General features: G+C 43.4%; 4 protein-coding genes across 6 annotated transcripts in view; 1 reads left to right on the plus strand and 3 right to left on the minus strand.

Moving 5' to 3' along the window:
• Nucleotides 1–9,457: 9,457 nt before the first annotated feature.
• On the minus strand, nucleotides 9,458–25,663 carry LOC106584275 (flavin-containing monooxygenase 5). 2 transcript variants are annotated; one of them, XM_014169338.2, is made up of 11 exons: nucleotides 25,588–25,663; nucleotides 22,929–22,961; nucleotides 18,567–18,705; nucleotides 18,110–18,298; nucleotides 17,819–17,984; nucleotides 16,427–16,569; nucleotides 12,215–12,411; nucleotides 12,016–12,151; nucleotides 11,711–11,930; nucleotides 10,742–10,814; nucleotides 9,458–10,613 (listed from the first exon to the last, which is right to left on the minus strand). In XM_014169338.2, the coding sequence occupies exons 3-11, from the start codon at nucleotides 18,696–18,698 to the stop codon at nucleotides 9,983–9,985; spliced, it is 1,887 nt and encodes a 628-aa protein (XP_014024813.2). In that variant the 5' UTR covers nucleotides 18,699–18,705; nucleotides 22,929–22,961; nucleotides 25,588–25,663; the 3' UTR covers nucleotides 9,458–9,982. The 2 variants fall into 2 exon arrangements, with proteins under 2 accessions (XP_014024813.2, XP_014024814.2); XM_014169339.2 differs by lacking the exon at nucleotides 22,929–22,961 and having other exon boundaries at nucleotides 25,588–25,661.
• Nucleotides 25,664–31,360: 5,697 nt separating this feature from the next.
• Nucleotides 31,361–43,153, minus strand: LOC106584276 (flavin-containing monooxygenase 5-like). Its single transcript, XM_014169341.2, has 11 exons — nucleotides 42,830–43,153; nucleotides 42,408–42,574; nucleotides 42,049–42,237; nucleotides 41,763–41,928; nucleotides 41,403–41,545; nucleotides 41,033–41,232; nucleotides 38,853–39,086; nucleotides 34,084–34,205; nucleotides 33,850–33,922; nucleotides 33,376–33,624; nucleotides 31,361–33,281 (listed from the first exon to the last, which is right to left on the minus strand). Exons 2-11 carry the CDS (start codon nucleotides 42,537–42,539, stop codon nucleotides 33,095–33,097), a joined length of 1,695 nt encoding a protein of 564 aa, XP_014024816.2. The 5' UTR covers nucleotides 42,540–42,574; nucleotides 42,830–43,153; the 3' UTR covers nucleotides 31,361–33,094.
• Nucleotides 43,154–48,151: 4,998 nt separating this feature from the next.
• On the minus strand, nucleotides 48,152–56,372 carry LOC106584277 (phospholipid phosphatase 6-like). The gene is made up of 2 exons (XM_014169342.2): nucleotides 55,674–56,372; nucleotides 48,152–52,590 (listed from the first exon to the last, which is right to left on the minus strand). The coding sequence occupies exons 1-2, from the start codon at nucleotides 56,164–56,166 to the stop codon at nucleotides 52,220–52,222; spliced, it is 864 nt and encodes a 287-aa protein (XP_014024817.1). The 5' UTR covers nucleotides 56,167–56,372; the 3' UTR covers nucleotides 48,152–52,219.
• An 11,227-nt stretch (nucleotides 56,373–67,599) lies between these two features.
• LOC106584278 (peroxiredoxin 6) overlaps nucleotides 67,600–71,602 on the plus strand; it is a 5,504-nt gene continuing 1,501 nt past the window's right edge. The window contains exons 1-2 of one of the 2 annotated variants that reach the window (XM_014169343.2): nucleotides 67,600–67,864; nucleotides 70,482–70,743. In XM_014169343.2, coding sequence (XP_014024818.1) covers nucleotides 67,773–67,864; nucleotides 70,482–70,743 — 354 coding nt within the window. In that variant the 5' untranslated portion in view covers nucleotides 67,600–67,772. The remainder of the gene's footprint in view (nucleotides 67,865–70,481; nucleotides 70,744–71,602) is intronic. The other variant, XM_014169344.2, reaches the window with a different exon arrangement.

The following is a 71,602-nucleotide window of genomic DNA, read 5'->3' on the forward strand; positions in this document are numbered from 1 at the left end:
CTGTAGCACAAACTCCAAAAAGTTCTGGGACACTGTAAAGTCCATGGAGAATAAGAGCACACACTCCCAGCTGCCCACTGCACTGAGGCTAGGAAACACTGTCACCACCGATAATCCACGATAATTGAGAATTTAAATAAGCATTTTTCTACAGCTGGCCATGCTTTCCACCTGGCTACCCCTACCCCGGTCAACAGCCCTGCACCCCCCACAGCAACTTGCCCAAGCCTCCCCCATTTCTCCTTCACCCAAATCCAGATAGCTGATGTTCTGAAAGAGCTGCAAAATCTGGACCCCTACAAATCAGCCGGTCTAGACAATCTGGACCCTCTCTTTCTAAAATTATCCGCCCAGAAATTGTTGCAACCCCTATTACTAGCCTGTTCAACCTCTCTTTCATATCGACTGAGATCCCCAAAGATTGGAAAGCTGCCACGGTCATCCCCATTTTACATTTACATTTTAGTAATTTAGCAGACGCTCTAATCCAGAGCGACTTACAGTAGTATCTCCCTCTTCAAAGGGGAGACACTCTAGACCCAAACTGCTACAGACCTATATCTATCCTACCCTGCCTTTCTAAAGTCTTCAAAAGCCAAGGTAACACAGATCACCGACCATTTCGAATCCCACCGTACCTTCTCCGCTATGCAATCTGGTTTCCAAGCTGGCCATGGGTGCACCTCAGCCACGCTCAAGGTCCTAAACGATATCATAACCGCCATCGATAAGAGACAATACTGTGCAGCTGTATTCATCGACCTGGCCAAGGCTTTCGACTCTGTCAATCACCACATTCCTATCGGCAGACTCAACCGCCTTGGTTTCTCAAATGACTGCCTCGTTTGGTTCACCGACTACTTCTCAGACAGAGTTGTGTGTGTCAAATCGGAGGGCCTGTTGTCCGGACCTCTGGTAGTCTCTGGGGGTGCCACAGGGTTCAATCCTTGGGCCGACTCTTTTCTCTGTATACATCAATGATGTTGCTCTTTCTGCTGGTGATTCTCTGATCCACCTCTACGCAGGCAACACCATTCTGTGTACTTCTGGCCCTTCTTTGGACACTGTGTTAACCAACCTCCAGACAAGCTTCATTGCCATACAACACTCCTTCCGTGGCCTCCAACTGCTCTTAAATGCAAGTAAAACTAAATGCATGCTCTTCAACCAATCGCTGCCCACACCTGCTCGCCCGTCCAGCATCACTACTCTGGATGGTTCTGACTTAGAATATGTGGACAACTACAAATACCTAGGTGTCTGGTTAGACTGTAAACTCTCCTTCCAGACTCACATTAAGCATCTCCAATCCAAAATTAAATCTAGAATCGGCTTCCTATTTCGCAACAAAGCATCCTTCACTCATGCTGCCAAACATACCCTCGTAAAACTGACCATGTTACCAATCCTCGATTTCGGCGATGACATTTACAAAGATATAATGACAAGTTCAATGTACAATGTCCTTCCTAATCAAACCCCTGAATCTTGGTCCACCAACCTTTCTTTGGAGGGCATATAAATGGTGTGTCTTGGGCTTTGAGTCCCACATCAATCATAATGGCTCTATCTTACATTTGGCCTCACCTCTACCTGGTCTACCATTTCATTCCGGCCCACTCCCAAATGGCCGATTTTGTGGATTAAAGTGTAGGGGCTGAGTTTGATTGACAGACACTACTCCTATTTCTGTGACCGTGTGCTCCACGTAAAGAGAACCTCAATTCTCAAAGAGGCACATCCCAACATGGAAACGCTAACACAGAATATAAACACCATACCTCGAATGTGACATGTGCCTCCACATAATTATTGGCATTGCTCAATACAAGCATTGCGGTTTTGACATTTGAAGTGTGTTTGTTATTTGTAACTAGGCACAGCCCATTACTTGCAACAAGTGAACATTTTATGATGTGTGAATTCTATAGTCAAAATTTGAGTAAAAAAATATTACAGAGATTACAAGCAGTTTTACAGTAGTTCTAGTAGCTAAATCTACAGATAGGCAAAATGTCTCAAGGGATGGCTCATTCCTACAATGCGGCACCTTTTGGACCTCAATTGGAAAAAGTATATCTTTAAAAAATATATATTGTTCTATCAGATCTTTTCACGGCAGTTCTTTTTTTGAGCTGATCTGATTCGTCATAACAATTTGTAAAAAATAATATCAGAATTGGACTGCCTTTTAATCGCAGCCTAGTATAGTTTTGCTGTCTGTTTTCCTAGAACCTCCTTGCAAAGTTGTAATTGAAAATTATAATGGATAATAAGACTTTCCATTTTACTACTATTTAAGAATGACTTCAAATAAAACCGTGGTCTTACCTCATACCTTCCCGAAAAAAAAACAGCAAAGAGAAGTAGAGTACCACAGTATGAGTCATAATACCCACAAAACCCATTTCTTTTTCCCATAGGGCATTTTAGAAACACTTAAAATAAGGGCTGTGTTTCGTGTAGGCTTACCCTGGCATGACGTTTTGATAACCGTGTAAATCTCTCTAGGACAAGGTGGCTTTTATCAATATATTCGTCTGCATTTACCCCCTAAAAATGAAACGCTAATTAGCTGCTAATGTGGCTATTATAAAGAACTACAAATGCCATGATGATCTGGCAAAGGTAATAATTTCTGAATTAACTACCTAATGTTAGCTCAATTTTGTAATGAATAAATTCTCAACATTTCTTTAAATTGACAATTTTATGAACTGTCTTGTGCAAGTTTTAAATTGACACAATACCTGTTAGCAAAGGTGTCAGCTAGAGATGATGTGCAGGAGCTTGCTGGGATTTGTAGTCCTGCATGATGTCTACTTTGATGCTAATTAGCATTTTCCGAGAGCAAATAGAAATGAGTATATTGATTAAAGTCACCTTGTCCGAGAGATATTTACATGTTTATCAGAACGTTACTCCAGGGTAAGCCTACATGAAGTATACACGAAACACAAAATAGGGATCTCTTATTTTAAGTTTTCCAAAAATTCCCTATGGAATAAATGAATGGTGGAAAAACGATTGGAACCATTTCCCTGTTTGACCGCTAGGTTCTGTGGGGTACTGTTTATTAGCCTACTTGCAAGTTGCAACAAAAATCGTCAAATGTGTTATGAGAGGAGTGATGAAGTGCTTGTGTAAACGCATAGCAAAGACTGTGGGCGCATTCCACAGCTAAGTTGCGGCGACACAAAAACCAATGGGAGAACTCTCCCGGTTCATACTGGGTTCTAGCAACAACAACACGTTATCCAAGCATAAAAAATGATTATGCCTCCAACCGAAGTAGAGTCACCACCTATTACAACGAGCCATGTGTTGAGCTAAGCCACATTAACCTAGCCATTAGCTCAAAAAAAGAAAAACATGTTTCAACGTTGATACTGTACATGTGCATCCAGGTATACTTATGTGGGTGACTCAATTTAATTTATCGACATTATTTAATATGATTTAATATGTGTTATTAACAAAGTGTACTCCATTTGAAGTAGAAATCGCAAATAAACTTGATAACGTGAAACAAAACGTTTAATTTTGAGACTACAGGACTTTTTCTCGTTTTGGGAAAAAAATCCGCCCTGAGTGGTTGAGAAATGTGTCAATTCATTAGTAGTCAATCGAAAGACAGTCCTCTGGCAAGGAAGCACAAGTGTATCATACGGCGGAAGAGTTTTGATATCTGCCACACCCCTTTGAATCAACTGTTGTATTGTTGGAAGAGAGAACCATGTACACATTTTAAAAATGTCATGCTACTTATCCTTTTATCTATAAAATGTCTTGCACAACTAATTTAATTTGTTTTATATCACTTTACGCATTTATTTTGGGATTTTTGTAAACGTGTGGAGAAGGGGCTTCTTGTTTCATACAAGTGCATTTTTGTCCACGTTCTCTCCTCCTTGATTACCTTTGACTTTTTTCAAAAGGAGACGAGAGAGGACAGAGGCGAGAGGACACAGGACTTGACCAAATAAAATTGAGAAAAGGCCCAGGAAAAACATCAACTGCTATATTAAACAACTGCATTAATGGTTGCTTTGGTTGTCAACAGCATTGTGGCTATTGTAAACCTTTGACTGTAGAAAAATAGGGATCTCTAAAGTTGTCCCAAGTGATGCATGCCCAGACGCTCCTCCCCCTCTTTCTGCCTATCTGCCTCGCCTCTTGAACTCAACAAGTACAAAACTCTGTGCACATACCTTATCACAGAGTAACGTTACACTGCGATCACGTGGGTCGTACTGGGTTACGCTTTTCCAAGACATCGCCTTCCACAAAATCTGCTGTTGGCGCACATTCAAATTAGCCCCAAAGTTGCCATGTTAAATCTTGTTCATTCTCTTAAATGAAATACCTGGGAATGTTGTTATCAACCTACTCCATACCCTTTAATGCAGGGTGGGCTATTAGCAGGCTAACGCTCAAGGGATAGTTCACCCAAATGATAAAATTACGTATTGGTTTACCTTACCCTGTAAGTTATGACAGTGTAGTGGAAAACTGAGAGAAGGTGATGCTCGCAACTAGAGACTTGCTGGCGCCGAGGCCCAGCATGAGGACTTAATATATTGTTTGGATGGATGGCCGTATATTTGCATCTCACAGGAGAGTAACACACCTTATCTGTGGCTTTCCCCAGGGACGAAATGAAAACTTTAATCAATTAAATTCATGTATTTTTTAAAATTCATTTAATGTAATTGTCATGTTTGGTGTGTTTCAAGAGTTCATAAAGAGCTGAATATTTTTGATGTATTTTTTTTAAGTGACTGGGTTGACTGATTATAAGGAACATTCCTGTTGTTCAGTCATAACATTCAAATTGAGTTGATTAGATTCATTGCCGTGTATTTGTGGATGCCAAGTGAAGCCAGGCTTCTCCGAAAACTGTACCAACAAAAACAGAAAAAAATTATTTTGCTTTCGTCTCTCTGTGTTTCATGGCTCGCTCGGATGCCTTCTCTGAATGTATCTCATTCAGAGAAGGCATCCAAGCGAACCAAACCGCACCCCTCTGTCTTTGTATGTGTAGGCCATCTACACTATATATACAAAAGGTTATGGACACACCTTCAAATGAGTGGATTCGGCTATGTCAGACACACACAGTTGCTGACAGGTGTATAAAATTGAGCACACCACCATGCAATCTCCATAGACAAACATTGGCAGTAGAATGGCCTTACAGAAGAGCTCAGTGACTTTCAACGTGGCACCGTCATCGGCACCTTTCCAACAAGTCAGTTCATCAAATTTTTGCCCAGCTAGAGCTTCCCTGGTCAACTGTAAATGCTGTTATTGTGAAGTGGAAACATCTAGGAGCAAAAACAGCTCAGCCGCAAAGTGGTAGGCAGTACAAGCTCATAGAACGGGACCAGAGAGTGCTGAAGTGTTTAGCGCATAAAACTTGTCTGTCCTCAGTTGCAACACTCACTACCAAGTCCTCCATACCCGGCTTCTGTGATTTTAGTTGAAAACGTCACTTCCCCATCTGGAGCTATACTTGCTGTCTTTTTTGTTGACAATGACATCAGTGAGGTACAAGTGGGGAAATCGGAGCACAATGATGATAGACAAGTTTTCCACCTGTAATTACCAGTTGGAGGGTCGTTCAACTGGATTCTTCCCAGTTGTATGTGGTAAATAATACCACATTCCTACTTGGTTATGAATGCAGGATGAGGTTAGTTACAACTGGGTTTAGAGCGAAAACATACAAGAGGGCAGCACTTCAGGAAAAGGGTTGGAATGCCCTGCTTTAATCCATTCTCTTGTACATTTTCTCTGATGAGACAGCGCAATGGTATTAGTCTAGTTGTCTTTCACACACCTATAGTGCATTCGAAAAGTTTTCAGACCCCTTGACTTTTTCCACATTTTGTTACGTTATAGCCTTATACCATGTATTAAATAAACTAGGTTCCTCATCAATATACACACAATACCCTATAATGACAAAGCAAAAACTGGTTTTAAGACATTTTAGCAAATGTATTAAAAATATTAAACAATTACATAAGTATTCAGACCCTTTGCTATGAGACTCGAAATTGAAGTCAGGTGCATCCTGTTTCCATTGATCATCCTTGAGATGTTTCTACAACTTCATTGGAGTCCACCTGTGGTAAATTGATTGGACATGATTTGGAAAGGCACACACCTGTCTATAGAAGGTCCCACAGATGACAGTGCATGTCAGAACAAAAACCAAGCCATGAGGTCGAAGGAAGTGTCTGTAGAGCTTCGAGACAGGATTGTGTCGAGGCACAGCTCTGGGAAAGGGTACCAACACATTTCTGATGAAACCAAAATTTAACTCTTTGGCCTGATTGCCAAGCGTCACGACTGGAGGTTCACCTTCCAACAGGACAACGACCCTAAGCACACAGCCAACACAACGCAGGAGTGGCTTCGGGACAAGACTCTGAATGTCCTTGAGTGGACCAGCCAGAGCCCAGACTTGAATCCGATTGAACATCTCTGGAGAGACCTGAAAATAGCTGTGGAGCAACACTCCCCATCCAACCTGACAGAGCTTGAGAGGATCTGCAGAGAAGAACGGGAGAAACTCCCCAAATACAGGTTGCCAAGCTTGTAGTGTCATACCCAAGAAGACTCAAGGCTGTAATCGCTGCCAAAGGAGCTTCAACAAAGTACAAAGTAAAGTGTCTGAATACTTATGTAAATGTGATATCAGTTTTTAATATTTTATACATTTTAAAAAATGTCTAAAAACCTGTTTTTTCTTTGTCATTATGGGATATTACGTGTAGATTGAGGGAAAAAAACAATACAATCAATTTTAGAATAAGGCTGTAACGTAACAAAATGTGGAAAAAGTCAAGGGTCTGAATACTTTCTGAATGCACTGTAGCCTACCCCCTGCTCTTGCAACCAACAGGCAGAACTTAACACACAGCTGTTAGTCGATTTTTGAGAAATCCCGAGCTAACGGCATGAAGCATAAACCAAAAGATCAGTAGATCTCATGTTGTCAAGCGAGTCCTATACCAGACAGCTACATCAGAGTTTCTAAACCCAGAGGCTCAATATCACGCAATACTTTTGAGAACTCTTGCTAAGCAGACCAGACCGGGGTAGGGGTTTGAGAAGTCCATTAGAGAAGTTAACAATTCTTCCTTGTTCATTTTCTAGATTTGTAAAGGCACAACCTAGATTTAAAGCAGTGTTTTAAGTAGCTGAACATGTCATTACTACAACCTTGTGAAAGTGACAAACTGACACGTTTCATTTCCGTCAAAAGCAACTTTAAATAAAATAAGTGCCTTTGATTTGACGCCATGCACATGAGCATTTCGGCATGACACGACCGTTAGACCCGATGACGTGTTTCTGTGCATGAGCTTAGCTAGCTAACTTTTCCAAGACATCGCCTACAGGCAGGGATGGGTAGGTTACTTTCTAAATGTAATCTGTTACAGTTACCTGTCCAAAATTGTAATCAGTAACGTAACATTTGGATTACCCAAACTCAGTAACGTAATCTGATTACATTCAGTTACTTTTAGATGACTTTCCCCTTAAGAGGCATTAGAAGAAGACAAACATAAGTTACCAATTTAACGACATCTATTGCAGGATAAATCAATGTTAAAGTTTACATATCTGGCCATATATGGATGTTAAATTTTACTTTATGGGTTGGTTGTGTAGGCTAAACCATCGCTTTCTACTACAAATAATAATATGATTAAACTGGTTGAGAGAGTGTAAAGTTGTCATCAAGGAAAAAGTTGGCTACTTTGAAGAATCTAAAATAGAAAACATATTTTAATTTGTTTATAACACTTTTTTGGTTACTATATGATTCCATATGTGTTATTTCATAGTTTTGATGTCTCTCATATTATTCTACCATGTAGAAAATAGTAAAAATCAAGAAAAACCCTTGAATGAGTAGGTGTGTCCAAACTTTTGACTGGTACTATATATGTACAGTGCCTTCGGAAAGTATTCAGACCCCTTGACTTTTTCCACATTTTGTTACATTACAGCCTAATTCTAAAATTGATTAAATAAATACAAATCCTCAGCAATTTACACACAATACCCCGTAATGACAAAGCAAAAACTGGTTGTTAGAAATGCTTTGACAATTTATTAAAAATAAAAAAACAAATACATTATTTACAAAAGTATTCAGTCCCTTTGCTATGTGGCACAAAGTTGAGTTCAGGTGCATCCTGTTTCCATTGATAATCCTTGAGATGTTTCTACAAGTTGATTTGAGTCTACCTGTGGTAAATTCAATTGATTGGACATGATTTGGAAAGGCACACACCCGTCTATATAAGGTCCCACAGTTGACAGTGCATGTCAGAGCAAAAACCAAGCCATGAGGTCGAAGAAATTGTCCGTAGAGCTCCGAGACAGGATTGTGTCGAGGGACAGATCTGTGGAAGGGTAACAAGAAAATGGCTGCAGCCTTGCAGCTCAAATAAACAGCAAACCTGGTTTCAAAAAGGGCGGGCTGCAGCATTGAAGGTTCCCAAGAACACAGTGGCCTCTATCATTCTTAAATGGAAGAAGTTTGCAACCACCAAGACTCTTCCTAGAGCTGGCTGCCCGGCCAAACTGAGCAATCGGTGGAGAAGGGCCTTGGTCAGGGAGGTGATCAAGAACCTGATGGTCACGTTGACAGAGCTCTAGAGTTCCTCTGTGTAGATGGGAGAAACTTCCATTAGGATAACCATCTCTGCAGCACTCCACCAATCAGGCCTTTATGGTAGTGGCCAGAAAGAAGCCACTCCTTAGTAAAAGGCACATGACAGCCCGCTTGCCAAAAGTCACCCAAAGACTCTCAGACCATGAGAAACAAGATTCTCTGTTCTGATGAAACCAAGATTGGTCATGTCCGAAGGAAACCTGGCACCATCCCTACGATGAAGCGTGGTGGTGGCAGCATCATGCTGTGGGGATGTTTTACAGTGGCAGGGACTGGAAGACTAGTCAGGATCGAGGCAAAGATGAACGGAACAAAGTACAGAGATCCTTGATGAAATCCTGCTGAAGAGTACTCAGGACCACAAACTGGGGGTGAAGGTTCACCTTCCAACAGGACAATGACCCTAAGCACACAGCCAAGACAACACAGGAATGGCTTCGGTACACGTCTCTGAATGCCCTTGAGTGGCCCAGAGAAACTCCCCAAATACAGGAGTTGGACAAATCATGTCCAATCAATTGATTTTACCACAAGTGGACTCCAATCAAGTTGTAGAAACATCTCAAGGATGATCAATAGAAACAGGATGCACCGGAGCAATCATAGCAAAGGGTCTGAATACTTATGTAAGTAAGGTATCTGTTTTTAGTTCTTTATACATTTGCGAAAAATTCCAAAAACCTTTTTTCACTTTGTCATTATCCATTAAAGAATAATGCTGTAACGTAACAAAACGTGGAAAAAGTCAAGGGGTCTAAAAACTTTCCGAAGGCACTGTATACCTTGAATTTAATAAAAACATAGATTACATGAAATCAGTCATGATTGGCTTGATTTAGTTACACAATTTCAATATGGACAGTTCAGGGATAATTTGTTTTGCCCTCTTGATCAGAAATAACCATAGTTAATAAGACAAGTTGTAATTAATGGACTACATAATTTGGAAATGAAAAAGTAATGAGTGCACCAGCATTTTTCATTCATATAAGCCAGGGTTTCCCAAACTTGGTCCTGGGGCCCCCCCGGGTGCACATTTTGGTTTTCCCTAGCGCTACACAGCTGATCAAAATAACCAACTCATCATCAAGCTTTGATTATTTGAATCAGCTGTGTAGTGCTGGGGCAAAAATTAAAACATACACCCAGGGGGGCCCCAGGACCGCGTTTGGAAAACCCTGATATTGCCACAGTATACTTTCTGTCTTAAACAAGAAATTGCTTTATTTTAGTTGCACTGAATGATTGTGAAATAGTTTAATCACCCCTTAGTCTGCTCGGTTACTAGGTTTTATTTCTACCAAAGATAATAAATAGCCTGTAGAGTGCGAACATGTCTTGGAAAATGTTTGGATAAAGCGAGGCTAAGTTAACACTGACGTCACATGTAGCTCGGCTTTTAGAGAACAGTACATTTTGGAAACAATTAAGACCAGCTGTGCGGGATGATGGTGGCCAACAGTGGATGCAATAGGCCCATAGTGTTAATTTCCACCCACATATGATCTCAGGTAGACTGTACATCTTATAGAGGAGGCCTGTGGGGAGTGATGAGAGACTGTGTCTGGTATAGAAGGTTGATAGTAGGAGAACAGTGCCAGACAGAGTCAGTATCAGTATCAGACTAGAGGAGGCTCTGGTTCTGCTCTCTGGTTGTGGGGGCATCCTGGTCCTGAAGGGCTGGGCTACACGCTCCCACTGGGTGAGGATGGCCTGTCGGGCTCCGTCCCACTGTCCTGGCCCTCTCAGACGGTACTGGTACGGGGTGCAGGGCCCCAGCAGCACACGCAGACCCACATCAGGCTCCCTCAACAGCAGCCCTAGGAGATTAGGACGAACCCCCAACTCCTCTGCCATGGAGTCCATGTAGGGGATATGGTCCACCTGGAGAGGGTGACGCTCCAAACAGGCAAACCTGGAGGGAGGAGGAGGGTATACACACGCAGGTGTTTTGAAAGTGCTTATACATCATTTTTAAATAGTTTACCTATTAGCAAAAGAATTACAGTATATGAGTGTAATAACGCATGGATGTTGTCCCACCTGTTTTGCAAGGTGCTGGTGTCTCTCTTTACGTCCTGAAGCATGGCTTCTTCTGAGGGCAGTGTTAGTAACCCTGGAGCAAGAAATCATGTATTCCACACATTACTATTGACACAAACCTCAAATCTTCCATCGCTCGCATTCAAATATACTAGGCTACCCAACTTCAAACACAGAGCTCTGGGATGAATCAGGAAAAGGGGAGTTAGTGAGGGAGCTGTTATTTATTTATTTTTATTTCATCTTTATTTAATCAGGTAATCCAGTTGAGAACAAGTTCTCATTTACAACTGCGACCTGGCCAAGATAAAGCAAAGCAGACACAAACAACAACACAGAGTTACACATGGAATAAACAAACATACAGTCAATAACACAAAAGAAAAGCCTATATACAGTGTGTGCAAATTAAGTAAGATTAGGGAGGTAAGGCAATAAATAGGCTGTAGTGGCGAAATAATTACAATTTCGCAAATAAACACTGGAGTGATAGATGTGCAGAAGATGAATGTGCAAGTAGAGATACTGGGGTGCAAAGGAGCAAAAAAAAAAAAAAATATTAATTAAAAAAATAACAATATGGGGATGAGGTAGTTGGATGGGCTATTTATAGATGGCCTATGTACAGGTGCAATGATCTGTAAGATGTTCTGATAGCTGATGCTTAAAGTTAGTGAAAGAGATATGAGTCTCCAGCTTCAGTGATTTTTGCAATTCTTTCCAGTCATTGGCAGCAGAGAACTGGAAGGAACGACGGCCAAAGGAGGAATTGGCTTTGGGGGTGACCAGTGAAATATACCTGCTGGAGCGCGTTCTACGGGTGGGTGCTGCTATGGTGACCAGTGAGCTAAGATAAGGCGGGGCTTTACCTAGCAAGGACTTATAGATGACCTGGAGCCAGTGGGTTTGGCAATGAATATGAAGCGAGGGCCAGCCAAAGAGAGCATACAGGTCACAGTTAGTTGTTACCTTTAAAGACCTGGGTGGCCCAGCGGGCCTGCATCTCAGCCAGAGGGTTGATGGCTCCCAGGTTACAGATGAAGCCCACTACAGCCAGACTGGGCCGAGCCAGCCCCGGGGGGAACACATGACGGTACAGACACAGGCGGTGACCACCATTAACCAGCATACCCGAAGGCAGGAAAGGAAAGTCATAGTTGTAGCCGGTGGCAAACACCACAACATCCACCTAGGGAAGAGAGGGAAGGTAGGGTAGAGGGGATAAGGGAAGAGTGTGTGTGTGTGTGTGTGTGTGTGTGTGTGTGTGTCTTCACCTTTTCCACGACGCTCCCGTCCTCAAACACCACACTGGAGCCTTTGATCTCCCTGATGTTAGGTTTGACCAGAACACGACCAGAGATGATTCGACCAGGTAGATCATCATTCACCACCGGGATCTGGGCAAAGAACCTGAAATAGAATAATGGATCAATGGATGGATCAATCAATCGGTCAGATGTGTAGAGATTTTACCTGTGTTTTGGCTGTAGGCCGTACAGTCTGTGGTCGAAGGTTCTGTTCAGTTTCTTCTCCATCATCCTGGTAATCCAGGAGGGGAAGAGCTTCTGCACCAGCCTGTCCAATCTTGAAGTGCCCAACAGGTCACCTGGCAGTCCCCCCGCCCCCACCCTGCTGACCACCCACGCCCCTTTCCGCGTGCTGAGGTACACCTGTAGACCAGGAGAGAAAGTGTTAATGATCTTGGCAGAGATTGCCAACTCTATTCCTGTTCATGCTAGCTAGGAGTTTTTCATACTTCCATCAGGGTTTCTTGAAAGACTGGACAATCTCAACTTTTCTTTCATAATGTTTTTTTCAGAAAGGTGCACTATACAGAAATTGCTATGCCATTTTCTGGTTGCTAAAATTCTAATAGTTTGCCTAATTTATCTTTATGTGACAAAACAAGCAAGTATAGTGTAGCTCAGGTATTCCCAAACTGGGGTACCCCTAGGGGTACGCGTAATGCCGTCCGGGGTACGCCAAATAAAAATGTGATTCAAATTTAGTGTTCAGCGAAATAACAACACAATGTCAAAAACAGGTAGCCTAGTGAAATAATTAACATCCAATCACATTAACCGTTACTCTCTCGCGTGAATTCCACTAACGGTCCGTATGTAGCCAAACGTAGTTGCTGCTCATTCCGTTTGCTCAAAAATATATAAATGGTTAAAAAAAAGTCAGGCCGCGTTTATATGGACACATACCAGCTCTACTGGTAGTACTGCTACTACCAGCAGTACTACACCTGCACCTGTCGACGACACAAGTTGTCCTGCTTCCACAAGCACATCCAATGTTAGCATCAGTAATTATATATTTGTTGTTAGCCCAGCTAGCATGGACACTGACAGTTGTGAATCTGATGCAGAAGAAGAGCTGCTGCCTCCTTACCCGGGAAAGCACTGAACAACAGACAGGGACGTTGGACCATCGAAAAGGCGCAAATATGATGAGAACTACATTGATTTGGGGTTCACTTATATTGGGAGTAGTGCCTTTCCTCAGCCACAGTGTGTTATATGTGTAAAAGTACTATCTCACAACTCGATTAAACGTTCATTCTTGCGCAGACATTTAGAAAACATGCCAATTTGAAAAATAAAGTTTTTTGAGCGAGAATTAAGACGACTTTCAAGTAGTAAGACATGTATAAATGCAACAGATACCATTAATAAGAAGGGTCTAGAAGCGTCTTATATGGTGAGCTACCGAGTGGCTAGGACAGGCAAGCCCCACACTATTGTGGAGGACTTAATTATTCCTGCTGCCGCGGATATGGCTGTGACAATGCTGGGGGAAAAGGCCCAAAAAACTATACAGACAATTCCTTCATCAAACAACACTTGGCAGGAGATGTTTTGAAACAATTACTGCTTCGCATACAAGCTAGTGAATTCTATGCGTTAGAGCTGGATGAGTCAACAGACGTGGCGGGCCTGGCACAGCTCCTGATATATGTCCATTATGTTTATGGGTGGTTAATTAAGGAAGGCTCTAATTAAGGCTCTTCTGGAAACCAGGACAACAAAAGCCATGACAGGGAGACAAAGTGGAGTGGTAACGGACGTGCAAGCAGTTTCTCCCGACTCCACTTGGGTACATTGTAGCATCCACCGAGAGGCTCTTGCTACCAAAGGAATGCCTGACAGCTTGAAAGACGTTTTTGGACACTACAGTAAAAATGGTTAACTTTGTTAAAGCAAGGGGCAAAGTATTGACACGTTTTTTAAAATTGAGAGACGAGCTTAAAGTTTTCTTTACTGACCATAATTTTCACTTGTCTGACCGCTTGCATGATGACAAGTTTCTCACACGACTGGCCTATCTGGGTGATGTTTTTTCTCGCCTGAATGATCTGAATCTAGGATTACAGGGACTCTCCGCAACTATATTCAATGTGTGGGACAAAATTGAGGCTATGATTAAGAAGTTGGAGCTCTTCTCTGTCTGCATTAACAAGGACAACAAAGGTCTTTCCATCATTGTATGATTTTTTGTGTGCAAATACGGACAATGTCAAATGTGATATAGCGAAGCACCTGAGTGAGTTGGGTTCGCATTTACGCAGGTACTTTCTCGAAACGGATGACACAAACAACTGGATTCGTTATCCTTTCATGCCCTGCCTGCAGTCCACTTACCGATATCTGAACAAGAGAGGCTCATCGAAATTGCAACAAGTGGATCTGTGAAAATTGAATTTAATCAGAAGCCACTGCTAGATTTATGGATAGGGCTTTGCTCGGAGTTTCCTGCCTTGGTAAATTGCGCTGTTAAGACACTTATGCCCTTTGCAACCACGTACCAATGTGAGAGTGGATTCTCGGCCCTCACTAGCATGAAAACTAAATACAGGCACAGACTTTGTGGAAAATGATTTAAGACTGGGACTCTCTCCAATACTAGCCAGCATTGCAGAGGTATGTGCATCCTTTCAAGCACACACAGTTTGGGAACCACTGCTGTAAACGAACAGTATCATTTCAGTTGAGTGTACTAGAGCTTCGCCTGTTTACCGGAAGCTGATGCTGTTGCTATGCAACCTCTTGCTAGCATGTTAGCATAACAAATGACTAGCTAAACATTTTACGATTTTGGGTGTGTTCGTAAATTCAATCTGGAGTGCCAGAGTGAGCTCTGGACGTTCATAAATCCAGAGCATTGTCAGATTGTCCATTCGTAAATTCAGAGTGTTTCGCTCTCAGAGAGTTCAGACACTCTGGCCCGTGAGTAGGGTTGATCCGAGCGTTCAACGGTAGTCAAGCACCCAAGCTAACTGGCTAATATTGGCTAGCTACTTCCAGACACAAATGAGAGAACACCTCACTCTGACCATTTTACTAGCCCTAGCAGAGCTGGTTAGGCAGTTTTCATGTTATCCAGGGCGTTGGTGACTGTAACTGTGCTGCTGGCAACAATTTAAGAACTCTTTCTTTTGCCGACGTTTACTGACACCGGTCATGTTCAATGACGTTTACTGACACCGGTCATGTTCAACGGGTGTTGAGTGTTCATAAATTCATCAGTTATTTTGCGCGAGAGTGCTCTGAAATCGGAGTACATGTGCAGAATTAACAATGTCCATTGAAAAGCACGACTATACCACTTAGCTAAGAATGATGTGAATAATGAAGTCAATAAACGTTGGGTAGTTAGTTAGATAGCAAATAGTTAATATACTGCCTGGCAATTTCAATGTAATAGTAGCCAACTCACATTAGGTATCTAGCTAACATACCAGTACATACTGCTGTAATGCTATGCGGTTCGTAAGGATAGCGTATCTAACAAACTGTCAGCCAACATAACGTGTAACGTAACTTACTTGAAAAGTCATGACTTTATTACATTGCTCAACATTTTCTTAACATTTGTCACAATTAGTTAAAGCCTTGAATTTGTATTTGCTCTCGTCGGACTCCGGCTGCATATTTTCCGCCATTTTTTTCCAATCTGAAAAGTTATGAAGCCACGCCCATTTTCAGAAAAATTGGATTATGGGCCCTAAAAGCACAGAAATAGTGTCCACTGCATGTATACTTCGTATTTTGGCAAATTTAGTATGACATCCGGGAACTTTTGGCACGATAACTATATCCATACTATGACAAATAAGCATACTATATACTCAATTCACATCACAAATAGTATATGGTTAAATTTGAGTATTCGAACACTGCTATAGAGAAGGGGTCCTTATGGTATAGCTGACCCTGCTCATTCCTGATTCATTTTAGACAAATCTGACAGAGTTGACCAACTCTTTGGAGACATTTTTTAGGATCAATATTATTTTAAGCCACAGAGGGCTATTTCAAGAAACTACACAATATCCCTTTTTCAGTTAATATTATTGGCATAATTATTATTTTTTGAAACACTTTTTTTGGAGAGTTTGAAATTGGGATCCTTTGCACTGAATAAGGGCATTTATGGGCATAGTGCTGACATGGAAATTAAGAATATTGAAAATATTTAAATTCCCAAAACAATTACTTTCCCTTATAAAATTATACTAAATTGAATGTTTAAGCTCAAATAAAGTAAAAAAAGAGATATTTCTACTATTAAAATGAAGTTTCCCTGCCGGACATGGATTGTCCCAATTTTCAAGAAACCCTGCCCTGCATAATATCTGAAAGAAACACTTCCAGAAGAATCAGAGGATTTCCCACTCACCTGCTCCGCTACTCTGCTTGCATCCACAGCGATGTCACCTCCAGAATTCCCAATCCCAACCACCACCACCCTCTTCCCCTGCAACCCCTCAGCACTGCGGTATTCCCAACTGTGAAAGTACCTGCCGTCAAACTCCTCTATACCTGGGAGGATCAGATAATCAAACTATAAATAATGATACTCATGGTAATTGATTGATGATGATGATATAGCATGATATTCAAATTATACTTTGTGAGGGCTATGAATGGGATATACAGTGCCTTCAAAAAGTATTCATACCCTTTGACTTTTTCTGCATTTTGTTATGTTACAGCCTGAATTTAAAATGCATTAAATTGAGATGTTGTGTCACTCACCTCACCTCCATAATGTCAAAGTGGAATCATGTTTTTCGAAATTTTTACAAATGAATAAAAAATGAAAAGCTGACATTTCTGTATTGACTACCTCATCTCTGTACCCCACACATACAATTAACACAGGTACAACCACAAAGATCAAGGAGGTTTTCCAATGCTAGAATATCCCTTAGAGCATGGTGAAGTTATTAACTACTCTTTGGGTGGTGTATCAATACACCCAATTTACCGATGACTCCCTGGAAAATAGTGGCAGTTGTTACTGAGTGAAGTATCCTGGCTAAATAAATGAAATGAGTCACTGCAAGATACAGGCGTATCATGTTATGGGTATGCTTGTCATCAACAAGGACCAGGCAGTGTTTTAGGATAAAAAGAAACGGAATAGAGCTTAGCACAGGCAAAATCATAGAGGAACACCTGGTTCACTCTTCTTTCCAATAGACACTGGGTGACAAATTCACCTTTCAGCAGTACAACAAGGCCAAATATACACTGCAGTTAACTTACCAAGATGACATTGAAAGTTTTTGAGTGGCCTAGTTACAGTTTTTACTTAAATTGGCTTGAAAATCTATGGCAAGACTTGAAAATGGCTGTCTAGCAATGATTAACAACCAACTTGACAGGAGTGTGAATACTTATGAGATATTTCTGTATTTCATTTTCAATAAATTTACATTTCTAAAAACTTGTTTTCACTTATAAATTATGGGCTATTGTGTGTAGATGGGTGAGAAAAAATCTATTTAATCAATTTTGATTTGAGCTTGTAACACAACAAAATGTGGAATAAGTCAAGGAGTATGAATACTTCCTGATGGCACTGTGCACATTATGTATGTATGTATGTATGTATGTATGTATGTATGTATGTATGTATGTATGTATGTATGTATGTATGTATGTATGTATGATGTGAATAGGATTTGAGTCTATATATCTCCAGTGATAGTAGCATATAAATGGGAAATAATCAAATACACAATGACAATGGGGACTATGATAGGGATAGAGAATTTAAAGTTACCTGGGAAGTCATTGAGAGGCAAGTGTGGTTGTGTAAAGTGACCGGTGCAGACCATCACAGCATCAAAGACCTGAGTCTCCCTCTGACCTTCTCTCTTCTCTGTCTCCACCTCCCACTGGCCTGACACTGGGAAGTCTGGCCTCTGACGCACACTCACCACAGTGGTCTGACACATGCAGCCACGCACGCACGCACACACACATTAAATGAATCACTATTTACCGTCGAAAGGGATCCTAACATAAGATGTGACTGAATAAACATCCACTTCCTTCCTTCATGCCTTCTGACCTGGAAGTAGATGTGCTTGAAGAGGTCAAAGGTCTGAGCGTAAAGTCGTAGGTAGCTCAGCAGCTGGGAGTGGTGCATGTTGTTGGGCAGGTGAGCAGGAGGAGGGAAATCGCTGTATGACATCATCTCCTTGGAGCTGTTGATGATGACAGACTCGTAGATGTTGGCCCTTCCTGGGTCTGGATGCTCCTAAAGGACAAGGACAGACTGAGGATAAGCACTAATATGCCCAATACATTAGATATTGGAACAAAGCCAGGGTAATTTATACTGGATAAGCTTTAGATATTGAAAGAGAGCCGGTGTCGTTTAAATATGGATCTCCAGCAGTAGTGGACACACACACTCCCAGTGACTGAGCAGATGGATGTTCTCCCTGTATCTTCTTACTGAGACGAACACACTAATCCACTATACTGGTTAATCAGACTCCAGGTTCCTCAGCCAGCTCCCTCACCTTGAACCTCCACAGCCCCCCGATGTCATCACTGCTCTCGAAACAGGTGGGCTCCAGACCTTCATCCAGACAGCTCTTGATGCTGGTCAGACCTGAGGGACCCGCCCCGATCACTGCTACTGTACACACCATGGTGTAACTACAGAGAAAGAGAGACATGGTTAGTACCAATGAAAGTGCCATTGGAATAACTACAACCAATAACGAATACATAAGTTACAATATCACTCTCACTTCTGTCCACGCACACCATCACACATGTCCACTTGTGGCGAGATTGAGGAACCCTGACCTGTACAGGCAGGGGAGGGTCATGGTCAGACCTAATCAGTGTCTGATTGGTTAATGGGGAGTGGCAGTGTCTCAAGGGGATGGTCATGAAAATGTTCAGCTCGGTGCCAAAGTTAAGACCCCTTGACTATAGACCCTGGTGGGGATGGGCATTGGAGTGAGGTGGGGATGAGAGAAGCACAGCACCACTGGAAGTGGAATTGTCAATGCTTTCTAATTAGTTGTATTTTAACCGTGTTGTTTTATTTGAACTGTGAAACAGAGAAACAGGAAAAAAACTTGAAACAGTCATTTGCATTTCTCTGAAGGCGCTGATTGGCTTTTCAACCCATACACAATTTTCAATCAATAAATGATTGGCTTACAGAGCTACAGCTATTTAAGTGGGTTTGAGTAAATCTGTACTGTAACTGTACATTCATCTCACCCCTTTAACCTTCGAATGAGAGAATGTATACCTTAATATTTAGTTTATCTACAGAGAGAAGCAGCAGTTACGTGGATGTGAACTTTGGGCTATTTTCTTTTATAGCTTCTGCCCTGGTCTCCACTCCTTGAGGGCATGAGGCAGCGGGAGGTTAAGGGGCCGTCTCTATTGCACTCCACACTGCCCTCTCCCACCTGGACAAGAGGAACACCTGTGTGAACATATTGTTTATTGACTACAGCTCAGCTTTCAACACCATAGTGCCCTCCAAGCTCATCACTAAGCTAAGCACCCTGGGACTGAACACCTCCCTCTGCAACTGGTTCCTGGACTTCCTGACGGGCCACCCGTAGGTGGTGAGAAGTAGGCAACAACACATTCGCCACGCTGACTCTCAACACGGGGCCCCCTCACGGGTGCATGCTTGGTCCTCTCTTTTACTCCCTGTTCACACACGACTCCAACACTATTATTAAGTTTGTCGACGAAGATGAGACCTGGCAGTGTGGTGCCAGGACAGCAACCTCTCCCTCAACGTCAGCAAGACAAAGGAGCTGATCACGGACTACAGGAAACGGAGGGCCGAGCCCGCCCCCATTCATGACTTGTGTTTGTTAGTGACAGAGACATGGTTGTTGCATTCAATGGCCTTCACCAAGTGAGTGCCTAAGTGAATATGTTTTCATTCATATTAAACTCTTTATGACAATACATAACAAATACCTTAAGGTCTTACGTTGACAGTCTAGTTTTACTCTAGCACACTGGGCCCTGTTTCCCAAAAGCATCTTAAGGCGACGTTCATCTTTAGAACCCTCATAGGAGCATCATTACATCTCTGAGCTGTTTCCTCAAATCATTGTTACTAACATTGCACTTGAAAACGCTTGTTATTTACCAACTGCCTCAGACCACTTGAACAGCTTAGTGGGTTATTAGATACGTTTGTTCTCTCCCGAGTCACTTTATACACAGAAGATATCGCTAAACATAGCATCAACATGTTTATCTGTCTCTCAGTGACTACAAATACAAAGTTGCCAATGTCTTTGCAATTGTTACATTTTTTGAATGAAAACCGAGATGACTGCATTAAAAGATAAATAGCCAGCCCTACAGTATTGTCACGCCTACTCCCGATCCGGCGCTCGACGTCGCCGGTCTACTAACCACCGGCCCTGGCAGTCATCATTAAGCACACCTGCTCCCTGTCATTACGCACACCTGAACATCATTATTTCCATGATTAATCTCCCTTTATTTAGCCCTCAGTAGCCATTAGTTACTAGTGTTCTTATTCACGCTCTGTACGCTTCTCATGTTTTGTTTCTCTGCTTTTGTCATTATTAAACTCACCTTCTGCATCTGCTTCCTGACTCCTGGCATATACAGTACCAGTCGAAAGTTTGGACACACCTCCTCATTCAATAGTTTTTCTTTTTTTTGTTGTATTTTCTACATTGTAGAATAATAGTGAAGACATCAAAACTATGAAATAACACATAAGGAATCATGTAGTAACCAAAAAACTCTTAGACATATCAAAATATATTTTATTTTTTAGATTCTTCTAAGTAGCCACCCTTTGCCTTGATGACAGCTTTGCGCACTCTTGGCATTCTCTCAACCAGCTTCACCTGGAAAGCTTTTCCAACAGTCTTGAAGGATATGCTGAGGACTTGTTGGCTGCTTTTCCTTCACTCTGCGGTCTAATTCATCCCAAACCATCTCAATTGGGTTGTGGTCGGGTGATTGTGGAGACCAGGTCATCTGATGCAGCCCTCCATCACTCTCCTTCTTGGTCAAATAGCCCTTACACAGACTGGAGATGTGTTGGGTCATTGTCCTGTTGAAAAACAAATGATAGTCCCACTAAGCCCAAACCAGATGGCATGGCGTATCACTGCAGAATGCTGTGGTAGCCATGCTGGTTAAGTGTGCCTTGAATTCTAAATAAATCACAGACAGTGTCACCAGCAAACCACCCCCACACCATCACACCTCCTCTTCCATGCTTCACAGTAGGAACCATACATGCGTAGATATTCCGTTCACTTACTCAGCATCTCACAAAGACACGGCGGTTGGAACCAAAAATCTCACATTTGAACTCATCAGACCAAAGGACAGATTTCCACCAGTCTAATGTCCATTGCTCGTGTTTCTTGGCCCAAGCAAGTCTCTTCTTCTTATTGGTGTACTTTAGTAGTGGTTTCTTTGCAGCAATTCAACCATGAAGGCCTGATTCATGCAGTCTCCTCTGAACAGTTGAAGCATTTATTTGGGCTACAATCTGAGTTGCAGTTAACTCTAATGAACTTATCCTCTGCAGCAAAGGTAACTCTGCGTCTTCCTTTCCTGTGGCGGTCCTCATGAGAGCTAGTTTCATCATAGCACTTGATGGTTTTTGCAACTGCACTTGAAGAAATGTTCAAAGTTCTTGACATTTTCCAGATTGACTGACCTTCATGTCTTAAAATAATGATGGACTGTCGTTTCTCTTTGCTTATTTGAGCTGTTCTTGCCTTAATATGGACTTGGTATTTTACCAGATAGAGCTTCCTTCTGTATACCACCCCTACCTTGTCACAACACAACTGATTGGCTCAAATGCATTAATAAGGAAATTAATTCCACAAATGAACTTTTAACAAGGCACACCTGTTAATTGAAATGCATTCCAGGTGACTACTTCATAATGCTGGTTGAGAGAATGCCAAGAGTGTGCAAAGCTGTCATCAAAGCAAAGGGTGGCTACTTTGAAGAGTCTCAAATATAAAGTAGATTTTGATTTGTTTAACAATTGTTTGGTTACTACATCATTCCATATGTGTTATTTCATAGTTTATGTCTTCAGTATTATTCTACAATGTAGAAAATTGTAGGAATAAAGAAAAACCCTGGAATGAGTAGGTGTATCCACACTTTTGACTGGTACTGTACGTAACAAGTATAGGCTACATAGGCCTACGCTGTATAATTCAATAATATTGAAATCAATTTCACGTTCATTCCATTTAGTTATTTTTTTGCTAATTGTAGGCTACTGTCTGTAATTTTGACTCAATATATTTCATGATGTGTAACAACGCAATGATGTGCCAAATCTTGATTCAGTGCATCATGATAGGGTAAGCATTAGAATAACCTCCCTCAATATTTGCAGCCATAGGTGATATCTGTGATGATATATTTTAAGGAGCTGATCCATCATCAGTATTGTGGAATAATTACAATGTTAATTCTTTGGAGTCTAAGACGTTGGGGGAGGGAGGAGGCAGTGCTAAGCTGACATATGGAATTGTTTTAAAATGGTCATACTATGGATACTTTAGCTATTTGATTTTGAATTTTAGGACCCCTTTAGGTATAACATTTGTTATTTAAAAAAATGTATCTGATAAAATATTGATTTTGGCTTTTACTACTAAAGCCCATAGAAATGCATTGAATAACACATTCATAAATGGCAAAAAGGACAGTCAAAAAATGTATCATAAGAAACAAGGTTTTGAAGTGTCTGTCCTAAATATAGGAGATATATTTTTTAAATCAGGAAATATATATTTTTGACACATATTACGCCTTCATACCCTTACCTTCATAATTCTATTCATAAAAAAAACTAAAACGGTACTGGTTACCTTCAGAGGAGTCCCGTGACACTTGTGGGGGTCCTAGAGACAAAGGGAGAACACCATCATTTTGTTTGTGAGAATCTACCCTTTCCACAGTGCTGTCACAGTACCTTTGTAGCCCTAACAGTTCGAACACTAGCAAACAGAACTTGGCACATCGACGGTACTGACTTCAGACGACTCTCCTGACACTTGTGGAGGTCGTATAGCAGAACAGAGAACACCATCATGTACGTGAGTCTATTTCCATAATAATGTAGATCAAACCGTTTGGACGCTACAGACGTTTGCATGAGAAGACCGATTGAGACGCGTACAATTGTAGAATTGATTGAGACGCACAATGCAACCCCCGATATCTCTAGCTTAAACTGACAGATTTTGATGGGGATTTTTTTATTATGTAATTTACATTTACGCATCGGTGCGTCAATCGACTCTAAGGGGTTTAAGGTAAGATTTGAATGGAGAAAGTTGATCCGAGATTCAGTAAGCTATCGACACATGCCTCAACGTTCCCTCTGTGTGGTGTTTTGGGAAACGCATGTTACATCTTCGGACTTTGTAGCAAAGATGCATCCTTAAAAACACTCGTAAGCCTAAATTCCATTGCCATTGGGAAACTCTTGGTTTGCATCAGGCGTGCACGTCACATTATGCTGGCTTGCAAGTGATGTGTTATTCCTATTGGAATTACAGCCAGAGTGAGGATATTCAACAATTGAAACTTTTAATCACAAACAAACTGCATTTGGAATGTCTGCAAAGGTAGGAAGGATGGATAAATGAGACCATCTAAATTGGAACAACCATCTCTGTAACAGGTGCAATAAGTCCAACTTCTAACAGATTGGATGGAAACATTAGACAATTATATGTTATTGTATGTTTGTGTAGCATAAAATCAATCAATGTAGATGTAAAGCACAGATTTTGAAACAAACAGAAAGATCAACCAGAAATAGATCATAACGGTTATTAACACCAACACATGGGTTCTTATACACCACTAAGAGTTCATTTAACTCCTGAATCAACTCTAGAAATGTTATAATGAAAATTCATCACAAGGTAACACTGGCCAATTTGTTGTGTAAAAATATTCCCATTTACAGTCAGGTCAAAAATGATTGGCACCCTTGATAAAGATGAGCAAAAAATCTTCAGTTTTCCCGATGCCAAACTCACTACTAGTGTGAGCGCCCAAAGAGCATTTGACCTTGGCACTGCCTTTGGCCAGGCACACCACTCCTGAACTTTACCAAGTACCAGGACATTTTAGGCAAAAATCTATTTGTCTTTGCCAGGAGGGTGACACTTGGATGCAAGTGGATCGTCCAGCAAATTAATAACCCCAAGCAAATGTAAAAATCCACAAAGAAATAGTTAATTGACCACAAAATCAACATTTTGCAATGGTCATCTCAGTCTCCTTACTTGAACCACATTGAAAACCTGTGTTTTGAATTGAAGAGGGCAGTCCATAAGCGCTAACGAAGGATATCAAGGATCTAGAAAGATTCTGTATTGAGGAATGGTCTAAGATCCCTCCCAATGTGTTCTCCAATCTCATGAAACAGTTTACTAGGGTATTTAAAACAGGGGTGCCAAGAATTTTTACACCTGTGTCTTTGAGATTTGTATTACTTATTAAACAAAATCTCTTTCTCTGAGCAATTGTATTAATATAAAAAAATATATTCCCCAATTTTTTGGAGCACACAATATACCTCAGTGTTTATATTATTTATTGTATACTATCTTTTTTACTCATCTTTATCAAGGGTGGAAATAATTTTGGACCTGACTGTAGGTACAGTTTAAAACATCTTTTAAAACATATAAAATTACTTAAACCTCTGATGTTAAAGGTAAACACCGAAATACACTAATCCCTAATGCTTGGTCACTATTTTTTTTTTTAAGGAAAAAATACAATGAAAACACTTATTCAGATTCAGAAGGTGCCCTTGACCTACATACAGACAGACAGGGATAGGACACAGGAAGTTGCTAACGGGAGGACGGCTGATAATGTCTGGAACGAAGCAAATGATGTATTAGATTCCATTCCACTTTTTCCGCTCCAGCCACTGGACTAGCCCTTCCTCCCTAATTAAGGTACGACTAACCTCCTGTGGGATAGGATTCTGTTGCCAAGAGAGAAGGGGGAGATAGAGGGAGAGAGAAGGCCAAGGGAAACAAAAGCTGTTTGCAGACAGACCAGAGATACTGGAGACTGTCGGTGTAAGCCGAAGAGAACAGAACACGACACAGAGCCAAAACAACACATATTTCCTGGAAATCTGATATGGCAGTCAACTAGCAGTCTTTCAAACTTCTCGGTGTAACAGTTGATATAATAGGACAATTCAGAGTACAACGCAATTCTCATCCCTGGATTGGGGTACGCTTTCAGAGCCATATTTCGCTCCGTTTCCGCAGTCTTAATCTTCACAGGAAGCCTGTCTCACCCTAGTACAGCTCTTAGCAAGCAGGTCGAATCTACTGACTAATAAACAACATGCTTTTCCAGAATATTTAAAAGGGAGAGTTGCTCACCCAATGCTCTTGTTTGATCAGTCTTCAAGAGCAAGAAGCATAATGGACAACAGAAATAACTTTGTCAAACAGTAAACATTGATGATTAGGAAGTTGTGCTTACCTCTCTATTCCAGTGGACAAAAGGGTGGAAATGAGCCAAGGTACAAACCCCGGAGCTTCTTGCCTCTCAACCCCTCCCCCAAATCCTCCAGCCCTGTCACTCAAACTGGCACTGAATGGTTCATTTCACCAGCCGTGAGGTCAACTGTGTGTGACTGATTAGTCAAGAGATGAGACAAACCCCGAACCTCATCACACACTGTTTTACATTTCCTTTATTGCTGTTTAAATGCCAAAGACATATCTTTCTACACTGCCTTCTTCAGTAGGACGTTGCTTTGGTTGAACAGGTACAGAAAGAGGCTGGACATAACTTCAAGAGTACAAACTAGAGGGTAAAGGCTAACAACTATGAAAGATGGTTTAATGTTATTTATTTTCATTTCACTTTTATTTAAGCAGGGAGTCCCGCTAATCTCAAATGTTTCTTTCTCAAGGGAGCCCTGCATGACAAGATCAGCAGCAATTACACAAAAAAGTTAGACACAGATAATACAATCAAGGGAGCACAAGAAACACACACATTGGCAGTACAGGTGGCAATGGAAGGCGAATAATAATAACTAGAAAAGTACATTTCCTGAAGAAAATGTGTGTGCTTGCTAGCTTGTCTTGAAGTATTGATTGATTGAAAGGATAGGATAGCCAGAACATATTCAAGCTTGAACGGTTCAAGAGTTACTATTGGTTATTTATGCTAATTTAGGCCGGTTTTAATAGTCATCATTTATAAAGTTTGAAAATGTGTCACAGCTGTCGTGGAAGAGAGAATGGGACCAAGGTGCAGCGGGTTGCGTGCTCAACATATTTATTAAATAAAATGAGAACACCACGGAAAAAGAATAAACAAACTAACGACAGGAACAGAGAAGCAGGCTCAAAAAAAGCAGTGCTCTCAAACAACTATCCACCAGTGACAAACAAAACACACACCTATTTATAGGACTCCCAATCAGAGGCAACTAGAAACACCTGCCTCCAATTGAGAGTCCAGCACCCAACCTACACATAGAAAAACTACCCTAGAATATACACATAGAAATACAAACATAGACCAGTGACCAAAAACCCCGTAATACATAAATAAACTACCCTCTGCCACGTCCTGACCAAACTACAATAACAAAATATCCTCTATACTGGTCAGGACGTGACAGTACCCCCCCAAAAGGTGCAGACCCCTGATGCACATTCACAAAACACTGAAAACCCACAAAACAAACAAAAAAATCCCCCTAAACTAAAGGGAGGGAAGGGAGGGTGGCTGCCGTCAACGACGGCACTGTGCTACACCCCCCCTCCCCAACCCTCCTATATCGGAGGCGGCTCAGGTGCGGGACGTGGACCCCGCTCCACCCTCGGCGTCGCCCACTCAGGCGACCCCTCGGCGTCGCCCACTCTGGCGGCCCCTGACAGGCGGGGCCGCTCTGGCGGCCCCTGACAGGCGGGCGGCTCTGGCGGCCCCTGACAGGCGGGCGGCTCTGGCGGCCCCTGACAGGCGGGCGGCTCTGGCGGCCCCTGACTGGCGGGCGGCTCTGGCGGCCCCTGACTGGCGGGCGGCTCCTGACTGGCGAGGCTGGGCTGACGCACTAGAAGCCTGATGCGTGGGGCTGGTACTGGATGTGCCAGTCTGGGCACACGCACCTCAGGGCTAGTGCGGGGAGCGGGAACAGGCCGAGTCGGACTGGGTTGACGCACTAGAAGCCTGATGCGTGGGGCTGGTACTGGACGTGCCAGCCTGGAGACACGCACCTCAGGGCTAGTGCGTGGAGCGGGAAACACTGGACCGTAGAGGCGTGCTGGCGGTCTCGAGCGCAGGACTGGTATCACCCGTACTGGCTGGATGCCCACTTTCCCCTGGCACATGCGGGGCGCTGGTACTGCGCATACCGGCCTGAAAATACCCGGCCTTGCCACAGCACCCATCACCCCAAAGCACGGGACCTGTCCAGTATGTCTCTGCCCAAAAAGGGTACGGGGAGCTGGCCTGGGGCTCCATCCACGCGCAGCCAAACTACCCTTGTGCCCCCCCAAAAAAAATAATTGGGGCTGCCTCTCAGACTCCCTTAACTCCTCCATAGCCCTGGAAATGCTTATCCTTAGTTCTGTCCATGTCTCACGATAGTCCATCCGTTGCTCCCTCCTCCGCTGCTTGGTCCATTTTTGGTGGGTAGTTCTGTCACAGCTGTCGTGGAAGAGAGAATGGGACCAAGGCGCAGCGGGTTGCGTGCTCAACATATTTATTAAATAAAATGAGAACACCACGGAAAAAGAATAAACAAACTAACGACAGGAATAGAGAAGCAGGCTCAACAAAAGCAGTGCTCTCAAACAACTACCCACCAGTGACAAACAAAAAACACACCTATTTATAGGACTCCTAATCAGAGGCAACTAGAAACACCTGCCTCCAATTGAGAGTCCAGCACCCAACCTACACATAGAAAAACTACCCTAGAATATACACATAGAAATACAAACATAGACCAGAGACCAAAAACCCCGTAATACATAAATAAACTACCCTCTGCCACGTCCTGACCAAACTACAATAACAAAATATCCTCTATACTGGTCAGGACGTGACAAAATGTTAAAGTTGTTTTAATGTTTGTAGCGGAAATGGTTAAAGAGCAGTTGCATTTCAATTGTCTACCACTGTGTTCTTAAGTTTGGAATAATACTGTGAAATTGTGAAAATTATGATAATGCCTTTTTAGTGTAAGAGCTGATTGAAAAATAAATTTGTTAATAGACCAATATGAAAGAGCTTTACAAACCTCTCTGTCAATAACAGCTACTTCAGTTTTCCCCTCCTTACTGAGACCACTCCCAGACAGTCCTAGCAAAATTCTAGTTATTTTTGTTACTTTTTGACCATTTTCATTGACAACAATCACAGTAAGGTACTTAATTATTACCCACAAATAATTTGATACTGAGATTTTAAAAAAAAGCAGCATTAGACTTTTAAAGGATGGAGGAATTACCGTAATTTCCGGACTATAAACCGCTACTTTTTTCCCACGCTTTGAACCTCGCGGCTTAAACAATGACGCGGCTAATATATGGATTTTTCCCGCTTTCAAAAAATGAAATAAATAAAAAAACACACATTCTGTGACATGCTCAGTTTTTTGCCGGCATGAAGCTTTCATTAGACCAATGACATTGCCGAACGGGTTAAGGTCAAACAACTTTTTTGTTTAGGGTTTAGATTAATTCGAGCGCGCTCAAACTTCCCATCATTCTGATTACGGTAGTCATTTTGTCACCCTCATCATGGCAAAGACACGGAGAAATGCATATGATGCAGCTGTCATGACGTTGGCCTGTGGGTAAGGTTTATGACCCCCCCATAAATACCTTTCCCCCTTCCCCTCTCTTACTGACCCTACTGAAGGACTGCTGTCCTGTTAAATATAGAGAGTCTGGGAACATCAAACAAATGTGGAAAGGTACCACATATTTGGTTAATAAAACCAGTTGGAAATATGCTTGGGAACGTAATGAGTATGTATGTCAGTTCAGTTGTCATCTGAGACATTATGACTGATGACAGGACGACATAAATTGTATCTGAGAAAGTATACACCCTCTAGTTATCAGAGTCACATGGAATTGTTATGCAATTCAAATGTTTGATATTGAAAATGTTTGTTAGGAGATGAAATGTAATTTTAGCTTCCGAATGAGAGATTTGGGTTTTCATAAGGAAAGTGCCCTGCTCGATCAGTGGCCAACCCTGTGAAGAGACAGGGGTTATAAACGATGAAACACCTCCCTCCCCCTCTCCACTATATAATCCTTTGACGAAAAGATAACCAGGTAGTTCCAGTACGGGAGGGCTGCACCCTCCACGTTAGAAGGAGACACACATATCAAGGACAGAACTATGCCAACCTCGGCGTGAGCTTTGATGGCAAATGTTATGAACTTTGAGCTTATTCACTACAGAAGTGATACTTCCTAGCCGTTGAGTTAGCAGCTGCCGCTGTAACGTGGGCTAGGAAAGGACGGACGACGGATCCAGTCTAACAGACGGACGAAGATACCACCACGTATCCAATTGACCACCAGAGACATTCTTCCGAGTAACAGGAAGATCTGTTGGCCAACCCGGCCAGCATCTACAACCAATCTACCGAAGCGCAGCTCAGAGTAAATATTTATTGCATTTTCCTTTTCCAAATGGGCGGTAATTTAGAATGCATAAGATAATGTATTTACGATAGCATAGCTGCTGTTTCTCTGTTCCTAAATCTTCCCGCTCTTTCATTCAAGCCCAACCCCCTTTCCTTTGTGTAACCAGCCGCCATATCTGTTCCGTCTACCGGGACGTTTTCTGTATGACGACATTGTATTCTGTGTATTTGTAATTCTGTGTGATTAGTTAGGTATTTAGTAAATAAATAATTAAACCCAATTTTGCATTGCTGATTCAACTTGTTAGCCAGGGTTCGTGAAGATAGCCAAGAACTTACAACTTTCATTCTGAGACTGAAAATAAGACAAGGGTTAATATTGACTGCTATCGAGGTAAAATATTACTAAGTATTTTAAGAGTTTATTCGGAAGATAACAGCTCTATAAACGTTCTTCCGTGGTGCCCCGACTTTCTAGTTAATTACATTTACATGATTAGCTTAATCAGGTAATATTAATTACAGAGAAATCATTTTATAAGTTAGCATGTCATATCACTTAATCCGACATAGCCAAAGACACGACACAGCTTTCAAGTTGAAGGCGATTGATCTGGCTGTTGGAAAAGGAAATAGAGCTGCTGCACGGGAGCTTGGTCTGGAGCAATGACTTTCTTGGTAGGCTACTGTTTACTGCTAATTTTTATTTTTTGTTACAAGCCGTGTTTCGTTAAAGCCTGTGTAAATTTGTTTCGATGTACCGGTAGGCACCTGCGGCTTATAGACATGTGCGGCTTATTTATGTTCAAAACAATATTTTTTTTTAAATTCAGTGGGTGCGGCTTATATTCAGGTGCGCTCAATAGTCCGGAAATTAAGGTAAATAATCGATGAATGTGTGAAGTGTTTCCATCATCCTAAAATTGGTTTTGGTGTTTCTTGCTTGAATGGTTAGAAAGCAGTGTCGCTGTGACTATCTACCTCTCATAGAAACAACTGACTGTAATGTAATTATGCACATTTTAAATGATTATAGGTCAAAAAGTATATACAGTATCAAAACGTAGTATGCAAACAATCTAAGTTGGGTCAGTCTGCACATTTCAATGTTGGTTTGGAGTTGATAGCGGTTCAAGAGTAGTAGCGTCTCCATTTTTATGATTGAAGTCTATGGCCCCTTGATTGTCATTCAAATGCATTGGGGTTGATTTTAAATGTTGATGTAGTTAAATTATATATGGTCATTTCCATATATAATTTCCATTGGGTGTCAAATGAAAGCTAAGAGTCTATATTTTGGGGGAAATGAAGGCATTTCTATCTTAAAAATTAGGCATAAGTAAGGCCTTGATTTCTGGTCAGACAGATGGAAAAGGAGTCTTAGAAAATATCTACCAGAAATAGTCTTAAAAGGTATTAGAAATATATCAAAACACAGTAATGTTGAAGTAAAGACCCCTGACAACTAATATCAACACGTTTAGTTAGAGAAATTATTTGCCTTTAAGTTTAAGAAACATTGCTTTGTGCCTTGTAATTCTGTTACCAAAACCCTACATATCTATAAGATTTTTTATTTTCTCTCCCTCATGATTTCACAGAAATAACAAGTAAAGGTAGACCTACCAATTAGTAAATAGTGTTTTTACTGTTTGTTACCAAATCGGTCAGTCCACAGATGTCGATTTTTGGTCCAGTCCAGAACGGCATTGATTTGGCCCAAACATAGACATCCATGATCGGTGACCTGTTAATTGAAATGCATTCCAGGTGACTATCTCATGATGCTGGTTGAGAGAATGCCAAGAGTGTGCAAAGTTGTCATCAAGGCAAAGGGTGGCTACTTTGAAGAATCTCAAATATAAAATATATTTGGATTTGTTTAACACTTTTTTGGTTTCTACATGATTCCATATGTGTTATTTCATAGTTTTGATGTCTTCACTATTATTCTACAATGTAGAAATAATAAAAATAAAGAAAAACCTTTGAATGAGTAGGTGTCCAAACTCTTGACTGGTACTGTATATATACAATCAACAAGATAAAAGCTAGACAATCAGGTCCTCATTGATTTTTTAAATAATATTTGAGCATAAGAAAACAGCATTAGCCATGTCAAAATACTTAGAATTGTAGGAAATTAGCTTAAAAGACTGCAATTTTTTCCCTCATCATGGTAAAATGCATAGAATTGCAGGACTTTGGCTTTAAAACCGCAAAATGTTATTTCAGCTCCATTACAGGATATGTGGAATTGCAGGAGATTAGCTTTGAAATTGCAACATTTTCTCTCCACTGCAAGGATGATATTGTTTACTTATTTTTTGGTCTGCGTATGTTTCTTCACCACTCAACACCTATGGTGGGTCGCTACTCTTAAAGACACTTCGATTGGTGGGTCACAAAGCAAAAACGTTTGGGAACCCCTGCAGTAGAGTACAGTACAGCAAAGACAAGTAAAGTTGAGTATAGTTCCATACAGTAGACCTACAGTCGAGTAAAGTTCAGTATAGTACAGTAGAGAACACTAGAGTACAGTATAATATATTGTACTATACTCTACTGAACTATACTTGAACTCTACTGTGATGTGCTGTATTGTACTCTACTGTACTGTGATGTCCAAACTTGTGAAACATAGACGTCTATAATTGGTTCAGATTTGGTCTGGTCCAGACCAACCAAATGTGGTCTTGTTAAGGGCAGAGCTCATTAGAATAATAGCCAGTGTGTAGAATAATACCCATATGATATTGCATATTTCTACCTTTGTGTTCCTATTCAGGATACATCATTTGGCATGTCTATGTAGTACAGATCAGGGACCCATGATGTAATTCTGTTACCAGGTGTAAATCCCCTTCTTACTGGAGTTCAATAATCAAAGAATTTTTTTGAAACTCAAGATGTCATGTTATAGCTGACACCCCATTTTTTTCTGCAAACATCTTTGAATCTCAATCCAGAGCAGATATTTATCATAATTATTTATCAAAAATAATTTCTCAAGCGCGCTAAGTCGGGGCTGTCTGCACATTTTAAAGTTGGTTTCATATTAATAGCTTACGCGGTTTAAGCGTTAGAGCTAACCGAAGAAATCAAATAAGAGTAAGAGTTTTAGAGAGGTCTTACTTTCACCAAGCACAGCTAATGAGTGTTTCTGTAAGACAATGAAAGCAGTCTGCTAGGTCAGATACAGCCTAACCTAACGTAGCAGGCGTAAACAAAACGCCTGAAAAAAGATCCCCTACATACTGGTCTTGACGAGAAGAAAGAAGAAAAGAAACAGAGGGCCTGGTCCATAGTGGAGGCAATAGAGTGTTAATGTAGATCCTAGATCTGTTGCTATATAGGCTGCTTCTACGCCGAGCCCCATAGTAGTGCTGAGAGCCAGTCCAGCAGGTGAGTTGAGTCCTGTAGTAGGTCCTGTAGACCTAAGGTCAGTTTACACTGGGAGAGGACCACAGCTAGCATCACAGCTCCAGCGGACAGCGTGATCAGCAAGGGGGACAGAAGGACCAAGGGCCTGGGGGGTTCTGGCTCCAGCCTGGAATAGAATGAATACATACAAAATAGGAGATGATATTCTATTGATTCCCAAGGGGAAATGAATCTGCCCGTCTACCCTTTGGGCTACCTACCTGGTTCTGAAGGGCTGGGCTACGCGCTCCCACTGAGTGAGGATGGCCTGTCGGGCCCCGTCCCACTTTCCTGGCCCTCTTAGGCGGTACTGGTAAGGGGTGCAGGGCCCCAGCAGTACACGCAGCCCCACACTAGGCTCCCTCAGCAGCAGCCCTAGGATGTTGGGACGAACCCCCACCTGCTCAGCCAGGGAGTCCAGGTATGGTATATAATCCACATGGAGAGCTGCCTGTCTGGGACACAGGCAACTGAGAGAGAGAGAAGGGGAGAGGATGGAGGAGAGGGAGAAAGAGAGAGAAATTGGGAGGAGAGAGAAGTTGTTCGTGACCTCTAGGCCTTAATTTCACTTTGAACAGCCTAGGCCCTAGATTTGGGAACTGACAAGTCTGCAGTTCACAGGCAAGGTAATCACTCATGACAAAGCAAGGCAAATGGCCACTGGTATTGAGGCAGCTCTTCTTCGTGTTGTTTACCTCTTCATGTTCCGCTTCGTCTCCGTCTCGATTTTGGACAGCATCGTTTTCCGTGGTGGGAGCTGGGTCAACCCTTCAACAAACAGGTTTGTGACAGGTTTGTGTCATTCCAATATGTGTGTGTGTTTAAACCTAATCTCTTGTGGACAGACTATGTAAGATAAATGGTATTGTAGTTTGTGAGATTTTAGGGTTTGGGTTGCCAAGATTAGTTTAGACCAGGTGTGCGTGTACCTGCGATGACCCTCGTGACCCAGCGGGCCTGCATCTCCACTGCAGGAAAGATGGGTCCTTTAGTCTGGAACAGACCCATGATGGCCAGCGTGGGGCGCTCGAGAGCTGGAGGGAACACCCGTCTCGAATAAAAGAAAACAACCCCTTTTACCTAAAGCAACATCAAGTTAATTATACAGTATGACACCATTTCCCCTCTGGCATCTATTAAGCGTTGATCTATCTTCTGTATCTTAAAGGGGCAAATCCTAACATCCACTTAGGGATGGTTAGAGATTTACTGGGAGGGGAGGGAGGGGATAGGTAGGCTGGTCCAACTCGAAGTGTCATTCAAAAAATGCGCCCCCCTCCCCAACGTAAAAACTATATTCATGTGACCCTCCCCTTGTACTGTAAAATAAATTGCACACCCTCCCTCCCCCCTCATGCTCATTAAGCTCACCGCTAGTTCATACAGGGAACCCGGGTATAGGCTTCAGCGGTGCATCAGCTGACATTGCACCAATCATATTTTACAAACACTTCCTACCTTAATATGGCGGTCAATTTAGCTGATCAGTTTTACTCACTCATTCTCTGCTACCTCTACTGTTGTTTGATGGTATGCAGTTGCATTTTCTTGCACCCAGCCACCACCCCAGCCTCTACCTGTTTGGTTCTGTGTTTCCTTCCTGCAGGGAGATTTGTACAGCGTAGCTTGCTCACTGCCTGAAATTATTATTAACTTAACATGATGCATACTCTGGCGGTGAGCTATCCCGAAGGAGCAGAGCCTAACGCCAAAACTAACCATTTATTAGAAAAAGATTGCAATATGTTAAACGAATACGTGGCGTTTCCTGTCTGAAATAGAATTAACTCAAAATTATGTTTACGACCACAAAATAACAAACCCTGTGTTTCTAAACGTGGATATCTACTTTGCCACTTCAGCATGATTTCGTGGCCCAGTCGATGCCACGAAGGGCTACGGGCCAGAAGATTGAGGGCTTGCCGACCAACGCGGGACATGCAAACTCTCCCTGCCTTTTTCAGTACACTATAGTCAGAGCTGGCTGCAGACAATGATCAGCTAGGTAGAAATCAGATTTGCAACATTTTGATGCTATATTTATAATTATATAAAATATATGCAACGAATAGAATACTATGTCAATCTCTACAAACAGAAAATAGGCCTACATCCCTCCCTACCTTGCAGGCCTACCCAGTATCAAAGGCTTGGCTTGACAATCTCTGAATGTCATCACACTTTTTGGTGTTTTCTAACAGATGTCTCTTTCCATTCATCAAATGGCCGCTGCACAGTTTGGATGCTGGAATTATATTTTTGGACGAATGTGTTCAGGTACAAGAGCCTTTTGAAGTAGCCTAATCAGATACAAAAAAATGTCACTGGTTGTGTTTGACACACATAAAAAGTAATACATTTTAAAAGTTAAATGACAAATATTTAGGCCATATTGAAGCGTTAGGTTCTGGGGGCGCAAGGAATAGCCGTTCGGATCGGAGGAGGCAGAGAATAACTGGGCCTGCTGGGGACACGTGGCCACATTATTATAGGACAACTTGGGAGAATGATGATCCACAACAGACAGCACATCTCAGGATCAGAACTTAAAATACAGCCAGACTTACCTGCTACTGTGCCTTTATACACCTTATCAACTGTTGAGTAAATAAAAACAATTAGGGGGTGCTTATATAGTCCCGTTTCACTCTACACTGAGTGTACAAAACATTAGGAACACCTGCTCTTTCCATGACAGACTGACCAGGTGAATCCAGGTGAAAGCTATGATCCCGTATTGATGTCACCTGTTAAATCCACTTCAATCAGTGTAGATGAAGGGGAGGAGACAGGTTAAAGAAGGACTTTTAAGCTTTGAGACATGGATTGTGTATGTGTGCCATTCAAACGGTGAATTGGCAAGACAAAAGATTTAAGTGCCTTTTAACGGGTATGGTAGTAGGTGCCTGGTATGGTAGTAGGTGCCTGGCGCACCGGTTTGAGTGTGTCAAGAACTGCAAATCTGCTGGGTTTTTCACGCTCAACAGTTTCCAGTGTGTATCAAGAATGGTCCACCACCCAAACCGGTGCATATCACACTCCCCCTGAGCCACCATTGGAGTGTCCACAACTGATCCTGTCGTCTCCGCTTATATTGAAAATTGGTTCAGCTTGAAATTATTTTATTTGTGGTATGACGCTAGTTAGCCTATTGAAGATCAGAGGGGTATCCTACGAAGCTGGTTTGAAGAGGTAACTTTGGTCAACTCAGAGTTAACTCAGGATAACCGGTCATACGAAAGTGGCTCACATTTTAGGCAGGTCAATTTCTATGGCAACAAATCCTTCAGAATAAACCTGCTCCGGGGCAGGCTAACTCACGGCTAACTCCACTTACCCTGAATGAAATGACTAAGCCGCGAGTTGAAGACCAATGAAATCAGATTCCCTCCCTTTTGCAAAGGTTGTCATCATCCCCTTCATTTGAAGAAGACGACTGATTCAATATTTTAATAATGACATTTTTATGCGTGTGCAATTATTTTAAATTGTAAAATATATCACATTACGCATTTAGTAAATACAGAATACACTTTGAATTGTTACATTGTGTGAAGTTTTCATGCACACACACACACTCCAATAAAGCAGTTTTTTTACAATTAAATGTTGCTAAAAGTAATTAGGAAGGAAGTGGAGGGCACTCATCCAGCAAGTCGAGGTGCAACCCCAAAACATGTTGTAGCTTTAAGGAACGGGTCATAATATTTTGTTGCTTAATCCGTTCAAACACTAGAGCCAAATTAATATAAAGAAAGAATTATCAACATGCCACATAGGTGCTAGAAACCGCTAAAAACGACTAAAAACCACACTATAGACAACTACACTAGTGCTTGTCATTTTGGCACTGAAAGTTAGATTTTGGCGGGGATTTATTTGCAGATATTTTATTAAGGGTCAGAATTGATCAAAGGGCCAGTCTAAATTAAACTGGTTACTACTCTGGCCCAGAAACTAGAAAATGCATATTATTAGTAGATTTGGATAGAAAATACTCTGAAGTTTCTAAAACTGTTTGAATGGTGTCTGTGAGTATAACAGAACTCATATGGCAGGCAAAAACCTGATAAAAATCCAACCAGGAAGTGGAAAGTCTGAGAATTGTAGTTCTTCTTTTGAATCTCTATCGAAACTACAGTGTCTGTGGGGTCACGTTGCACTTCCTAAGGCTTCCATTGGCTGTCAACAGCCTTCAGAAAGTTCTTTCAGCATTCTCCTGTCACTGGGCAGAGAATAGTAGCTCAGTCAATCAGTGGATTGCCTGGGGACAAAGGGATTGGATATGCGCGATCCCGCAAGTGCGCCGTTCCTTCTTTTTCATCTTGAATGAATATGCTATTGTCCGGTTGGAAAATTATAGCATTTTTACGTTAAAAATACCATAAAGATTGATTTTAAACAACGTTTGACATGCTTCTAAGAACGGTAATGGAACATTTAGACTTTTCGTCTCTGGTACTGCGCTCGCACGTATTGCCTTTGGATAGTGCTCTGTACGCACGAACAAAACGGAGGTATTTGGACATAAATATGGATTATTTCGAACAAAAACAACATTTCTTGTGAAAGTAGCAGTCCTGGGAGTGCATTCTGACAAAGATCAGCAAAGGTAAGAGAATATTTATAATACTAATTCTGAGTTTAAGTGACCCCGAACTTGGCGGGTGTCTGTATAGCTTGCTGTGATGGCGAGCTATGTACTCAGAATATTGAAAAATGTGCTTTCTCCGTAAAGCTATTTTAAAATCTGACACAGCGGTTGCATCCAGGAGTAGTCTATCTATAATTCTTTAAATAATTGTTATATATTTTGTCAACGTTTATGATGAGTATTTTTGTAAATTGATGTGCACATTCACCGGACGTTTTGGTGGGAATACATTTTCTGAACATCACGCGCCAATGTAAAATGCTGTTTTTGGATATAAATATGAACTTTATCGAACAAAACATACATGTATTGTGTAACATAATGTCCTAGGAGTGTCATCTGATGAAGATCGTCAAAGGTTAGTGCTTCATTTAGCTGTGTTTTGTTTTTTTGTGACACATGTCCTTGCTTGGAAAATGGCTGTGTGGTTGTTATTTTTTTTCTATGTACTCTCCTAACATAATCTAATGTTTTGCTTTCACTGTAAAGCCTTTTTGAAATCGGACAATGTGGTTACATTAAGGAGAAGTGTATCTTTAAAATGGTGTAAAATAGTTGTATGTTTGAGAAATTGAAATTATGATATTTTTGCTATTTTTTATTTCGCGCCATGCTATTTCACTGGCTGTTGAATAGTGTGGGACGGTCACGTCCCACCTTGCCCAGAGAGGTTAATGAACGAACCAATCCTGGCACGCAGGCCGCCAGTTGAATAGCCTGGGCATAAGGGAAGTACTAAAACACCTTGATATAGGGGAGGAGCATGCAAGCAGATGAGGAAATTTGGCTAGGATGGAAGACATTATATAGTAAAACCTGCAGAAGGGTGAATGCATTACCCTCCCCTGTGCCCGATTTAAAAAAAAAAACACACAACCCTCCCAAAAAAGTTTGACAACCCTACCCTATGTTGGACCAACCCCCCTACCCCTAAAGTCGAAATGTAACTTGCTCTATTGACATCAATACATGACTGAGTGAAAATTTGACTTAAGTGGAAGTAAGGATTTGACTACCTGTCCAAGCCAGTATTATAAAAGGTACCTGTACAGGTTGAGATCCCCCACAGATCCTGAACATAGTGACGGGGGCAGGAAGGAGAAGGTGCCATTGTATCCAGTACAGAAGACCACTGCATCGATGTCCTCCTCCGTGGTTCCATCCTGGAACAGCAGTCCGGACCCCTGGAACCCTCTCAGGTCTGGCTTCAGCACTACTGCCCCCTGCAGGATACGGCCTGGAAGGTCATCGTTGATCAGCGGCTTCTGCTCTAGCAGCCTGGGAGGACAGAGAGAGAAATGAGTGATCTCTTTTTTTGGCTTCTTTTTTTAATATTTTCAAATGTTGCCATAGTGCAAACTCTCAAATCCGATCTGATATTTGTCACACCTATGTTTTGGGCTGTAATAGGGTGCTGGTCACCTGTTTGCAGGCTGTAATAGGGTGCTGGTCACCTGTGTGTTGGCTGTAATAGGGTGCAGGTCACCTATGTTTCGGGCTGTAATAGGGTGCTGGTCACCTGTGTGTTGGCTGTAATAGGGTGCTGGTCACCTGTGTGCAGGCTGTAATAGGGTGCTGGTCACCTGTATGTTGGCTGTAATAGGGTGCTGGTCACCTGTGTGTTGGCTGTAATAGGGTGCTGGTCACCTGATTGCAGGCTGTAATAGGGTGCTGGTCACCTGTGTGTTGGCTGTAATAGGGTGCTGGTCACCTATGTTTCGGGCTGTAATAGGGTGCTGGTCACCTGTGTGTTGGCTGTAATAGGGTGCTGGTCACCTATGTTTCGGGCTGTAATAGGGTGCTGGTCACCTGTGTGTTGGCTGTAATAGGGTGCTGGTCACCTGTGTGCAGGCTGTAATAGGGTGCTGGTCACCTGTGTGCAGGCTGTAATAGGGTGCTGGTCACCTGTGTGTTGGCTGTAATAGGGTGCTGGTCACCTGTGTGTTGGCTGTAATAGGGTGCTGGTCACCTGATTGCAGGCTGTAATAGGGTGCTGGTCACCTGTGTGCAGGCTGTAATAGGGTGCTGGTCACCTATGTTTCGGGCTGTAATAGGGTGCTGGTCACCTGCGTGTTGGCTGTAATAGGGTGCTGTCACCTGCGTGTTGGCTGTAATAGGGTGCTGGTCACCTATGTTTCGGTCTGTAGTAGGGTGCTGGTCACCTGTGTGTTGGCTGTAATAGGGTGCTGGTCACCTATGTTTCGGGCTGTAGTAGGGTGCTGGTCACCTGTGTGTTGGCTGTAATAGGGTGCTGGTCACCTGTGTTTCGAGCTGTAATAGGGTGCTGGTCACCTGTGTGTTGGCTGTAATAGGGTGCTGATCACCTGTGTGTTGGCTGTAATAGGGTGCTGGTCACCTGTGTGCAGGCTGTAATAGGGTGCTGGTCACCCGTGTGCAGGCTGTAATAGGGTGCTGGTCACCTGTGTGCAGGCTGTAATAGGGTGCTGGTCACCCGTGTGTTGGCTGTAATAGGGTGCTGGTCACCCGTGTGTTGGCTCTAATAGGGTGCTTGTCACCCGTGTGTTGGCTCTAATAGGGTGCTTGTCACCCGTGTGTTGGCTCTAATAGGGTGCTGGTCACCCGTGTGTTGGCTCTAATAGGGTGCTGGTCACCCGTGTGTTGGCTCTAATAGGGTGCTGGTCACCCGTGTGTTGGCTCTAATAGGGTGCTGGTCACCCGTGTGTTGGCTCTAATAGGGTGCTGGTCACCCGTGTGTTGGCTCTAATAGGGTGCTGGTCACCCGTGTGTTGGCTCTAATAGGGTGCTGGTCACCTGTGTGTTGGCTCTAATAGGGTGCTGGTCACCCGTGTGTTGGCTCTAATAGGGTGTTGGTCACCCGTGTGTTGGCTCTAATAGGGTGCTGGTCACCTGTGTGTTGGCTGTAATAGAGTGCTGGTCACCTGTGTGTTGGCTGTAATAGGGTGCTGGTCACCTGTGTGTTGGCTGTAATAGGGTGCTGGTCACCTATGTTTCGTGCTGTAATAGGGTGCTGGTCACCTATGTTTCGGGCTGTAATAGGGTGCTGGTCACCTGCGTGTTGGCTGTAATAGGGTGCTGGCCACCTATGTTTCGTGCTGTAATAGGGTGCTGGTCACCTATGTTTCGGGCTGTAATAGGGTGCTGGTTACCTGTGTGCAGGCTGTAATAGGGTGCTGATCACCTGTGTGTTGGCTGTAATAGGGTGCTGGTCACCTGTGTGCAGGCTGTAATAGGGTGCTGGTCACCTGTGTGTTGGCTGTAGGCCGTAGAGGCGGTGGTCGTATCGGTGATTAAGGCTTCTCTCTGCAGCCCAGTTGACCAGCGCTCTGGGCAGCAGGGAGGTCAGCAGGACGGTGAGCCGTGAGATGGCCGTCATGTCCAGTGGGAGACCGCTACTGGACATACGAGCTAACACCCACGTCCCCTTACGGGTACTCAGGAAGGTCTGGGATGTAAGAGAGAAAGGGAAAAGGGAGAACAGAGAAGTAGAGAGACAGCCATGAATGGCCAAACTCTCTTTACAGTATGAGAACCACTGGGTTTGAACCTGGGTCGCTTTTGTACCTCAAGAAAGTATTAGCTTAAATATGTCCTCCTGTGACAGGTGAGCCCCACCTTCTCTGCAGCCCGGCTGATCTCCACAGCGATATCTCCTCCAGAGTTCCCAATCCCCACTACCACCACCCTCTTCCCCCGAAACGCATCAGCATCCTTATACTCCCAGCTGTGTAGGCAGCGGCCAGGGAACGACTCATGGCCTGCATGGGAAAGAACACTCAGGTGGTTGAAGAGGTATTGTACCTGTTGGCTACACACATCCAAAAAACTTCACAGATGTAAACATAGGCCACAGGCTTGTCGAGGACCTTATGGTCAAAACATTGACACATCTATGGGTGTATCAAAACTGTATATAGAGTATAGTGTGTAGATTGTGTTTAGATAGTGTATAGTGTTTAGATGCTTTAAACTGACCTGGGAACTGGTCTAGCGGTGAGACAGGCTGAGTGTAGTGTCCTGAACACACCAGGACCCCGTCAAAGACGTGTCTCTGCTCCTGTCCCTCCCCGTTCTCTGTCACCACCTCCCACTGGCCTGAACGACTGAAGTCTGGCCTCTGTCTCACGGTCAGCACGCTGGTCTGAAACACACACAGTAACAGATCACAGAAAGTCATGTAGAGGCTAAATGACTGGGAGAGGTCCATCAAGGGGAGGAGAAGAGAGAGGGGGAGAGAGAAAAGGAGAAAGAGAGTGGAGACCTGGAAGGTGATGTGTCGGAGGAGGTCAAAGTGTTGAGCGTAAAGCCTGAAGTACTGCAGCAGCTGGGAGTGCAGCATGTAGTTGGGGTAGTCAGCTGGCATAGGGAAGTCACTGAAACACATCATCTCCTTGGAGGTGTTCACCACCAGAGAGCGGTAGATACTAGTGCGGCCCAGCTCAGGGGTTTCCTGTGGACACACAAATTACATTATTTTCTATTAAAAGGGCCTTTTCCCCCCCTCGAATAGGGCTCTGAGTAAGGTGCCATTTCGGATGCACCCAAGAACACTGTTGGTGATGCAGTTACGAGGGGTGCATCGCTATAGTCCAAAGTGGGTTCCTTTCCTCATATCCTCACCTTGAACCTCCACAACCCCCCGATGTCATCACTGCTCTCGAAGCAGGTGGGCTCCAGACCCTCATCCAGACAGCTCTTGATGCTGGTCAGACCTGAGGGACCCGCCCCGATCACTGCCACACGTTGGGACATACTACCTGTGTGTCGGTCTGTCTTTCTGCAGAGGACTGGAGACACAATAGCAGGCTGATGTGACAGACGCTCTAATTCAGTTTCCACTGACTAAGCCTGTTGAGAAACCATTGCATCACCCCATAGATCCCCGTTATCTTTCCTCCGTCTGCAGTGACAGGTTAAACCAACAAATGTCCAACTCACTCTACCAACAATCACTACTGAGCATTTTTTGATAATTTCATAAACCTGAATAAGAATGCAAACTCATCAAAATAAGTTGACTCTCAACCAGCGACTGTACTCACCTGATCCATAGACTTTACTCCCTCTCAGCTGGAGTAGTTCTGACTGGAACTGTGTCAAATGCAGGTCATTGTTTGGTGCGCTGTGTCATTTCCCCCAGGTTAGATGAATGTAGACATTCTTGGAATCTGTAGTCAGACACACATCTGGTCCCCAGGCAAAGATTTCCAGATGGATTCTTGGAATAACTGGATCTGTAGTCTGTAGTTAAACAGTATTTTAGGTCAAACGTTCTGATTTTCCCTGAGCTGACATCCCTGTCCTGCACACATAGACTCTGACCAGCATATTAGCAGAGTAATGTTCACAAATCGGGAAGTGAACCACAAGCAGGGTAGGGAGTGCCCTATAGGTTAACCCTTTACTTGACACACTTACATAAAACCTGAGAGTTGTTACTAGCCCACACTGCTCAATTTAATCTACCTGAGATTCATTAACATAAACTCATCTCACCATCCACAATGTTGCCTTTAACGTGTTTTGACAGAATCCCCTAGAAGTGGTGGACATGTAAGATAAAGTGGTGACAGCAGGGAGTTATAATTTATTTATTCATGTTTCTTTCCACACAGAAACATTGGGAAGATCTTTATGGGATTAAAAATGAGGTGAAGCAGCATTGAATACATGCTTCTTAGTTACTTTGGCAACTAAGAAAATATTTTCTAAACATCCCGCTTTGGGCTGGATGTGTCAATGTGTAGTTCATACATGCATAATCTATGAGAATTGCTGTTTTACATCAATTAGTCACAAAAATCCTACTTTGAAAGTGACTGTTTTCGTGAAGCTGTGCTGCATCATTTTCCATACATTTCCCCTAGGTCAACGCCCTAGCAATTTGAGTTCTAGCCTCGCATTTGAGTGACAGCTAGCGAGAGGCCACCCCAGCATATCCAAAGAGGTTGCAGAGCGGGCCCAACGGCTCAGTGGACGCAGAGAGAGAGAGAGAGAAAGAGAGAGAGAGAGAGCAATGACATGGTGCACATACAGTGGGGGGAAAAAGTATTTGATCCCCTGCTGATTTTGTACGTTTGCCCACTGACAAAGAAATGATCAGTCTAAAATTTTAATGGTAGGTTAATTTGAACAGTGAGAGACAGAATAACAACAAAAATATCCAGAAAAACGCATGTCAAAAATGTTATAAACTGATTTGCCTTTTATCGAGGGAAATTAGTATTTGACCCCCTCTCGATCAGAAAGATTTCTGGCTCCCAGGTGTCTGGGAGTGCTTAAAGGGAGTGCTCCTAACCGCAGCTTGTTACCTGTAAAAAAGACACCTGTCCACAGAAGCAATCAATCAATCAGATTCCAAACTCTCCACCATGGCCAAGACCAAAGAGCTCTCCAAGGATGTCAGGGACAAGATTGTAGACCTACACAAGGCTGGAATGGGCTATAAGACCATCGCCAAGCAGCTTGGTGAGAAGGTGACAACATTTGGTGCGATTATTCGCAAATGGAAGAAACACAAAAGAACTGTCAATATCCCTCGGCCTGGGGCTCCATGCAAGATCTCACCTCGTGGAGTTGCAATGATCATGAGAACGGTGAGGAATCAGCCCAGAACTACACGGGAGGATCTTGTCAATGATCTCAAGGCAGCTGGGACCATAGTCACCAAATCCTGCAGCGCCCGCAATGTCCGCCTGCTCAAGAATACATATACATGCCCGTCTGAAGTTTGCCAATGAACATCAGAATGATTCAGAGGTCAACTGGTGAAAGTGTTGTGGTCCGATGAGACCAAAATGGAGCTCTTTGGCATCAACTCAACGTGTTTGGAGGAGGAGGAATGCTGCCTATGACCCCAAGAACACCATCTCCACCGTCAAACATGGAGGTGGAAACATTATGCTTTGGGGGTGTTTTTCTGCTAAGGGGACAGGACAACTTCACCGTATCAAAGGGACGATGGACGGGGCCAAATCTTGGGTGAGAACATCCTTCCCTCAGCCAGGGCATTGAAAATGGGTCGTGGATGGATATTCCAGCATGACAATGACCCAAAACAGACGGCCAAGGCAACAAAGGAGTGGCTCAAGAAGAAGCAGATTAAGGTCCTGGAGTGGCCTAGCCAGTCTCCAGACCTTAATCCCATAGAAAATCTGTGGAGGGAGCTGAAGGTTCGAGTTGCCAAACTTCAGCCTCGAAACCTTAATGACTTGGAGAAGATCTGTAAAGGGGAGTGGGACAAAATCCCTCCTGAGATGTGTGCAAACCTGGTGACCAACTACCTGAAACCCCACCTCTACACCTGAAACCCCACCTTTTTAAGGAATACCTGGGATAGGATAAAGTAGATCACATTCTTCATTTCACCTGTCACATTATTTTATATCATGAAGCTTACCTTAGTTCCCCAGAACAGTTGAACCATGTGTTTGTTTGTAAATAGCACAACTGGAGAAAACGGGAGCAGGTGAGTCAAGCTGTGTATTGACCGGGGTCGCATCCCCTGGTCTGCTCCCCTTCTCCAAGCAGAGCAGGTAGGCCAGTTGCCCTAGCGACTCCAGACTCCACAAGGACACAGCGTGTACACATGCTTGCACAATGTCTCTCATTCACATTTGCTTGTAAATGTCCAAACTCACCAAAAATGACATTCGGTAGCACCTACCTATATATGTATAACTTTATGAGCTGGATTGCCTGTCTTTGCAAGTTGTTTATTTTCTTTTGCGCTTGTTAGCATATTTAGTTAGCAGCCTCCACAGAAATCCACTATTACTTGTGAGAATGAGAGGAGGAAGGTGGAGGTAGTAGGGTGATGGTGAGAGGAGGAAGGTGGAGGTAGTAGGGTGATGGTGAGAGGAGGGAGGTGGAGGTAGTAGGGTGAGAGGAGGGGGTGGAGGTAGTAGGGTGAGAGGAGGGAGGTGGAGGTAGTAGGGTGAGAGGAGGGAGGTGGAGGTAGTATGGTGAGAGGAGAGGAGGTGGAGGTAGTAGGGTGAGAGGAGAGGAGGTGGAGGTAGTAGGGTGAGAGGAGAGGAGGTGGAGGTAGTAGGGTGATGGTGAGAGGAGGTGGAGGTAGTAGGGTGATGGTGAGAGGAGGAGGTAGTAGGGTGATGGTGAGAGGAGGTGGTAGTAGGGTGATGGTGAGAGGAGGTGGTAGTAGGGTGATGGTGAGAGGAGGTTGTAGTAGGGTGATGGTGAGAGGAGGTGGTAGTAGGGTGATGGTGAGAGGAGGTGGTAGTAGGGTGATGGTGAGAGGAGGGAGGTAGTAGGGTGATGGTGAGAGGAGGGAGGTAGTAGGGTGATGGTGAGAGGTGGAGGTAGTAGGGTGATGGTGAGAGGAGGTGGTAGTAGGGTGATGGTGAGAGGAGGTGGTAGTAGGGTGATGGTGAGAGGAGGGAGGTGGAGGTAGTAGGGTGAGAGGAGATGAGGTAGAGATAGCAGGGTGATGGTGAGAGGAGGTGTAGGTAGTAAGGTGATGGTGAGAAGAGGGAGGTGGAGGTAGTAAGGTGATGGTGAGAGGAGGGAGGCAGGTGAGAGGAGAAAAGGTGGAGGTGGCAGGGTGATGAGGAGAGGAGGTGGAGGTAGTAAGGTGATGGTGAGAGGAGGTGGAAGGGTGATGAGGAGAGGAGGTGGAGGTAGTAAGGTGATGAGGAGGTGGAGATAGTAAGGTGATGGTGAGAGGAGGTGGAGGTAGTAAGGTGATGGTGAGAGGAGGTGGAAGGGTGATGAGGAGAGGAGGTGGAGGTAGTAAGGTGAGGAGGAGAGGAGGTGGAGGTAGTAAGGTGATGGAGGTAGTAAGGTGATGAGGAGAGGAGGTGGAGGTAGTAAGGTGATGGTGAGAGGAGGTGGAGGTAGTAAGGTGATGGTGAGAGGAGGTGGAGGTAGTAAGGTGATGGTGAGAGGAGGTGGAAGGGTGATGAGGAGAGGAGGTGGCGGTAGTAGGGTGAGAGGAGAGGAGGTGGGGGGTGTTCAGGAGTCCTGAAGGGTGAGTTTGCAGAGGAGGGAGGTGAGGGAGATGGGTTGGTTGGTTGGTTGGTTGAGGAAGCGGTAGTATGAGGCTCCTTCTCCCACCATGGCTGTGAGGCTGAGCTTCAGCAGATGCCCTGACACATAACAGCCATGTCTTTCCTTCACCTAGGACAGGCATGGACAAACATAGCATAGTATAAGAACCTTTTCAATATCAATAGAAAATTATATCTGCTGGGTATGATTATATCTTAAATACACAGACATATACACCACCGTTCAAAAGTTTGGGGTCACTTAGAAATGTCCTTGAAAGAAAAGCTAATTTTTTTGTCCATTAAAATAACATCAAATTGATCAGAAATACAGTGTAGACATTGTTAATGTTGTAAATGACTATTGTAGCTGGAAGCGGCTGATTTTTAATGGAATATCTACATAGGCAAAAAGAGGCCCATTATCAGCAACCATCACTCCTGTGTTCCAATGGCACGTTGTGTTAGCTAATCCAAGTTTAGCATTTTAAAAGGATAATTGATCATTAGAAAACCCTTTTGCAATTATGTTAGCACAGCTGAAAACTGTTGTTCTGATTAAAGACGCAATAAAACTGGCCTTCTTTAGACTAGTTGAGTATCTGGAGCATCAGCATGTGTAGGTTCGATTACAGGCTCAAAATGGCCAGAAACAAAGAGCTTTCTTCTGAAACTCATGTGTATTCTTGTTCTGAGAAATGAAGGCTATTCCATGAGAGAAATTGCCAAGAAACTGAAGATCTCGTACAACGCTGTGTACTACTCCCTTCACAGAACAGCGCAAACTGACTCTAACCAGAATAGAAAGAGTGGGAAGCCCCGGTGCACAACTGAGCAAGAGGACAAGTACATTAGAGTGTATAGTTTGAGAAAGAGACGCCTCACACGTCCTCAACTGGCAGCTTCATTATATAGTACCCGCAAAACACCAGTCTCAACGTCAACATTGAAGAGGCTTTTCCAGGATGCTGGCCTTCTAGGCAGAGTTGCAAAGACAAAGCCATGTCTCTGTCCAGTGTCTGTGTTCTTTTGCCCATCTTAATATTTTCTGTTTATTGGCCAGTCTGAGATATGGCTTTTTACTTTGCAACTCTGCCTAGAAGGCCAGCATCCCGGAGTCGCCTCTTCACTGTTGACGTTGAGACTGGTGTTTTGCGGGTACTATTTAATGAAGCTGCCAGTTGAGGACTTGTGAGGCATCTGTTACACACACACACACATATACATACATATACATATATATATATATATATATATATATATACATATATACTGTATTTATAAAAAATATTTGCAATGCAATCATTCTGGAGTATACCTCCAAAACCCATAGAATAAACAGTCACATTTGCTACCATATACAGTCAACCCATTATAATATAAAGCGTAAGATGAACACAAAATGTACATACATTGACATTACACTTCATTAATTTGACATTACAGATGAAAGATTACACAATAACAACAGATTAAAGTTATAATTCAGTGTATCAAGCTGGTGAGATCTTGTGAAGTACCGTTTGTGTCTGCAGACTTTGTCTTTGAATGTACAGAGGCGGAGATGCCCAGACTAGTGGGCACAGCTCCAAACTGACTCCTAGCTCCAACCCCTGGGCCCATAGGGCTTTGATCAAAAGTAATGCATTATGTAGGGAATATGGTGGCATTTGGGACATACATTTAGCCTATACTGTAGATCTGAAACATCTAAACTTTCCCTCTGATAGGGTGGAGTGTCAGCCATATTGCTTTGATTGGACATAACATTTGCAGACATTCCCTGGTGAGTAGATAGATAACACAATAAAAACAGAAGAACAACAATGCGTTCTTCCTTATTGCGATGAGAACCATGATTGCTTTTGGCTGAGTACAGGAAGCAGTTTCTGGGGAAGCCATGCCATTGGTCAAATCGTACCAATTCAAGAACCACTGACTGGTTAGCTCTAGTCTCTACTACTGGATTATTGCAGAAGAAATACAGTATGTGTGAAATAGATCAGAGAGTTACTCAATGGATTATTTACAACAGAGAAGTAGAGCTGCTACTGATGTAGACCATCCCTCAGAACAGTACGTGAAGACTAATCAAGACCAGCTGATCACGTGTAGCTACACTCACTGCATGGCAACATATGACCAAATCCTCCTCAGCTAAAGACTTCAACAAATGCATGTTTGGTTTGGAGTCATACTTGAGCCTGGATGCTACATAAGACTAGATGAGTGAGGGGAGGTAGGAGTTCCAGGGGAGCGAGGGGCGGGTGAGTCCGGGGGGAGTAGAGGGAGGAGGTAGTGGTTCACGAAAGATGAAAGATCAACAGTGAATCGCAACTGAAGAATGGAGAAGAGGTAATTGAGTCTGACTCTTCTGTGAGCACAGAGAGAGAGGAAAAGACAGTAAAGAGAGAGAGAGAGAGAATGAGAGAAGAGAGAGAGCGAGAAAAAGATTAAATAGAGTGAGGATGAAAGAGGGTGAAAGAGAGAGACGTGGCTAATAAACTGCTCCTCCATATTTAATCAGAGCGGAGGTGTTGGAGTGGTTGGTCTCAACACACCTCTTCCTGGTTACTCTCAGCTACAGCATAATCCACTCATCTGAGAGGAGATGAGAGGAGGACAGAGAGAGAGAGAGAGAGAGAGAGAGAGAGATAGGGCTGTTGGTTTCAGAGTTGAAGAGAGAGGAGAGAAGGACTATTATTCATCCGAGTCGACAATAGAATGTTGATTAGTGTCTGTGCGGGATATTTACAATGTGCCATCAACAACAGCCAAATGACAACACCGGCTATGGCATAAAATGGCTGCTGTCTGTGTAAACACACAGAAACACTTTGTAAACACCCAGGACAGCAGAGAACTCTTTGTCTGGCTCACATGCACATTGCACCAGAGAATGTACATTCATAGAAAGTGGAGGCCACGGTGCAGATGCACCAGAAGTCAGAGCAGAGAGCAGTTTAGCAGTAGGGCAGTTAAGGACAGGGTGCAAAGTACTTCGCCACTAGATCCACCCCACACCCAATTTTTGGTCAGGGCACAGAGCATGAGTACACCATTACTACAGCTGGCGTCACTCAGTAAAATGTCTGTGTGTGTGTCAGTTACACCTGTAAACAAAACAGTACAGAAGAAAACAGCAAACCGTCTTTGACATTCACTGCGTGTTCTCTTTCTGAAAGGTAAAAAAAGTCTATTCTACTTCGATCTCTGGGCAAGAACTATAAAACCTGCCGCTCTCCTGTCTTCCCTCCAACCTGTTCAACCTGTTGCAACCCTGGCTGTTGCACAACTGATCAAAGAGTTACATTAAAGCTTCAACTCTCCATGCGGCTATGAAGAGGAACACTATCTACCTCCAGGATCACGTCTCAGAGCCACGGATAAGGAGAGATGACGTGGTCTGGTCAGCCTAGCCAGAGGTTTAACACATTAAAAAGGTCATGAAATAATCAACTACAGGTTTGATGTCAGCGTTAGTGTTAAATTGTTGGGAAGCCTAATCTGGAGTGAAAACCATGCCTCCTGTCTCTGGTTAAAACAACATCAGCAGGTAATTATTATTGTGCATGCAGCAACCTGTAGAAAACTGGATTATTTCTCAAGACCCGCAATAACCCATTCAGGGTAAGTATACTGAACAAAAATATAAATGCAACATGTAAAGTGTTGGTCCCACGTTTCACAAGCTGAAATAAAAAGATCACAGAAATGTTCCATACACACAGAAAGCTTATTTCTCTCAAATGTTGTGCACAAATTTGTTTACATGCCAATTAGTGGGGATTTCTCCTTTGCCAAGATAATCCATCCACCTGTCAGGTGTGGCATATCAAGAAGCTGATTAAACAGAATGATCATTACATAGGTGCACCTTGTGTTGGGGACAATAAATGGCCACTAAAATGTGCAGTTGTGTCACACAACACCATGCCACAGATGTCTCAAGTTGAGGGAGCGTGCAATTGGCATGCTGATTGCAGGAATGTCCACCAGAGCTGTTGCCAGATAATTGAATGTTCATTTCTCTTCCATAAGCCACCTCCAACGTCATTTGAGAGAATTTGGCAGTACGTCCAACCGGCCTCACAACCGCAGACCATGTGGCCTGCCCAGGACCTCCACATTCAGCTTCTTCACCTGCGGAATCGTCTGAGACCAGCCACTGGACAGCTGATAAAACTGAGGAGTATTTATGTCTGTAATAAAGCACTTTCGTGGGGAAAAACGTATTCTGATTGGCTAGGCCTGGCCTGGCTCCCTTGTGTGTGGGCCTATGCCAGGGATCATCAACTAGATTCAGCCAGGGGTCTATTTTCTTCCTGAAGCGAATGGTCGGCAGGCCGGAACACAATTACAAATAATTTGTAGACTGCAAACTGACCAAACAGATATGTTTGACTAAAACATAATCGTTTCAAACCTTGCTTACATTTGTATAAGATCACGTGTCTCTCTATTATGCGTGGGAATACTTGGGAACAAATTTCTTCAATTAAAATCACTTGGGGCTGATTTCCTTTTTATTTTACAGTCTTTAATATCCAACAATGCAAATTCAATTTATTTATTTTTCGCTCAGAAAACTTAGCGGGGCCAAATAAAACCACCCGCGGATAAATTGTGTCCGCCTGCCGCCAGTTAAGGAACCCTGGCATATGCCCTCCAGGCCCACCCGTGGCTGTGCCCTTGCCTAGTCATGTGAAATCCATAGATTAGGGTCTAATGACTTCATTTCAATTGACTAACTTCCTTATATGAACTGTAACTTGAAATTGTTGTGTTTATATTTTTGTTCAGTGTATATTTCACAGTGGGAAATAAAAAAGACATACCATTCAATTTCCAGCCTTACATACCTTAAAAGTTTAAAATAAGTCAATACAAAATGAATCCTCCATAAAACATGCTCTTTTCAGAGCGACCCGCAGACACCATAATCAATTTAAGTTTTAATCTATAGCAGTCATTCTCCCCTCTAAAAGAACATCTCTCTCTCTCTCTCTCTCTCTCATATCACTGCAGAGCCCCAAACCTCCAAAGCTGGAAGAAGAACAGAAGACTGTATTGGGGGTAACACTACCCCCCCGGCTTATTACACCACATTAATATTCCACACACACTTCTTTTCCAACAGCGAATTACAGTAGAGTGGAAAGTGTTCCAGGTCTTTGCAGCAGTGCTGTGATGCAGTGTAGAGGAGCATCCTGCTCCTACTGTCGGTGCTTCTGATTGCAGTTCCATGTGGATGGATGATTAGTGGGTGGCAGCCTTTGTTGTTGCCGTTGTTAGTCTTGAAATGATGAGTTACCACAGTGTCAGTGTGGGGCAGGATCAGTCAATGTTTCAAACATATCGAGACAGGGTCTCCCACCAACCACACCCTCTTTAACCCTCCTCAATCTCCACTCCTCCTCCTCATCCTCACCCCTGGATGAGTCCCAGCAGCCCCTGCAGGCCCAGTGATGACACCCAGAGCATTTCCACCAGGTTGTACTGCCAGTAGCCCATTAGGAAGCCAAACAGCACGTCGGTCACGTTGTGTCTGCCCAGCAGTACCCGGCTCAGCCCCACCAGACCAGACCACAAGAACACCAGCACCCTGAGGGGTGCGGCCAGGACCAGGTGGGCCAGCAAGAAGCGGGCACACATGGCTGCGCGGGTGGCGTGCCCCGAGGGGAAGGAGAAGCGGTCCACGGAGAAGGTGGCGAACATGTCCATGCGGTTGTGGGACGGGCGGCGCCGACGGACGACAGCTTTCACGATGCCAACCAGGATCAGGTCTAGAATGAGAGCTGAGGGGAGGGAGGTGAGAGTTGGGAGGGAAGGGGTGGTGAGAAAGGGAGGTGAGGAGAGAGGATGCAGAGTGGGGAGGGAGATGAAAGAGAGAGACAGTCAGCAAACAGTAGGCCTACACAGCACACCGTTGGAAAACAAACAACTGTATGCACACACACTAATAAATACACAGACATCCAGCATTAGCAGCAAAACACATTGCACACACTAATAATATCCCATCATTTTTCCACCCAAATAAAAATAACTAGGACAACCATTTTTCCCCTGGGACAAGTGGATTGATTGTTATCTCTCTCCGTCCTACAAACCGTAAAGGGATCATGAACAAACTGTGGCTGATAATAAAGTCATCTTAATTCTAGCAGACATCGTGAGACACCATTAACCTCTACACCGGTTTGATCCTCACCTCTTCCCACACACAGACACACATGCAGTCTCACACACACACAAGCTCAGTGACAGCTTCGGCCTTTTGCCAGAGAGACAGAGAGAGAGAGAGAGAGAGAGAGAGAGAGAGAGAGAGGGGAGAGAGGAGAGAGCTGCAGTCTTCATCTCCTCTGGGCTGTAAAGGAGCAGCTGTCTTTGGCTCCTGCAGCCCCTCTGGCTTCGCATCACATAGCAACAGACTACCACTGGCTACCACTCAGTCGGCACACACTACTACTGTACTGATCAGACCCAGTATACTGCAGGGTCATTCCATGTCATTTCAGCACACCATGACACCCAGCATTTCAGATTGTTCTGAAATCGTTTCTGTAGTTAGAAACAGATAAGATTAGCATTCCTGAAACATTATTTTGTTGAAATATAATTTGAAATTAAGCTAATGGATTGGAACCAAATTGGCCATTTTAAATTATAGGATTCATATAGGATTCATATAGTATTCAATAAATATAGCACATAACATCCCATTTGGACAAAAACAATGAGTAAGACATGAGGATTCCAAAGAATTGGTCAAGACACCCATGGACTCCCCATACCAATGCCAACAACAAGTATACAATATCAGTTCTCTGTGTATTGTTTCTTCATCCTAAGTGATGCATTCTCAGTGAATTTGATTTTTTTTTTCTCCCCTGTTCAGAGAAATTAGTTGTTAGGTTTATGCCCTATTCTACATCCTGATATTTAAAGCATCCCCCCAATGTTAAAGGGATAGTTCACCCAAATCACAAAAGGTACATCAGCAACCCATGCTTTGGTTTTGTTTTCCTAGCCACTGTTTTAAATGCTAGTCCATGGTACCTATATTAGCATTTTCTTTGGATTTGTGCCAAAAATTCTAAAACGTTTGCATTTTAAACAGTGGCAACGTAAACAAAGCCATTTGAAGCATGTCGTACCTTGTCCATAGACTGCTGACAGGTTAAGGAAACCAATATGTAATTTTGTAATTTGAGTCAACTATCCCTTTAACATTGAAGATGTGGGATTTTCTTTTCTTTTATCCCTTAATAGCAGGAACAGTACTATCTAGTGGTCTGAACCTGGTAATATTAGGATGCAGGAAGGAACATAAACCTGACAACTTGAATGACACATTTTTCTGAACGGGGGGAGAAACATCCCCAAATTCACTGAAAATGCATTACAGAAACAATACTACAATCCGCAGCTCCATACTACTTGTCAAACATAGAAAACTGATACTGTATACTCGTTGGCATGGGGGGTCCGTAGGTGGCTTTTGACTATTTCCTTATGTTTTACTCATTGTTGGAATTTTTGGGGGTCCAAATTGCAACTAATTAGCTTAATTTCTCAGAGATCGAATTATATTTCCACAAAATAATGTTGCAGGAATGCTAATCTTATCTGTTTCTAACTACGAAAACGATTTCAGAACAATCTGAGATGGTCGGTGTTGAAATCCAGAGGACCTCTGGCTGTCTCTCTGGCTGTCTCTCTGGCTGTCTCTCTGGCTGTCTCTCTGGCTGTCTCTCTGGCTGTCTCTCTGGCTGTCTCTCTGGCTGTCTCTCTGGCTGTCTCTCTGGCTGGCTGTTCATTTTTCTGGCTGTCTTTCTCACTCCCCACCACTACACAGCAACAGGGGAGATTGTCTGTCTCTTCTAGAGTGGCTGACTGTTCATAGAGCTGGAAAACTACAGATGACAACTCTCTGCCTACTCTCCCTGTGTGTGTGTGTGTGTGTGTGTGTGTGTGTGTGTATTTCTAGCATTAGCATTGTTAGTGTGTGTGCATACACGTTTACTCAGTGTGTGTGCACGCATCTGGGATCAGAAGAGTGTGTGTGTTTACTGAAGTCCCTGAGTCAGATATCTGACTTCTAGGTGTCTGTGTGGCTTGGCAACCAGTGTCTGCACAACAATCTACTGTAGTACTCGGCTAGGCCTAATCCCAATAATCTCCTAAATATTGCCTCAAGAGGAGAGAAACAGTGGAGGAGAGGAACCGGTGGAGCCCAGGACGAACAGTGGGATGACAGTTACAGGTGAGAAGGAGCTGGCACCAAAGGAAGGAAAGGGAAAAACAGAAAGAGAGTAGACAAAATATTGTGGAGGGAAGGTTGAAATTGGTGTGTTTGTCAGCTGTAAGGCTGGACTGGGGTTGATGAGGGGACGGATGCATGCTGATTAGGATAAGGGATGTGTGGGCCAAATCCTTCCCTAATCTCATCACATTAGACTTCTCTGTACTGATAGTCATCTGAAAGCACGAGATGGGTGGGAAACAACAGGGTGGATGCATACCAAGGATGTGCATGCATCTACCGCTTCTGACATCACTGCAGAAAGAGGAGAGGAAGAGGAAACCATTTCGGAATATTTCTGTAGACTACCCACAGATCTAATAAAAACACCAACATAGACATTCATTATTTAGAGGTTGAGTATCGCGTCCTCCTGGCCGGGTGAGTGTGTGTGTGTGAGTCAGTGTGTGTGTGTGCAGTAAAAATGGCTGGGGATGGGGATTCATGACAATAAGAACAGGAGGTGGCATTCTATGGAGGTGACATAATAGGAGCATTCTGGCTATGTATGGGAGGCTTCCTGTTAGTATGAGGCTATTATGAATAATACAATTAATATGATATCATATTTACCCATGAAGAGGTTTAGCATAACCTCCTGTCCTGCTGCACTGTCAGCCTTGTACAGGCCGTAGGCTGTCCCAACCAGCCATGGTATTCCATGTCCAGAAATCTCTATAAGTTTCATCAATGGTCTAATGCTGCCCCAGGAGGAATCTTCACAGGCACACACCCCCAGCCGCTTGGAAAGCCACAGGTCTATGGCGAGGAGGGAGCTGAGGGCTATCCCGATAAATGAAGGGTTGAGCCGCATACAATCCTCTTCGGGCATGCCTGTGTTGGAGGAGGTGGAGGACCCGGAGCCCCTTCGCCGGGTAGGGCTCTCAGATGCCCGCAGTCTGGCTGCAGCGGTTGGGTCGGAGCCCTGCCGTTGGAGGAGAGTGGGTGGAGGGGTTCGGTTCAACGACATGAACTCGTAGCGTCCGTTGCCGTTGGTGCTGCCACTGAGACCTGAGCTTCCACCTGCGCTGCGATTTGCACTGTTTTTGGTTTTAGGAGAAGGCATTTTGTTCCGTTTCTGGTTATTGAAATCAGGTGTTAATAAATCGAAGGGGACGTTTATCAATTGTGAAAATAAAGGTTTTTGTGCCGCTCAACTCATCGAGTTTCAGGTGACAATTTCTCTAACGTCCGCTAACAGTTTCCTGAATTGCCATCTTTGTTTTCTTCATCATCTTCTTCTTCTTCTTTTTTTTTCTTCTTCTTCTTTTTCTTTTTCTATGGTATATTGGCGATCGCACAATTTAATATACAGCCTGCCACCTACTGTGTGGGATGGAAACAGGACTCAAAAATGAAAACAAATTATAAAAATATCTATCTATCTATCTATCTATCTATCTATCTATCTATCTATCTATCTATCTATCTATCTATCTATCTATCTATCTATCTATCTATCTATATATCTATATATATATATATATATATATATATATATATATATATATATATATATAAGATTCTAGCAGCCGTCTTTAGCACTAACTGAAGTTTATTTAGTGCTTTATCCAGGTAGCCGGAAAAGTAGAGCATTGCAGTAGTCTAACCTAGAAGTCGGCTTGATTTAGTTTAGTTTATTTATTGGTAGTTTGGTAATATATATATTACCAAACTACCAATGTAATATATATATCACCAAACTACTAATAAATGAATAAACGAAACTAAATCAAGCCGACTTCTAGGTTAGACTACTGCAATGCTCTACTTTATATATATATAAAGTAGAGCATTGCAAGGTTTTAACTGTCCCTAGAATTTCTAAGCAAACAGCAGGAGGCAGGGCTTTCTCCTATAGAGGTCAATTTTTATGGAATGGTCTGCCTACCCATGTGAGAGACGCAGACTCGGTCTCAACCTTTAAGTCTTAATTGAAGACTCATCTCTTCAGTAGGTCCTATGATTGAGTGTAATCTGGCCCAGGAGTGTGAAGGTGAACGGAAAGGCACTGGAGCAACGAACCGCCCTTGCTGTCTCTGCCTGGCCGGTTCCCCTCTCTCCACTGGGATTCTCTGCCTCTAACCCTATTACAGGGGCTGAGTCACTGGCTTACTGGTGCTTTTCCATGCCGTCCCTAGGAGGGGTGCGTCACTTGAGTGGGTTGAGTCACTGACGTGATCTTCCTGTCTGGGTTGGCGCCCCCCCCATGGCGGAGATCTTTGTGGGCTATACTCGGCCTTGTCTCAGGATGGTAAGTTGGTGGTTGAAGTTATCCCTCTAGTGGTGTGGGGGCTGTGCTTTGGCAAAGTGGGTGAGGTTATATCCTGCCTGTTTGGCCCTGTCCAGGGTTATCGTCGGATGGGGCCACAGTGTCTCCCGACCCCTCCTGTCTCAGCCTCCAGTATTTATGCTGCAATAGTTTATGTGTTGGGGGGCTGGGGTCGGTCTGTTATATCTGGAGTATTTCTCCTGTCCTGTGTGAATTTAAGTATGCTCTCTCTAATTCTCTCTCTCTTTTTCTTTCTTTCTTTCTTTCTTTCTTTCTTTCTTTCTTTCTTTCTTTCTTTCTTTCTTTCTTTCTTTCTTTCTCTCTCTCGGAGGACCTGAGCCCTAGGACCATGCCTCAGGACTAACTGGCTTGATGACTCCTTGCTGTCCCCAGTCCACTTGACCATGCTGCTGCTCCAGTTTCAACTGTTCTGCCTGCGGCTATGGAACGCTGACCTGTTCACCGGACGTGCTACCTGTCCCAGACTCTCTAGAGACTGCAGGAGCGGTAGAGATACTCTGAATGATTGGCTATGAAAAACCAACTGACATTTTCTCCTGAGGTGCTGACCTGTTGCACCCTCGACAACCACTGTGATTATTATTATTTGACCCTGCTGGTCATCTATGAACATTTGAACATCTTGGCCATGTTCTGTTATAATCTCCACCCGGCACAGCCAGAAGAGGACGGGCCACCCCTCATAGCCTGGTTCCTCTCTAGGTTTCTTCCTAGGTTCTGGCCTTTCTAGGGAGTTTTTCCTAGCCACCGTGCTTCTACACCTGCATTGATTGGTGGTTGGGGTTTTAGGCTGGGTTTCTGTACAGCACTTTGAGATATCAGCTGATGTAAGAAGGGCTTTATAAATAAATTGCATTTTGATTTGATCAAACAATTTTTCTGTAAAAAAATAAAACAGATCTGATCCCTACACAGGCTCAAGGGGAACCTGGGAGGGCGGGTCTTCCAGCGCCTGTACCGCTTGCAAGTCTTCAGATGTAAAATTCTTAAGTCCCAAAAGCTTTTTTGCCGCAGCCACAATAATATCCAGTTTCTTAGACTTCTTTGAAACTTGTTCCGTACAGTTTATAATTTCTATTTATTTAACCTTCATTTATCTAGGCAATTCAGTTAAGAACAAATTCTTATTTACAATGACGGCCTACCACGGTCAAACCCTCCCCTAACCGGGACGACGCTGGGTCAATTCTGCGCAGCCGGTTGTGAAAGTGAAAACAGATTTTTTGTAATATCTTATTTACATAAGTATTCAGACCCTTTCCTATGAGACTCGAAATTGAGCTCAGGTGCATCCTATTTCCATTGATCATCCTTGAGATGTTTCTACAACTTGAGTGGAGTCCACCTGTGGTAAATTAAATGATTGGACATGATTCGTAAAGGCTCACACCTGTCTATATAAGGTCCCACAGTTGACAGTGCATGTCAGAGCAAAAACCAAGCCATGAGGTCTGTTGTGTTCTGAGAATATGAAAATATACTTATTCATGTCACTGATGGTGTCACGTCCTGACCAGCAGAGGGAGTAGTTGTTTAGTATTTTGGTCAGGACGTGGCAGAGGGATGTTTGTTTTGTATGGTGGGAGATTGTTTCTTGTTTTGTGTGTCTATGCCTGACAAGACTGTTTTGTTGATCGTTTGTTCTTTTCTTTGTTATTTTGGTGTTCTCTTTGAGTTAAAATAAACTACAAGATGAGCATCCACATTCCAGACGACAACCGTTACAGATGGAGTGCTAAGGTTTAGAGGGTCTACACCAGAAGTTAATGGTTATAGAAGGAAGTTATATAGTGTGTGCAACTAAGCTTGGAATGTGTTGAGTGCAGGGAAGAGATTACATGTGGCAGGCATTTGATAAGGGGAGACGGGTGGAGATCTTAGAAACTAACAATGTCACTGAGGGAGAGAGGGTAATGTATAACGTTTACATTATGTCATGATATGTTATTGTTAGCCATCAGGGGTTCTCTGGGAGGAGAAGAGACACAGTATGGTATCAATAACCATGACAGCCTTAAATCGGGGAGGAGTGAGCACTTTGGGGTAGAGGTCAGGTTAGATAAAGTGAGGAAGAACAGATATCACTAAGGTTCTGTCTAGCAACAGAGATGCATTGGCTGTGCGGTTGTGGAGGAGGAGACTCAGCCTAGGAGAAAGGGTTAAATATCAGTGCTTGTGTGAAATGTTTTTTTTGTCTGAATTACAGCTGTATCGACCCATTGGGAAGAATTAAACTTGGTTAAGCTTCTCTAGTGTCCGTGAGTTATTTACTCAAAATTAGAACCTAACAGGCCAAAGGAATTGTCCGTATAGCTCAGAGACAGGATTGTGTCGAGGCACAGATCTGGGGAAGGGTACCCAAACATTTCTGGAGCATTGAAGGTCCCCAAAAACACAGTGGCCTCCATCATTCTTAAATGTAAGAAGTTTGGAACCACCAAGACTCCTCCTAGAACTGGGCAAACTGAGCAATCGGGGGAGAAGGGCCTTGGTCACGTAGGTGACCAAGAACCCAATGGTCACCCTGACAGAGCTCCAGAGTTTCTCTGTGAAGATAGGAGAACTTTCCAGAAGGAGTTATGGTAGAGTGGCGAGATGGAAGCCACTCCTCACTAAAAGGCACATGACAGCCCACTTGGAGTTTGCCAACAAGCACCTAAAGGATTCTCTGCTCAGATGAACCAAGATTGAAATCTTTGGCCTGAATGCCAAGCATCATGTAGGAGGAAACCTGGCACCATCCCTACGGTGAAGCATGGTGGTGGCAGCATCATGCTGTGGGAATGTTTTTCAGCGGCATGGACTGGGAGACTATTCAGGATCGAGGGAAATATGAATGGAGCAAAGTACAGAGAGTTCCTTGATGAAAACCTGCCATGATTGAGCTGCCCCAGTCAACTGTAACTGCTGTTGTTGTGGAAATGTCTAGGAGCAACAACAGCTCAGCCGCGAAGTGGTAGGCCACACAAACTCACAGAACGGTACCGCCGAGTGCTAAAGTGTGTAGTGTGTAAAAATCGTCTGTCCTCGGTTGCTACACTCACCGAGTTCCAAACTGGCAGCACAAGAACTGTTCGACAGGAGCTTCATGAAATGGGTTTCCATGGCCGAGCAGCCACACAAAAGCCTAAAATCACCATGCGCAATGCCAAGCGTAGGCTGGATTAGTGTAAAACTCTCTGCCGTTGGACTTCGGAGCAGTGGAAATGCGTTTTCTGGAGTGATGAATCAAGCTTCACCATCTGGCAGTCCGACGGACGAATCTGGGCTTGGCAGATGCCAGGAGAACGCTACCTGCCCAACTGTATAGTGGCAACTGTAAAGTTTGGTGGAGGAGGAATAATAGTCTGGGGCTGTTTTTCATGGTTCGGACTACCGCCTTAGTTCCAGTGAAGGGAAATCTTAACGCTACAGCATGCAATGACATTCTAGATGATTCTGTGCTTCCAACTTTTTGGCAACAGTTTGGGAAGACCCGTTCCTGTTTCAGCATAACAATGCCCCCGTGCACAAAGCGAGGTCCATACAGAAATGGTTTGTCGAGATCAGTGTGGAAGCTTGTATCCTTTTCCCTCTCGCTCTCCTCCAACACTACTCACTCTGCCCTTACTCAGATGGTATTGCGCCGTCGCAACCTTCGCTCTCTCTCTCCTGCTACTCTCTCCTCTTCCATCCTATCATCTCTTCCCTCTACTCAAACCTTCTCCAACCAATCTCCTGATTCTGCCTCCTCAACCCTCCTCTCCTCCCTTTCTGCATCCTTTGACTCTCTATGTCCCCTATCCTCCCGGCCGGCTCGGTCCTCCCCTCCTGCTCCGTGGCTTCACGACTCATTGCGAGCTCACAGAACAGGGCTCCGGGCAGCCGAGCGGAAATGGAGGAAAACTAGCCTCCCTGCGGACCTGGCATCTTTTCACTCCCTCCTCTCCACATTTTCTTCCTCTGTTTCTGCTGCTAAAGCCACTTTCTACCACTCTAAATTCCAAGTATCTGCCTGTAACCCTAGGAAGCTCTTTGCCACCTTCTCCTCCCTCCTGAATCCTCCTCCCCCCGCCCCCTCCTCCCTCTCTGCGGATGACTTGTCAACCATTTTGAAAAGAAGGTCGACAACATCCGATCCTCGTTTGTTAAGTCAAACGACACCGCTGGTCCTGCTCACATTGCCCTACCCTATGCTTTGACCTCTTTCTCCCCTCTCTCTCCAGATGAAATCTTGCGACTTGTGACGGCCTGCCGCCCAACAACCTGCCCGCTTGACCCTATCCCCTCCTCTCTTCTCCAGACCATTTCCGGAGACCTTCTCCCTTACCTCACCTCGCTCATCAACTCATCCTTGACCGCTGGCTACGTCCCTTCCGTCTTCAAGAGAGCGAGAGTTGCACCCCTTCTCAAAAAACCTACACTCGATCCCTCCGATGTCAACAACTACAGACTAGTATCCCTTCTTTCTTTTCTCTCCAAAACTCTTGAGCGTGCCGTCCTTGGCCAGCTCTCTTGCTATCTCTCTCAGAATGACCTTCTTGATCCAAATCAGTCAGGTTTCAAGACTGGTCATTCAACTGAGACTGCTCTTCTCTGTGTCACGGAGGCTCTCCGCACTGCTAAAGCTAACTCTCTCTCCTCTGCTCTCATCCTTCTAGACCTATCTGCTGCCTTTGATACTGTGAACCATCAGATCCTCCTCTCCACCCTCTCCGAGTTGGGCATCTCCGGCGCGGCTCACTCTTGGATTGCGTCCTACCTGACAGGTCGCTCCTACCAGGTGGCGTGGCGAGAATCCGTCTCCGCACCACGTGCTCTCACCACTGGTGTCCCCCAGGGCTCAGTTCTAGGCCCTCTCCTATTCTCGCTATACACCAAGTCACTTGGCGCTGTCATATCCTCACATGGTCTCTCCTATCATTGCTATGCAGACGACACACAATTAATCTTCTCCTTTCCCCCTTCTGATAACCAGGTGGCGAATCGCATCTCTGCATGTCTGGCAGATCAGTGTGGATGACGGATCACCACCTCAAGCTGAACCTCGGCAAGACGGAGCTGCTCTTCCTCCCGGGGAAGGACTTCCCATTCCATGATCTCGCCATCACGGTTGACAACTCCATTGTGTCCTCCTCCCAGAGTGCTAAGAGCCTTGGCGTGACCCTGGACAACACTCTGTCGTTCTCCGCTAACATCAAGGCGGTGACCCGATCCTGTAGGTTCATGCTCTACAACATTCGCAGAGTACGACCCTGCCTCACACAGGAAGCGGCGCAGGTCCTAATCCAGGCACTTGTCATCTCCCGTCTGGATTACTCCAACTCGCTGTTGGCGGGGCTCCCTGCCTGTGCCATTAAACCCCTACAACTCATCCAGAACGCCGCAGCCTGTCTGGTGTTCAACCTTCCCAAGTTCTCTCACGTCACCCCGCTCCTCCTCACACTCCACTGGCTTCCAGTTGAAGCTCGCATCTGCTACAAGACCATGGTGCTTGCCTTCGGAGCTGTGAGGGAAACGGCATTTCCGTACCTTCAGGCTCTGATCAGTCCCTACACCCAAAGAAAGGCACTGCGTTCATCCACCTCTGGCCTGCTCGCCTCCCTACCTCAGCGGAAGCACAGTTCCCGCTCAGCCCAGTCAAAACTGTTCGCTGCTCTGGCACCCCAATGGTGGAACAAGCTCCCTCATGACGCCAGGACAGCGGAGTCAATCACCACCTTCCAGAGACACCTGAAACCCCACCTCTTTAAGGAATACCTGGGATAGGATTAAGTAATCCTTCTTATCCCCCCCCCCCCATCCCCCCAAAATATATAGATGTACTATTGTAATGTGGTTGTTCCACTGGATATCATAAGGTGAATGTACCAATTTGTAAGTCGCTCTGGATAAGAGCGTCTGCTAAATGACGTAAATGTAATGTAACTTGACTGGTCTGCACAGAGCTCTGACCTCAACTCCATAAAACACCTTGGGATGAATTGGAACGCGGACTGCAAGCCAGGCCTAATCGCCCAAATCTCCCATCAGTGCCCGACCTCACTAACGCTCTTGTGGCTGAATGGAAGAAAGTCCCTGCAGAAATGTTCTAACATCTGGTGGAAAGCCTTCCCAAAAGACTGGAGGCTGTTATTGCAGCAAAGGCGGAACCAACTCCATTATAATGCCCATGATTTTGGAATTAGATGTTCGACGAGCAGGTGCCAACATACTTTAGGTCATGTAATGTACATGTTGGCAAGTATCCGTGTTACGACTTCCGCCGAAGTCGGTCCCTCTCCTTGTTCGGGCGGCGTTCGGCAGTCGACGTCACCGGCTTTCTAGCTACCGCCGATCCACTTTTCATTTTCCATTTGTTTTGTCTTTGTTTTACACACCTGACTCAATCCCACAATTACTGTTTCATTATTTAACCCTCTGTTCCCCCATGGGTTTTTGTGAGTGATTGTTTATTGTATTTTCTGTCATGGTGTGCGTGTATTTGTTACTTTGTATATTTGACATTTTGAGTAAAAGTACGTTGATTACTCACATCTGCTGTCCTGCGCCTGGCTCTCAACACCAGCCACACATAGGACCCTTTACAATCCGGCCAGCAATGTTCACCTGTAAGCGGCAACAGCTTTCACAGGCTCATCAATTGTACAAATACAGAAGGTAAAACACTTTATTATTTTGATAAATTGTTTCACAATTGGGTTATCAAATTTATGTAAACTGACATTATTTTCTACTTCTTAGATGCATATAATGTCCAGGGCATAACCTATTCTGGTGGAACCAACCTGATCATTGTGTTCACCATTCTATTTCACTTCACATCTTCTGATATATTTTTGTGAAAAAGAAAGGTGAACGCAGCGATAAGGTTGGTTCCATCAGGCTAATCATAACCATCATTGACAATGTAATCAGTGCTCTGTGTGTGAGTGGAGTGTGTCTTTGTGTGTGACCGACCAGTATCTTTGATGAGCGGAAAGGAGCTGATCTATGCTCATCAATGGGGCTCTGGCAAGACCTCACCTTCAGCCTCACCTCTTTCTTGCCTGTTCACCAACGGTTGCCGATGGGGAGAACAGAATTAGTTAAGTTTAGTCTGACTTGTTCAAACTTCAACATAGTATATGTTTGTGTCAGAGATGACTTATCCCTAACTGCCATTGGTAATAGAACAGGGACGGTGTGTATGTGTTCACAGATACATGAGATGCAGAGAGACCTGGCACTCAACACATCCACAATGAGGTGATTACTAATAGTACAGTACAGCACAAATATCCAGTAATAGCAACACCCTTTTCATTCCATGTGTCACTGCTGAACTCTGCCTATTTCTACAGATGGACAGGAGGTGCTTTTGCCAGACGGCAGCCTCATTCGTTTGATGGGGAGACCATAATTGGGTAGGTTTTATCTGACCTGTTGTGCCTGTTTGTGTGTCAGATATTACCAATCCTAACTGCCATTGGTAATCAAACAGTGACTATGTGTTCACAGAAACATGCATGGAGCAAACCTTGTGTATTATGCACCAGGATCAGGGAACATGGGGAAGGTAGCCCTACTACCACTAGACAAAATGCCAATAGGCACAGTATCTGTATCAGCTAGGAATAACAATGAAAGATAAAAGGTGCACATTGTTATATTAGCAGATAACTGCTTCTATGGTATTATGTAAAGGGTTGTTTATTGCACATGGACTTGTTACTACATTTGAAAGTTATCAAAACACTTTGTTTAGAATATATTTGTACATATTCATGTAACTCATTGTGTATTTATTCCTTGTGTATTATTTTTCTATCATTTTTCTCTGCATTGTTGAAGGGCATTTCACTGTTAGTCTACACCTGTTGCTTACGAAGCATGTAACAAATAAAATTATATATTTTTTTATTTGATCTACATAAATTCAGCAGTTGCATTCTTACATTAGGCTACTGACCTATTCAAAGCTTCCTCTGACATCTCACCATACATCTATCTGCCTGTAGTTATTTATCTCAACCTGCAGGAGGTTTGTTTGTTGTGATTGAGTGGGGGGGACAGCTGTGGGCAAGGTTCTGATAGGTGGGTGTATCTTGGTGGTAAGGACACCTAAGGAACACCCATATCAAACCACACTCCCAAGCCAACTCAGGTTTGGCTTGTCATTGCAGCCAGCATTTCTTGAGGAGCAAGCATAGAGAATGACAGAGGCCTCTAGTGGCCAAAAGGCCATATTAGCATGGGTAGTGCTATTGAGGGATTCCACCATTTTTAATGTAGTTAACTGGGTGGGACTTCCAACTTCATTGGCTGATCCCTCCTGGTGACCCTGTTGTAGTCATGTCCAACACCTCCTTTGGCCGCCTTTCCTTCCAGTTCTCTGCTGCCAATGACTGGAACGAACTGCAAAAATCACTGAAGTTGGAGACTTATATTTCTCTCACTACCTTTAAACATCAGCTATCTGAGCAGCTAACCGATCGCTGCAGCTGTACATAGCCCATCTGTAAATAGCCTATCCAATCTACCTACCTCATCCCCATATTGTTTTTTTAATTTACTTTTCTGCTAAATTGTAATTACTTTGCTACTATGGCCTATTTATTGCCTTACCTCCTCACGCCATTTGCACACACTGTATATGGACTTTTTTTCTTCTATTGTGTTATTGACTGTACGCTTGTTTATTCCATGTGTAACTCTGTTGTTTGTGTCGCACTGCTTTGCTTTATCTTGGCCAGGTCGCAGTTGTAAATAAGAACTTGTTCTCAACTGGCCTACCTGGTTAAATAAAGGTGAAATAATAATTAAAAAAAAAACTGGTCATCAGGAGGGATAAGCCAATTGTGAAGAAGAAAATTGACTACTTCAAAATGGAGATTGCCTTAATGGCGCTGCCCATGTTGCCACATACGCCATAACGGCACAGATACAAAGATGAGTCCTATATCTATCTCTATGGGAGCAAGCCTAACAATGAAGCCAAATCAGAGGGTGTAATTGTTTAAGTCCAGCGTTCCCTTCCAGCAATAATAATTATTCTTCTCTTTGACTGTGTATTTTCGTCAGTTCTTACTTTTGCCATTAGAGAGCGATCAAATTATTTCTGGGGGTCTGTACTCTGTATTCCCGAAGTTGTTGACTGTTTTTGTGCTTGCCAGTTATCTGGCAGTTCTCAGCTGTTAGCAGCCAATGGCTAGCTAGCAGTTTCTTACTGGTGCTAAAAAATGGATGATAGACATAATTTTTTCCAGTCATTACTGAATTATTTAATGTAAGAAAGAAAACATTAAACGTCATAAACAATTAATGGTCATTAATGGTAACCTCGTAAACAATTCATTTAGACCCTGTGTTTATTTGAAACTGAGTTTTATTTGCTAAAATGTGTGCCGTTGCCGGCTATTAAAAGGGACAGGCGGCTATTTGAGACTGCGTTTATTTGAAGTTTTACTGCATTCTAAATGTGTGTGGGCCTTATTATGAACAAAACTTAGTCAGATGTTGGTTTTTCCTATACTATGACGTCAGAGCCAATAATAGGCTAAGTTTGCAAGACATTTTATATTAGGGCTAGTTGCCTAATCTTAATAAAAATGTAACTATGTAAAAATGAATTAGGGAAAATAAATAGTAAGCTTTACACTAGTCACCTGTGCCTCGATAGGTGGGGATGATTTTAGGTAAGAATTGTTAACCCCTCCCCTGTTGTCCATTCATTCAGGGTCGTGTGTAGCCAAATAAATGCCCCGTTTGAAGCTGGTGGAACAAAAATAAAAATAAAAGGCTCAAGCGCAAGTCTCCATCATGTAATGGGGAAATGGGGTTTAGGGGAGATTTGTTTTGAATGCAGCCTTGTGCCACAGAGGAGACATACATTTCACCAGATGTACAAATGTGAAACATCCGCTTGCCGTTTCAACTCCCTACCAAATATGGAAGTCCAGTGGCCGCCAATGGTGGAAGACGGAAAAAGATGGATTTTGGCCGATATTCTACATATTTTCTCATCGATTAAACATTTGATATTGCTACTGTTTTATATTCATAAAACTACAGTATGTTATAAACATAGTAGGCTAAGTTTTCAGATTTGACCCTTTGGCAAAGTTTTAAAAATCCCGTTGTTTAGGAGTGCAAAGGCGAATTGAGTTATTGCATACGCGCACATCAACAGAGTAGGCGTTCACTAACGGAAAAATGTAGATATATGATAGAAAGGGCCAATAGGATATCGCTAGCTCGTGCTTGGCTCTGCCTAGCTTGGTTTAGTTTGCTTACGTTTCCGTTTTACCCCGTACTGTTGTTGGCGGTAATGCACTATAAATATTGGATTGCAACCCGCCCTGAGACTCCACCGAAGAAGAAGAAAAAAATACTCGTCACCTTGCCCTGGAAAGAGAACCATGCCTGGGATACTTCTAGGAGACGTGTTCCCTAACTTTGAAGCTGAGACAACCATCGGCAAGATCAAATTCCATGACTTTTTAGGAAACTCGTAAGTGCTACTTTTGTAGACTAAACATCTGCTATTACTTTGTATCTGAACTGCATCAGCGTACTCAATTGCAAACAGTAGCCTAATAATTTACTGATGGTGTGTTTGTGTAACATTTTAATGTACAGACAATAACAGACTTGGTTGAATGTCCATTGCCACGAGTTCCGCGTGAAATTAGTCATACACTGGAGACACAAGTGTCATATAACATGATGGTAATTATCGTCGCTAAGCACCGGTCCAGGACCAGTTTCACATGGAAAGCGAAACTCTGATCTCAGATCGTAATAATTCGAACAACTACTGTAGGCGAGGCTTCACGCGGGTATCGTGGGCTTATAAACAACGGTTTGTTACAAAATGTTGTCCACAATCCACATTAAAACACTATTTCAGACACATTTGATTTGTATATGTCTGTTTAACATATACACTCTTGACCTTGCCCAGGTTTCCAGATAGCAATGTTTAGTATTGTAAAATCTACCAAAAATAAATCTTTTTTGTATTATTCCAAGTACAAATATCATGTCAACATTGAAGAGGCGACTCCAGGATGCTGGTCTTCTAGGCAGAGTTGCAAAGATAAACCCATATCTCAGACTGGCCAATAAACAGAAAAGATTAAGATGGGCAAAAGAACAGACACTGAACAGAGGAACTCTGCATAGAAGGTCAGCATCCCGGAGTCGCCTTTTCACTGTCGAGACTGGAGGTCTGCGGGTACTATTTAATGAAGCTGCCAGTTGAGGACTTGTGAGGGGTCTGTTTCTCAAAGTAGACACACTAATGTACTTGTCCTCTTGCTCAGTTGTGCACCGGGGCCTCCCACTCCTTTCTATTCTGTTTAGAGGCAGTAATACACAGCGTTGTACGAGATCTTCAGTTTCTTGGCAATTTCTCGCATGGAATAGCCTTCATTTCTCAGAACAAGGATACACAGACGAGTTTCAGAAGAAAGTGCTTTGTTTCTGGCCATTTTGAGCCTGTAATCGAACCCACAAATGCTGATGCTCCAGATACTCAATTAGTCTAAAGGCGGACAGTTTTATTGCTTATTTAATTAGAACAACAGTTTTCAGCTGCGCTAACATAATTGCAAAAGGGTTTTCTAATAATCAATTATCCTTTTTAAAATGATAAACTTGGATTAGCTAACACAACATGCCATTGGAACACAGGAGTGATCGTTGCTGATAATGGGCCTATGTAGATATTCCATAAATCAGCCGTTTCCAGGTACAATAGTAATTAACAATGTCTACACTGCATTTCTGATTTTAAAAAAAGAAGTTGATTTCAAAAACTAGGACATTTCTAAGTGACCCCAAACTTTTGAACAGTAGTGTACATCTCACTCATGCACACATCCAGACAAACAGTTGGCTTGGTCAAAGGTTTGGCCGTTACATAAGCATGATCTAACAAACTCTTCCAAAGTAGAGGAGCAGTGCTATCAAAAGTTGACCAAACACAGCAGAATTATACCTAATATATATTCCAGTGTTTTTATAGCTCAATCATTAACATGGGCCATGCTTTTACTTTAGTATTCATGGCTAGAGTTAAATAATAGAAGAATATAAAGGGGTAGGGATAACGGTTGGCACAGGGGAAGGACCCTCCAACATGGTAGATTGGGGGTGCTCTTTCTCACACACACAAATGATTATATTGCATGTCTTTGGCTTAGCAAAGCCGTGTGTGTGTGTGGAGCAGCCAGAGGGTGGGGACTCGAGCATTTCCTGCCGCAGTTTTAAATGATTATGCAGAGCTAGACTCAACTTTCCCCTTAAGGGGATTTAAGTTTCTACCGAACAGAGCAAATTATTTTAGTTTTTCTGGGATGGGAGAGAGGAGGAGTGGTAGAGGAAAGAATACAACTTCAAATTTATACAAATCTCAAGATAAACTGGTTTACTGTGTTTTGTTAGGGTAGTTATTTCCTTTACTCTGTAGCTAAAAGCTTCTCATTTTGATGTTTTGGCACTCAGTACAGATTAGCCAGAGGTTATTGCAACACCCTAACAGTCCCCCACTCAAACACTGGTGGTTGCTACAGCTCTGTTTTTAGTGCAACGGTTTTAATACACTTTCTTATAAACTATTGCCATAATACAGAATGATGTGCAAATTGTGGTACTTGGGTAAAAAACATTCACAATAACTGTATTGTCCTACAGAAGAACACTTGTTGCTCTTCTTTGAAAAAAGATTCTAACCTCCATACTGTCCCAGTCTGACGCAATGAGTGGTGGGGGAAAGGAGGAGAGCAATGTGTAGAGGGCTTGCTTTTGTATTCCATGACCACGTCTCTATTATATGGATGTACTATGATGCTAAAAAGGTGTGGTTCTACAAAGCATCCGTTAACAGAACCTCTAGTTTTCCTGTTCTTTTCTTCACACTCTCTACCATACATTGTTGCATCATTGGTCAACCACACATTCCAGAGACTAGTCGCATGATTTTCAGTCTTTCCTTCCACCTTCCCTCACATAGTCAGATGGTGACACTCTGCCTCTCATTTAGTAAAAGTTAACTGATGAAATAAAACTGACACTTGTCTAGCCTAATGTTTTCCTCAGCATAGACTTATTCTCCTCTCCTCCAGATGGGGAATCCTGTTCTCCCACCCCCGGGACTTTACTCCAGTATGTACCACAGAGCTGGCCTGTGCTGCCAAGATCAGCAATGAGTTCAAGAAACGCAACGTCAAGATGATCGCGCTGTCCATCGACAGCGTGGCCGACCACCTTGCCTGGAGCAAGGTCTGCCTTCCCTTCTCTCTGCATCCATTGCCTATGTGGTTCAAATGTAGAGAGCACATTCCCGTACATTGCATAACTACCATATGGACGGCATCTCTCAAACAGGTTTACTACCACATCTAAATGCTGTCAGCCATGTCTAAATCAATATTGCATGCATACACATACCCTGTGTACTCCCCCTGAGACTGCTTTAGTCTGCACAGCTGTTACACTCCATCTCAACTCCATTCACAGATGGCCATTTCTCTACAGAAATATATTGTGTAGAACAGATATGTTTGTCTGTCAAGTATAACAGGGAATAGTATTAGCTTTTCATTACATTTCTATCTGCAAGTAATGAATGTTTTACCTCCCTTAAAGGCCTCTCTTGGGTCCAACAGGGGAATGAGTTCCTCTGGACTGCCAAGTTTTCAAGTCTTACACTGGGGCATTGGTGATTGGACACATGGCTTGATTGCTAGGTTACAGAAGCACCACCCCCCTCAAGTTCTCAACAAGTTTTTTTGGGATGAAAAGTTAATCCCTGAAATTCACTGAACCAATTAATCCCACCCCCTCTCCTTATATACACACACCCACCTCTGGCTGAACCTGTGTGACTAATGGCAGCCTTCCTTCCCACAGTGAGGAGTATTAGTTTTGTCTGATGTCCAGTTTTTGATTAGACCACACCAGCCATTACACTGCTGTCTATACTTCTGTAATCTCGGGTTAACCTGGAACTAAAGTCTCACGTAATTGGTCAGCTGCTGGATTTAAGTTCTGGGTCCATCCACGTTAAGAGAAGAGATCAAGAAATGCTAGAAAAAGGAGTGGAACTGGAACGAGGAGCTTCACCTTCGCTCTTTGCAAGTTACGGGCCGAATATACCCTCCCCTTCCGGAATTCGGAAGATGCTAAAACCTGTGAAATCTGTCCAAATAACCACTGACGAAAAACCCAAACCCCGGAACTACTG

This window comes from Salmo salar, chromosome ssa23 (genome assembly GCF_905237065.1).
Source record: "Salmo salar chromosome ssa23, Ssal_v3.1, whole genome shotgun sequence".
NCBI lineage: Eukaryota > Metazoa > Chordata > Actinopteri > Salmoniformes > Salmonidae > Salmo > Salmo salar.

Excerpts from the sequence above, each read along its gene's own strand:
- LOC106584275 (XM_014169338.2), bottom strand. The coding sequence starts at position 18,698 with ATGGTGTGTACAGTAGCAGTGATCGGGGCGGGTCCCTCAGGTCTGACC. Across the intron at positions 16,570-17,818 it reads GCCTCTCAATGACTTCCCAG|GTATAGAGGAGTTTGACGGC; the intron begins GTAACTTTAAAT and ends TGATCCTCCCAG. Across the intron at positions 12,412-16,426 it reads CAAGCAGAGTAGCGGAGCAG|GTGTACCTCAGCACGCGGAA; the intron begins GTGAGTGGGAAA and ends CCTGGTCTACAG.
- LOC106584276 (XM_014169341.2), bottom strand. The coding sequence starts at position 42,539 with ATGTCCCAACGTGTGGCAGTGATCGGGGCGGGTCCCTCAGGTCTGACC. Across the intron at positions 41,929-42,048 it reads TCCGACACATCACCTTCCAG|ACCAGCGTGCTGACCGTGAG; the intron begins GTCTCCACTCTC and ends TGTGTGTTTCAG. Across the intron at positions 41,233-41,402 it reads TCAGCCGGGCTGCAGAGAAG|ACCTTCCTGAGTACCCGTAA; the intron begins GTGGGGCTCACC and ends CTTACATCCCAG.
- LOC106584277 (XM_014169342.2), bottom strand. The coding sequence starts at position 56,166 with ATGCCTTCTCCTAAAACCAAAAACAGTGCAAATCGCAGCGCAGGTGGA. Across the intron at positions 52,591-55,673 it reads TATGCTAAACCTCTTCATGG|CTCTCATTCTAGACCTGATC; the intron begins GTAAATATGATA and ends CCCTCCCCTCAG.